General features: G+C 46.2%; 2 protein-coding genes across 6 annotated transcripts in view; one reads left to right on the top strand and one right to left on the bottom strand.

Annotated features, from left to right (window-relative positions):
• The window catches only part of tm9sf3 (transmembrane 9 superfamily member 3), a 200317-nt gene extending 189460 nt beyond the window's left edge, over positions 1-10857 (top strand). Inside the window, exons 14-16 of the mRNA XM_056436187.1 lie at positions 8375-8491; positions 10492-10604; positions 10709-10857. Of these exons, the coding sequence (XP_056292162.1) occupies positions 8375-8491; positions 10492-10604; positions 10709-10857 (379 nt within the window). The remainder of the gene's footprint in view (positions 1-8374; positions 8492-10491; positions 10605-10708) is intronic.
• A 22220-nt stretch (positions 10858-33077) lies between these two features.
• On the bottom strand, positions 33078-57670 carry fam204a (family with sequence similarity 204 member A). Of its 5 annotated transcripts, none has more exons than XM_056435487.1 (8): positions 57318-57670; positions 57009-57096; positions 51368-51398; positions 50093-50281; positions 49796-49901; positions 47240-47329; positions 34534-34680; positions 33078-33353 (listed from the first exon to the last, which is right to left on the bottom strand). In XM_056435487.1, the coding sequence occupies exons 1-7, from the start codon at positions 57534-57536 to the stop codon at positions 34567-34569; spliced, it is 837 nt and encodes a 278-aa protein (XP_056291462.1). In that variant the 5' UTR covers positions 57537-57670; the 3' UTR covers positions 33078-33353; positions 34534-34566. The 5 variants fall into 5 exon arrangements, with proteins under 5 accessions (XP_056291462.1, XP_056291460.1, XP_056291461.1 ...); XM_056435485.1 differs by having other exon boundaries at positions 34571-34680; XM_056435486.1 differs by having other exon boundaries at positions 34571-34680; positions 49796-49898.
• Between the last annotated feature and the right edge of the window lie 14419 nt (positions 57671-72089).

The raw sequence follows: 72089 nt of genomic DNA, 5'->3' as shown, positions 1-72089 counted from the left end.
ATTTATATTCTTATTTGTATTTCCCCCCAGGGCTACATATATATATATAAATTTATATATATATATATGTATATACACTACCGTTCAAAAGTTTGGGGTCACTTAGAAATGTCTTTATTCTTCAAAGTAAAGCACTGTTTTTTCAATGAAGATAACATTAATCATAAATACCCTCTATACATTGTTAGTGTGGTAAATGACTCTTCGAGGTGGAAACGTCTGGTTTCTAATGACATGTCTCCAGAGGTGTATAGAGGCCCATTTCATCATCACTCCAGTGTTCTGATGGTACATTGTGTTATCGCCTTAGAAGACTAATGTCTGATTAGAAAACCCTTGTGCAATTATGTTAGCACAGCTGAAAACAGTTATGCTGGTGATATAAGCTATACAACTGGCCTTCCTTTGAGCTTGAAGTTTGAAGAACAAAATTAATACTTCAAATATGAATCATTATTTCTAACCTTGTCAATGTCTTGACTATATGTTCTATGAAATGTTCAATTCATTTATAAATAAAAGTGAGTTTTCATGGAAGACACGAAATTGTCTGGATGACCCCAAACTTTTGAACGGTAGTGTATATATACATTTATATATATATACATATATATGTATATATATATGTATATATATATATGTATATATATATTAGGGCTGTCAGCGTTAACGCGTTAAACTATGCGATTAATGTGGCAGTGATAACGCACTAAAATATTGTGAACGCAATTAACGCAATTTTTTGTTTACATTTTTTTTTAATATACTTTATTAATCCAGTGTCAAACCGCGGCAGTACGGTTTGACACTGTTTCCGTTTTTAAAACAATTATTTCTCCGCGAAAATAAGGATCATAAATGAGTTTAACTTGTGGATGAATCAGTCGGGTTTCCTCCTGCTCCTCCTTCCTCCCGTCTCCCCCTCTGATACACAGAGGAACGGAGGGGCGACGGGTCGGGGGACGCGGCGCGGAAAGAACTCGTCACACGAAACCTTCAACGTGATTGGTCAATCCGTTTGTCTGTCAACATTTAGCGAAAAAACAACCAATGAACACTCAGTAAATCACAAGGACCTCCCACCAAACATGTAAGGCTCATTAGCAGCCTGTCAGTCAGAGAAGCAGAGAACTCGGCGCGAGGACAATGTGCCTCAATATATAGAGCTGAGATTGTTCTGGAATGTTTGATGTAGAACACGTGGGGATGTGTAATATGCAAAAGTCTTTAAAAGGTGAATTTACATGTTTTTGTAAAATGTATAAAATGCCCCCAGCCTCCAGAGGGTGAACAGGACATATGTGAATGTCAGTCAGTCACCAAGGCCACTGGTTCTGCTGTTCAGTGGTAAAGATGACAGGACCAATGGGGTCTCAATATACTTCTTTTTTTTTTACTAATCTGGATGTTTCACTGAAGAAACAATTTATCATCCACGATATTAAATACCTCGCTGGCACTTTATAGGTAGGAGCCTCTTTGAAAACACAGCTCTGTGTGAAGTTTGGTCTTTAAAAAAGAATACAAAGGGATTACTCGTTCATTTAGAAGATTTAGTCTTTAGAAGAAAAAAAACCTTTTAATCGCGATTAATGATTTTCAAAATGTGCGATTAATTAGGTAATTTTTTTTAATCGATTGACAGCCCTAGTATATATACATATATATACATTTATATATATATATATACACTACCGTTCAAAAGTTTGGGATCACTTAGAAATGTCCTTATTTTTCAAAGAAAAGCATTGTTTTTTTCAATGAAGATAACATTAAATCAATCAGAAATACACTCTATACATTGTTAATGTGGTAAATGACTATTCTAGGTGGAAACGTCTGGTTTCTAATGAAATATCTCCAGAGGTGTATAGAGGCCCATTTCCATCAACTATCACTCCAGTGTTCTAATGGTACATTGTGTTTGATCATCGCCTTAGAAGACTAATGGATGATTAGAAAACCCTTGAAAACCCTTGTGCAATTATGTTAGCACAGCTGAAAACTGTTATGCTGGAGATATAAGCTATACAACTGGCCTTCCTTTGAGCTAGTTGATTATCTGGAGCATCACATTTGTGGGTTCGATAAGACTCTCAAAATGGCCAGAAAAAAAGAAGTTTCCTGTGAAACTCGCCAGTCTATTCTTGTTCTTAGAAATGAAAGCTATTCCATGCGAGAAATTGCAAAGAAACTGAAAATGTCCTCCAGCGGTGTGTACTACTCCCTTCAGAGAACAGCACAAACGGGCTCTAACCAGAGCAGAAAGAGAAGTGGGAGGCCCGGTGCACAACTCAGCAAGAAGACAAGTACATTAGAGTCTCTAGTTTGAGAAATAGGCGCCTCACAGGTCCTCAACTGGCAGCTTCTTTAAATGGTACCCATAACGCCAGTGTCAACGTCGACAGTGAAGAGGCGACTCCGGGATGCTGGCCTTCTAGGCAGAGTGGCAAAGAAAAAGCCATATCTGAGACTGGTCAATCAAAGAAAAGATTGGTATGGGCAAAGAACACAGGCATTGGACAGAGGAAGATTGGAAAAAGGTGTTCTGGACAGATGAATCAAGTTTGAGGTGTTTGGATCACACAGAAGAACATTTGTGAGACGCAGAACAGGTGAAAAGATGCTGGAAGAGTGCCTGACACCATCTGTCAAGCATGGTGGAGGTAATGTGATGGTCTGGGGCTGCTTTGGTGCTGGTAAAGTGGGAGGTACCAGGTAAAAGGGATTTTAAATAAGGAAGGCTATCACTCCATTTGGCAACGCCATGCCATACCCTGTGGGCAGCGCTTGATTGGAGCCAATGTCCTCCTCCAACAGGACAATGACCCAAAGCACACCTCCACATTGTGCAAGAACTATTGAGGGAAGAAGCAGGCAGCTTGCTGTCTGTAATGGAGTGGCCAGTCACCAGATCTCAACCATTGAGCTGTTGTGGGAGCAGCTTGACCGTATGGTCCTCAAGAAGTGCCCATCAAGCCAATCCAACTTGTGGTGCTTCAGGAAGCGTGGGGTGACATGTCAACAGATTACCTCAACAAATTAACAGCTAGAATGACAAAGGTCTGCAATGCTGGAATTGCTGCAAAAGGAGCATTCTTTGACGAAAGCAAAGTTTGAAGAAAAAAATTAATACTTCAAATACAAATCATTATTTCTAACATTGTCAATGTCTTGACTATATTTTCTATACATTTTGCAACTCATTTGATAAATAAAAGTGTGAGTTTTCATGGAAAACACGAAATTGTCTGGGTGATCCCAAACTTTTGAACGGTAGTGTATATATATTTATATATATATATGTATATAATATATACATATATATACATTTATATATATATGTATATATATATATAAACAAACTATATATATATATAAATGTATATATATATAAATATACATATATATATATACGTATATATACATTTATATATATACATATATATTTTTTTATATATACATATAAATATATATATATATAAATGTATATCTATATATACATAAATATACATTTATATGTATATATATATATTTATATATATGTATATATATATACTGTACATATATATATATGTATATATACATTTCTATACATATATAAATATATATATGTATATATATATACTAGTGCTGTGAAAAATAACGCGTTAACTCAGTTAATTCAATTTCAGGTTTAACTAGTTTTTTTTTTTTTTACGCATTTAACGCATGCGCAGAATGAGCTTCCAATCCGTCTGTTGTTGGTCGTCGGGACGAAAAAAAAAGTCACTTGCAAAATGAGCTTCCAATCCACCACTTCAATCTGAACTCTGTCCGCTCTCATGCAGACGGTCTGTTCATCGGTAATGATCCTTCCGCAGGTTCACCTCCGGAAACCTTGTGACGACTTTTACTTCCTGTAGATCAGGGTCTCAACACGTCGATCGCGACCTGCCAGTCGATCGCGGCGTAGTGTCGGTAGATCGCATGACATTAAAGAGATTGGCCCGCCCCCTGACATGTTCTCTAGAGCACGTCTTTGTTTATTAAACTAAACGTCTGTTGTTGATCGTATCTCCACAGCAGCATGTCATCTCTGTCTCTTCGCGTTGCGTTAACACTTATCGAACTCCGTCTCGCGCACCACAGAGCTCCGTGCGCGCGCATCGGGACCGAGCAAAAAAAAAGTCACTTGTCAATCTGTCCACCTGTCCGGGCCGGTGAGGTTTCAGCTTTGCAGCGGTGTCCCCGCCGTCCCTTTCATCACGGCCCAGTTCATGAAGAAAACCCACACAGTCAGTTTGCCTCAGCAGCTGCTAGAGGAAGACTAGAGGCCTTTAGATTGTATCATGGTGGAGTTAATGGTTGACAAACAAGAGAAACATGTTCTGTTTAACCTCCTGTTACCTTTACATTTACTAACATATTTTACCCTCGGGGTCAATTTGACCCCAACAATTAAAACCTCCAGAAAATTATTAGAATTAATATTGCTTCCCAAGTTTAAGTGTGAGGTACTTTATGTTTGTTTGTTGACTACCTAAATAGCCCTTTAAATAAATAAAGAAGTTGATATTTCTGATATGTTTGACACAGTGAAAAACAGTCTGGGGTCAAATTGACCCCAAAGAACACCGACATTAAACATTGAATGGGGTCAAATGGACCCGAAAGGTAACAGGAGGGTTAAACATTCTGTTTAGGATGAAGATGTATTAATGTTCCATATGGAAGAAAACTGCTAAATAACTGCTGAGTTGCAGCACCATTGTATAGAAGAATGTATAAATGTATATATCCGTCTTTTGTCATAAATCTCTATGTTCTCACAAAATATACCGAGAATATCGGTAATATGTGATTAATCATGATTAATCCACAAAAACCTGTGATTAACCCGATTAAAAATTTTAATCGTTTCACAGCCCTAATATATACATATATATACATTTATAAATATATATATGTATATACAGGACTGTCTCAGAAAATTAGAATATTTTGATAAAGTTCTTTATTTTCTGTAATGCAATTAAAAAAACAAAAATGTCATGCATTCTGGATTCATTACAAATCAACTGAAATATTGCAAGCCTTTTATTTTTTTTTATATTGCTGATTATGGTTTACAGCTTAAGAAAACTCTAAAATCCTATCTCATAAAATTTTAATATTTCCTCAGACCAAGTAAAAAAAAGATTTATAACAGCTGAGTGTTTGTCAAGGCTCAGGAAACCCTTGCAGGTGTTTCGAGTTAATTAGACAATTCAAGTGATTTGTTTAATACCCTACTAGTATACTTTTTCATGATATTCTAATATTTAGAGATAGGATATTTGAGTTTTCTTAAGCTGTGTTATAATCAGCAATATTACAAGAATAAAAGGCTTGCAATATTTCAGTTGATTTGTAATGAATCCAGAATGCATGACATTTTTGTTTTTTTAATTGCATTACAGAAAATAAAGAACTTCATCACAATATTCTAATTTTCTGAGACAGTCCTGTATATAGTTAATTAAATTACAGGATTAATTAGTTTTGTTTTTTTAACGCATTTAACGCATGCGCAGAATGAGCTTCCAGTCCGTCTGTTGTTGGTCGTCTCTCCAGCAGCGTGTCATTCTGTCTCTATGTATCGCGTTAACACGACTCCGATCTCCGTCTCGCGCGCCGCAGAGCTCGGATGCCGGCGTGTGTGCGCACATCGGTAAGTGTATATATGTGATTAATCATGATTAATCCACAGAAACCTGTGATTAACCTGATTAAAAATGTTAATCGTTTCACAGCCCTAATATTTATATATATATATATACATTTATATATATACATATATAAATATATATATGTATATATATATATATATATTACATATACAGGACTGTCTCAGAAAATTAGAATATTGTGATGAAGTTCTTTATTTTCTGTAATGCAATTAAAAAAACAAAAATGTCATGCATTCTGGATTCATTACAAATCAACTGAAATATTGCAAGCCTTTTATTCTGATTTATTGCTGATTATGGCTTACAGCTTAAGAAAACTCAAATATCCTATCTCTAAATATTAGAATATCATGAAAAAGTATACTAGTAGGGTATTAAACAAATCACTTGAATTGTCTAATTAACTCGAAACACCTGCAAGGGTTTCCTGAGCCTTGACAAACACTCAGCTGTTATAAATCTTTTTTTTAACTTGGTCTGAGGAAATATTCAAATTTTATGAGATAGGATTTTAGAGTTTTCTTAAGCTGTAAGCCATAATCAGCAATATTAAAAGAATAAAAGGCTTGCAATATTTCAGTTGATTTGTAATGAATCCAGAATGCATGACATTTTTGTTTTTTTAATTGCATTACAGAAAATAAAGAACTTTATCACAATATTCTAATTTTCTGAGACAGTCCTGTATATACATATATGTATATATATATGTATATATATTTATACAGATGAGTCACTTCAACCACAACAAACATGATGAGTATAACGTTTTCCTCCTCAGAGACGTTACTGAAGCTCGTCTTCTCTGGATGATGTAATGTGGTTGACCTCCTCTCCTCCTCCTCCTCTCCTCTCCTCCTCTCTCCTCTCCTCTCCCCTCTCCACCTCCTCCTCTCCCCTCTCCTCCACCTCCTCCTCCCCTCTCCTCCTCCTCCTCTCCTCTTCCCCCCCCCCTCCTCCTCTCCTCCTCCTCCTCTCCTCCTCCCCTCTCCTCCTCTCCTCCTCTCCTCTCCTCCTCCTCCTCTCCTCCTCCTCCTCCTCCTCCTCTCCTCCTCCTCCTCTCTCCTCCTCCTCCTCTCCTCCTCCTCCTCCTCTCTCCTCCTCCTCCTCTCCTCCTCTCCTCCTCCTCTCCTCCTCCTCCTCTCCTCCTCTCCTCCTCTCCTCCTCCTCTCCTCCTCCTCTCCTCCTCCTCTCCTCTACTCTACTCCACTCCCCCTCCTCCTCTCCTCCTCTCCCCCTCCCCTCCTCTCCTCCCCTCCTCTCCCCCTCTCCTCCTCTCCCCCTCTCCTCTCCCCCTCTCCTCCTCTCTCTGTGCTGGGCTGCTCTCGGGCTCACGGCGTTCCCAGCAGCCTCTCTGATAGCGGCGCTCGGTGATTGCCTCGGAGGATCAGGGCGGCGGGCGAGCGGCGGCTCGACATACCTCACAGGCTGCGGGGTCAAAGGTCGTCCTCGGAGGCCCGGGACTACGGGCGGAGGTACAATTTATATTTTGTATCCTCCTGCTTTTGTTTTTCATCGCCTCACCTGACACTCCCACGCCACCGCGCCATCTCAGGTGGTAGTTTTCAAGGGGGGGGGGGGGGGGGGGGGGTTCACTAATGTATGAAAACAACAGAGAGACCGGATCAACCTTGAGCTGCAGGTTTGGAAACGAGATCCAAGGCCGCTGGATGTGGGAACCGGCGAATCGCAGAGAGCGTGATGCGTTCACTGACCCCACGGATATTTACGACCACGAGAGTCTCACCAGAGCTGCTGTGAAGGGCTCGCCACTATTACTACGAACATTCACATTTATATGAAGTGACTCAAGCTTGTAAAAACACTGTATATACCGTGTGCATTCTGCAGGGCTTCGTGTGTGTGTGTGTGTGTGCGTGTGTGTGTGTGTGTGTGTGTGTGTGTAACTTCTACACACAGCTGCAGCTCATTTGCATGCAGCGTGTAACAAACTCACAAAGCGTTGCATCGTATTAATATCACAATGTTTCATTTGAAACAAATAAAGGCGACACACGCTGTGTGTGTGAGTGTGTGAGTGTGTGCGTGTGTGTGTTTGTGCGTGTGTGCGTGTGTATTTGTTTCGTATGTTTTTAAATGCTCGTTTTTATTCATCTGTAGAATTAATGGCGATGTTTAGCAGCGCTTCGAGTTAACGTGACGTTCAGGGAACTTATTTATATTTATTTATATTTATTTATATTTATATTTTTATTTATTCTGTTTGAAAAACAAACGAGTTCAGAGGAAAATAATAATTATTAAATATCGTAGAACATTCAGAATTTAAATTATTATGCATAAATATGGAAAAGGGCACAGACGATAATAATAATAATTACATTTTAAATCTACATTTAATAAAACTTTAAGGAATATTCCAGAGAATCATTTAAAGATTATTATGTATCTATCTTAATAAGTATCTTTATATTTAATTTGTTGCACGTCAAATACTGAAAACAAGAATGCATCCCATAATAATGTCGTTATTACTGCTGTGGCTGAGGAGGTGGAACAGGAATATTAAAAAGCCTCCAGACCTTCTGGTGGTGGATCGGGTCTGCTGGGGTCCTGGGCCCTGGGGGGGGGTGATATTTACACATCATGAGCCAGTCTATTATATTGACACCCAGGCGACCCGCTCTGTGTGCTCTGCCCAGCCGCGTGCTGATTGGCCGGTTCCTGCGATGTGGCATTCCGACGCCGCGGCCCACGGCGTCCATTACCCAGCGAGCAATGAGCCGAGAGGTCAAGGGGGGCGGGGCCACGTGGAGGAGGTGGGGCTTGCAACCCAAGTGGGGATTAAGTTCTCTCTCTCTCTGGGACTCGCTCGGCGCCATCAGAACCGGCGTGTTGGAACTGCAGCGAGCAAATGTTTGACTTTATTTAAAATTCATTGTTCAGCATTACAGCGCCGGCTGGGCCGCGGCCAGATAGCAGAGGTGAGCAGACGGACTGTATATATATATATATTTATATATTTATATATATATATATATAAATATATATATATTTATATAGACCATGTTTTGTGGTCCAGGGCTTGCAGCCCTCCAGTTGCCGCCCCTGCTCCATTCTGCCATTTACCAATAGCATCACAATATTTGCCATCCCATAATAAGCGTCCACAGTGATCCGTGTAACTGCTGTTGATGTTGGAGCCCGAGGAAAATAAAATAAATGTGTTTGACGCATAAAGGATACATTATATTATATTATTATTATTATTATTATTAGAATGTCATCACCGCTTTGTTGCCGATACTTGAGGAACAATCATAAGTTCCTTTAAAAGGTGATTTAAATAATAAATTATCATGAAGCTTTTACAAGAGTTTAATATTCAAAACACTCGGAGAAGAAAAAACACCTTTGAGTTGAAATGATTTACAGAAGAACACGCTGCCTTCAAACGCCTCACACACACACACACACACACACACACACAATACAGTAGCCTTTGAAAATAGTCTTCACAAGCAGGGGAGAAATGCAATTATGAAAGGTCATCTTTTAGCCCAAAATATTATTCTAAGTGTTTCTGCACACGTGCAGAACGTCAAACAATCTGCGGAGCTCTAACTGAGAGCGACAGTTTTAATATAGTATATAATAAATGACAGTTTTATTATAATATATAATAAATGGGAACCGGCCTTCAATTCATGATCAAGAGGTTTTATGAATTAAATGTAAATGATCGTTTTGCATATCTGGATCTTTTTGTTCCTCTTTTCTTAAATGGAGTAAAATAATCCTAATTGTTTCCTGGAGTCGTGACGCTGTTGAACCTGTGAGGACCGACCCGGGTTTGAGGCCCCGTGCAGGTCTCAGGCCCCTCCCCTGAGACTGGGGGACCCTTTGGAGGCCCCGAGTCACGGTTTGGGCCCCACTTACACAGAACAGTAAATGTAATTAATAACGATTAAATCTCCTTTTATTTATGCTGTTACTGTCACGGAGGTTCTTTTTTAAATTGTTAATTTTTTTATATTTGAATAAAAAATCTAAATGTAAGTTTAGTCAAATAGTTTGAAACTGAAAAAAATATAAGAAATGAGACTTTATTCGTAATTATGTTTCAAAGAGTAATTGTGCATTTTAATTCTTATTAATATTATTGTAAGTGTATTTTAAGTGTATTTTAGTGTATTTTAATGTGTATTTAAGTGTATTTAAGTGCTGTGTGCTCATGTCGCTGCAACATGAAGAACACGTGTGTGTTTGTAATTTGGGAAACATTTAAATTCCTTATCCGTTTATTTAATTTCAATCTTCTGATTTTTTTCAGCATGAACGAAACGTTTCTGTTTCTCTCTTTGAAGTCAAGAAAAACCCATAAAGTATTATCACTTAAATTCATCTGGTACAAGAAACTCAACTTTAGGATTTAATATTATTAACACTTTAATATTAAGTGTTTCAAATTAAAGATGTTTCATTCATTTAAAATAAATAAATTACACTTTTAAAATCAATCTTAATGGCAAAACTATTAGTTTAGTTTAAATAAAGAGCATTTTAATCCTGATTAGTCTAACAATCATGTAGAACACGACCAGCAGCCGTGTGTTAACTGTGTGGCCCTCAGGCCCCATGGGGAGCCTCAGTGTGGCCCTCAGGCCCCATGAGGAGCCTCAGTGTGGCCCTCAGACTTCATGAAGAGCCTCAGTGTGGCCCTCAGGCCCCATGAGGAGCCTCAGTGTGGCCCTCAGACTTCATGAAGAGCCTCAGTGTGGCCCTCAGACCCCATGAGGAGCCTCAGTGTGGCCCTCAGGCCCCACGAGGAGCCTCAGTGTGGCCCTCAGGCCCCACGAGGAGCCTCAGTGTGGCCCTCAGACTTCATGAAGAGCCTCAGTGTGGCCCTCAGGCCCCATGAAGAGCCTCAGTGTGGCCCTCAGACTTCATGAAGAGCCTCAGTGTGGCCCTCAGGCCCCATGAGGAGCCTCAGTGTGGCCCTCAGACTTCATGAAGAGCCTCAGTGTGGCCCTCAGGCCCCATGAGGAGCCTCAGCGTGGCCCTCATGAAGCTGGAGCTCCTCAGGAGCCTCAGCGTGGCCCTCATGAAGCTGGAGCTCCTCAGGAGCCTCAGTGTGGCCCTCAGACTTCATGAAGAGCCTCAGCGTGGCCCTCAGGCCTCATGAGGAGCCTCAGCGTGGCCCTCATGAAGCTGGAGCTCCTCAGGAGCCTCAGCGTGGTTATCAGGCCCCATCTAGTGGCTGCACAGGGTTAAGAGACATAGACCAACATGAGAGAGAGAGAGAGATTAAAGATATCTGAAGAGGGAGAGATGGAATCATCATCATCATCATCATCATCATCATCATAAATACAAAACATAATAATAATAATAATAATAAATACAAACATCATAATAATAATACTAATGATAATAATAAATACAAAACATAATAATAATAATGATAATAATGATAATAATAAATACAAAACATAATAATAATAATAATAATAATGATAATAATGATAATAATAAATACAAAACATAATAATAATAATAAATACAAAACATAATAAGGAGGAGGAGGAGGAGGAGGCTGATGAAGGTGCGCGGCCTGTTTCTGATATGAAGACCTCTCCGTGGAGGCGATGCCCTCTGGATCCCCTCTTCTCTTCACAGGCCCATTATCCAATTGAAAACCGATCTTCGGCTCTATTGTGTGTGTGTGTGTGTGTGTGTGTGTAGGTGTGTAGGTGTGTGTGTGTGTGTGTGTGTGTAGCTCACACATGGGACCATTTTATTCCCTTCTGGTGGCAATTTACAAACATGTAGAAGTGAGAGCAGGAGCTCCACCTGTCTCCCCACCTTCATCATGGGGGGGGGGGGGGGGGCTGTCTCACCACCTTGTTCATCATGTTCCTACCCATGGGGGGGGGGGGGCTGTGACAATGTGTAACCCCCCAGTGGGACTGTCTCTGGAGGAGGATCTAATGTATTGTGACTCCTGCTGTCAGCAGCTCACAGACTCACAGACTCACAGACTCAGAGACTCACAGACTCACAGACTCTGAGACTCAGAGACTCTGAGACTCAGAGTCTAAGTGAAGAGAGTGAAAGTGAAGGAACACATTAATGTGAGGCTTTGAACAAATTAACATGATAACGTATAATTATCATTCAGTCCTAGAAAGAGGGGGAGAGACATAGGGAGAGAGAGAGGGGGGGGAGAGAAAAAGACATAGAAAGAGAGAGAGATGGAGAGAGAAGGAAAGGGAGAGGGGAAGAGGGAGGGAGAGAGAGAGAGGAGAGGAGGAGAGAGAGAGGAGGAGAGAGAGAGGGAGGAGAGAGAGAGAGAGAGGAGGAGAGAGAGAGGGAGGAGAGAGAGAGAGAGGAAAGGAAAGGGAGAGAGAAAGAGAGAGAGAGGGAGGGAGAGAGAGAGGAGAGGAGGAGAGAGAGAGAGAGGGAGGAGAGGGAGGAGAGAGAGAGAGGGAGGGAGAGAGAGAGAGGAGAGGAGGAGAGAGAGGGATGGAGAGAGAGGAGAGGAGGAGAGAAAGAGGGAGGAGAGGAGGAGAGAGAGGGAGGAGGAGAGAGGGAGGAGAGGAGGAGAGAGAGAGGAGAGGAGGAGAGAGGGAGGAGAGGAGGAGAGAGAGGGAGGAGAGGAGGAGAGAGAGAGGGAGGAGAGGAGCAGAGGAGGAGAGAGAGAGGGAGGAGGAGAGAGAGAGGGAGGAGAGGAGGAGAGAGGGAGAGAAGGAAAGGGAGAGAGAGAGCGAGGTGGAGGTTCCCTTCCGTAACACCCATCTCTCCTCAGGTGTTCTTAATGGCGTCTCTAATTGTTCATCAGGACACCTGGCCGCCGACATGTATCTGCTTGTTGCCGTGATTTCCCCCGAGCGCGGCGTCTATTTGAACGCCGACTCGACTCAAACGCCTCTAATGGAAATGCCCATGGCAGCCGGGGGGGGGGGGGGGGGTAACCCGACCCGACCCCTTGTTGTGTCACATGACTCACAAAGTGACAACACCTTTAAACCTGAAGGCTCCCCGTGAGGTCACCGGCGGTACTGCCCCCCAGGCGGTTGTGCTCATCAAGCCCGGGCCTGTGCGTCCCCGATGAGCTCGCCGCCATCTGGACGTGAACTGTGGCGTTTGGCAGCTGCTTGTCCAACGCGGGGGAGTCGCCCCGTTGCCTTCTGGGAGTTTCCACTCCGTGATTATCGGTCTCCATCAGGCGGCCGGCGGCGTCCCGGAGGTGAAGGCCCGCCGCGGATGTTATTTATACATGAAAGGAAGCTCATTGGTCCGCGGGCGCCGGCCGCCACTCAGGGGAGCCGCCGCCATTGTGCACCTTTAAAAAAAAAAAAAAGCTCAAATTGATTCCACCTCGTGGATTTTATTCATGATGAAAGTCTCGGCGTCGAATGCGTGAAATGAAGCGCTGATGCGACGCCGGGGGAGCGGCGCCGTCGCCGCGGTGCAGACGGGCGTGTCGCGACTCGAGTCTCCCTGACGACTCGCCGTCCTCCGAGGCCTCGCCTCACGCGCCCCGCTGGCGGCGTGCAGGTCGACGTCCGCCGGCCTCCACCTGGTTTGGTGACTTGGCAGCAGCACGAAACACGCTCTCCTCTCTGAAGTCGTGGAATGATCTTGATCATGTTGTTCTGGTCAGATGAGAGAATGCGAGTAGCCAATGAGACGAGACTAAAGCCAGACCTGTGATTGGTGGAGCAGACCTCCTTCCTCTGAGGAGACAATTCTGAAACACGCTTTCTGATTCTGTCTGCCGATGATGAATGTTCTCCATGAGCTCGTTACCGACGCTCCATGAGCTCGTTACCGACCGCCGCCGCCGCATGGCGAGTGTTTACAGGACGTCACGCGGCGCGGGCAGGAGACTAGTGGTGGTGGTGGGGGGGGGGGGGGACGAGAACACCTGGTCAGAGGAACCTCCATCACCTCATCCAGACCTCCATCACCTCATCTAGACCTCCATCACCTCATCTACCTCATCTAGACCTCCATCACCTCATCCAGACCTCCATCACCTCATCCAGACCTCCATCACCTCATCCAGACCTCCATCACCTCATCCAGACCTCCATCACCTCATCCAGACCTCCATCACCTCATCCAGACCTCCATCAACTCATCTAGACCTCCATCACCTCATCCAGACCTCCATCACCTCATCCAGACCTCCATCACCTCATCTAGACCTCCATCACCTCATCTAGACCTCCATCACCTCATCCAGACCTCCATCACCTCATCTAGACCTCCATCACCTCATCCAGACCTCTATCACCTCATCTACCTCATCTAGACCTCCATCACCTCATCCAGACCTCCATCACCTCATCTAGACCTCCATCACCTCATCCAGACCTCCATCACCTCATCTAGACCTCCATCACCTCATCCAGACCTCCATCACCTCATCTAGACCTCTATCACCTCAACTACCTCATCCAGACCTCCATCACCTCATCTAGACCTCCATCACCTCATCTACCTCATCTAGACCTCCATCATCTCATCCAGACCTCCATCACCTCATCTAGACCTCCATCACCTCATCTAGACCTCTATCACCTCATCTACCTCATCTAGACCTCCGTCATCTCATCTAGACCTCCATCACCTCATCTAGACCTCCATCACCTCATCTAGACCTCTATCACCTCAACTACCTCATCCAGACCTCCATCACCTCATCTAGACCTCCATCACCTCATCTACCTCATCTAGACCTCCATCATCTCATCCAGACCTCCATCACCTCATCTAGACCTCCATCACCTCATCTAGACCTCCATCACCTCATCCAGACCTCCATCACCTCATCCAGACCTCCATCACCTCATCTAGACCTCTATCACCTCATCTAGACCTCCATCACCTCATCCAGACCTCCATCACCTCATCTAGACCTCCATCACCTCATCCAGACCTCCATCACCTCATCTAGACCTCCATCACCTCATCCAGACCTCCATCACCTCATCCAGGCCTCCATCACCTCATCTAGACCTCCATCACCTCATCCAGACCTCCATCACCTCATCTAGACCTCTATCACCTCATCTAGACCTCCATCACCTCATCTAGACCTCTATCACCTCATCTAGACCTCCATCACCTCATCCAGACCTCCATCACCTCATCTAGACCTCCATCACCTCATCTAGACCTCCATCACCTCATCCAGACCTCCATCACCTCATCCAGACCTCCATCACCTCATCTAGACCTCCATCACCTCATCTAGACCTCCATCACCTCATCCAGACCTCCATCACCTCATCTAGACCTCCATCACCTCATCCAGACCTCCATCACCTCATCCAGACCTCCATCACCTCATCTATACCTCCATCACCTCATCCAGACCTCCATCACCTCATCTAGACCTCCATCACCTCATCTATACCTCCATCACCTCATCCAGACCTCCATCACCTCATCTATACCTCCATCACCTCATCCAGACCTCCATCACCTCATCCAGACCATCTCAAACGTTCACAGAGCGACACGGAGCCCGGAGGCCGGCGCTCCCCTCTCTGTCCACTAGAGGCGCTGTGGAGCCGTGGCTCTACCGACACTCATTCATTATATTGTATTATAATAATTTCTTCAAAAGTACGAAAGCTGACGTTAAACATTGACAACAGCCGTGACGACGTGCCGCTCAAAGAGCAACGAGCTAGCGGGATGCTAGCGCTGCCTCGGTCTCATGAGCAACGAGCGCGCGTCACTGACTCCTCTCCACGAAGCAGGAAATCACGTTTGTAATCATTTATAATCATTTATAACTCTGTCCATGCAGAGTTAATACATCGTGGACGCCTGCAGCTTCAGAGGCGACGACTCATACGGCTTCCAACTGAAGCAGGAACGTTGCAGAGCCCCCCCCCCCCGCGCCCAGGTGAAGTCATTTCAACCGCCCGGCTTCAAAGTGTCCGTTTGAGGTGTGAGACCGGACAGCTGGAAACACTGATGCAACAGCAGCAATGTGGACCCTTCCATAAGGTGTGTGGGGGGGGGGAGTCGCCTCGTGTGTCTACCTGATCAGACATGCAGCCTCAATTCAAATTTCCAACATTTGAAGACCTTTCAAAGCCAAACTGCATAAAACCAAGTGGGGAGATAAGCCGCCTCCCCCGGGTCCTCGGGTGAAAGTCATAAAAATCACTCTGCTGCCGCTCCAGAGACACGAGGGCCACAGTAAGTTAGACCGGCATCACCAGCCATGTGCTCTCTGAATGACAGCAAACTCCCCTGTGATGTCGCTCTGCGGTGAAGAAGTGAAATACACGGATCCAGCCGTGAGATAGAGCTGCTTACCGGGGTCAAGGCGTAATGATGTGCCGGCATCACAAAGGGCATTGTTATTGGACACGGCTAATGCTGCAGAGCCACGCAGCTGCTCTATCAGCAGCCATTTAGAGACTTATCTAAAGTCTCTAATTACTTGGTTTATTTGATAAACAGAACAAGGAGAATCCTTAAATGATTCTGAGAGATCCAAAGGGGATTAATTTCTTACTCCTCGGAAGAAGAGAAAACAAATCACTGGTAGAATCCCTGATTTCACTCTTTAATCACACGTTAATTAGGAGCACCAGTTACACTGGGGGAGGAAAGAAAGAGGGAGCATTAGCCTCTCGGAGGAGGAGGAGGAGGAGGAGGAGGAGGGGGAGGAGCTCCTCACAGCTCGGCCTGAACAGGCGGAGTCTCCCCTCTCATGGTGGCGAGGCTCACATGTGCATGAAGTCACCTTTCAGTGAGTCGACAAACATGTCCACACAGACGAGAGGGCAAAGGTCAAGAAGAGGAGGAGCAGCCCATGGGCCACATGCACCAGTGATGTCACGATGACCACGTCATCATAAAGCAATCAGAAGACGTGAGCGAGGGGCAGACAGCTGCAGGCCGAGCTGCACATGCTCAGTGGGGGGTTCAGGACAAGCAGGAACAGCCTCCGTGTGGCCGTAGTGATGTACTACAGGTACTTCCAATCCTGAAGACACCGCAATGCTAACCGCTCCGCTAGCACAATGCTAACTAAGATGAATAGAGGCCGTAGCGTCAGGCGTGTTTGACCTGCAGTTTTCCACCGAGGAGCCGACAGCCGGCGGTCGAGGGTCCGTCTGGGTGAACGGTCCCAGAACCTTCAGCGGTTCAGCACCGGAGCAGAACCACAGCCGGTTGTCCAGGATGAGAAGCGTTTTGAGCCATGAGCGGCCGGCGCCCGCCGTGTTTGCTTCACGTCATTCCTCCCGTCCTGCCGTCCTCCCGTCCTCCCGTCCTCCCGTCCTCCCGTCCTCCCGTCCTCCGTCCTCCCGCCTGCCGTCCTCCGTCCTCCCGTCTCCTCCGTCCTCTCCGTGCCCTCCGTCCTCCCGCCCTCCTGTCCTCCCGCCTCTCCTCCTGCCTCCTGCCTGCCTCGTCCTGCCGTCCTCCCGTCCTGCCGTCCTGCCGTCCTCCCGTCCTCCCGTCCTGCCGTCCTCCCGTCCTGCCGTCCTCCTGCCTCCGTCCTGCCCTGCCTCCCTCCGTCCTGCCGTCCTCCTGTCCTCCTGCCCTCGTCCTGCTGCCGTCCTCCCGTCCTCCTGTCCTCCCGTCCTCCGTCCTGCCCTCCTGCCCCCTCCTCCCGTCCTCTCCGCCTGTCTGCCGTCCTGCCGTCCTCCGTCCTCCTGTCCTGCCGTCCTGCCTCCGTCCTGCCTGCCCTCCTGCTCCTGCCGTCCTCCTGCCTGCCTCCTGCGTCCTGCCGCCCTCCGTCCCTCCTGCCGTCCTCCCGTCCTGCCGTCCTCCCGTCCTGCCGTCCTGCCGTCCTCCCGTCCTCCCGTCCTGCCGTCCTGCCGTCCTCCCGTCCTGCCGTCCTCCCGTCCTCCCGTCCTGCCGTCCTGCTCCTCCTGCCGTCCTCCCTCCTGCCTCCTCCTGCCCTCCTGCCCGTCCTGCCTCCTGCCCTCCTCTCCTGCCCGCCTCCTGCCCTCCCGTCTCCGTCCTGCCTCCTCCGTCCTCCGTCCTCCCGTCCTCCTCCTGCCCTCCTGCCCGTCCTGCCGTCCTCCCGTCCTGCCGACCTCCAGTCCTCCCGTCCTGCCGTCCTCCCGTCCTCCCGTCCTGCCGTCCTCCTGCCCTCCCGCCTCCTCCTGCCCGTCCTCCGTCCTCCTGCCTCCTGCCCCTGCCTCCCGTCCTCCGTCCTCCTGTCCTCCTCCCGTCCTGCCCCTCCCTCCTGCCCGTCCTGCCCTCCTGCCTCCTCCCTCCTGCCTCCTCCCGTCCTCCTGCCGCCTCCTGCCTCCTGTCCTCCGTCCTGCCGTCCTGCCCTCCTCCCTCCCGTCCTCCCGTCCTGCCGCCTCCTCCTGCCCTCCGTCCTCCCTCCTGCCTCCTCCTGCCCCTCCGTCCTGCCCTCCGCCTCCTGCCTCCTCCTGCCCTCCGTCCTGCCGCCCTCCTGCCTCCTCCTGCTCCTCCGTCCTCCTGTCCTCCCTGCCCTCCTGCCCTCCTGCCTCCTCCTGCCCCTCCTCCTCCCCTCCCGCCTCCGTCCTGCCCTCCTGCTCCGTCCTGCCCTCCTGCCGTCCTGCCCGTCCTCCGCTCCTCCGTCCTGCCCTCCTGCCCCTGCCCTCCTGCCCGTCCTCCTGCCTGCCGTCCTCCCTCCTGCCGCCCTCCTGCCCTCCTCCTCCCTCCTCCTCCTCCTGCCCTCCTGCCCTGCCCTCCTGCCCTCCTCCTCCCCTCCTGCCTCCGTCCTCCCTGCCCTCCTGCTCCTGCCCTCCTGCCCTGCCCTCCTGCCCTCCTGCCCCTCCTGCCCTCCCTCCTCCTGCCCTCCGCCCTCCCGTCCTCCTCCTGCCCTCCTGCCTCCTGCCTCCTCCTCCTCCTGCCCTCCTGCCCTCCTGCCGTCCTGCCTCCTCCTCCTGCCTCCTGCCCTCCTCCTGCCTCCTCCTGCCTCCTGCCTGCCTCCTCGCCCTCCTGCCCTCCTCCCTCCTCCCTCCTCCCGTCCTCCGCCTCCTCCTGCCCGTCCTGCCCTCCTGCCCTCCTGCCTCCTCCTCCTGCCGTCCTCCTCTGCCCTCCTCCTGCCCTCCTGCCCCTGCCTCCTCCCTCCTGCCGTCCTCCGCCTGCCCTCCTGCCTCCTCCCTCCTGCCCCCTCCTGCCGTCCTGCCTCCTCCGTCCTGCCCGTCCCTGCCTCCCTCCTCCTGCCCTCCTGCCGTCCTGCCCTCCTGCCGTCCTCCGTCCTCCCGTCCTGCCTCCGTCCTGCCTCCTCCTGCCCTCCCGCCCTCCTCCCCGCCTCCTGCCCTCCTCCTCTGCCCGTCCTGCCCCTCCTCCCTCCTGCCCTCCTCCTGCCCTCCTCCGCCTCCTGCCCTCCTGCCCTGCCGCTGCCCTCCTGCCCGTCCTGCCCTCCTGCCCTCCTGCCCTCCTGCTCCTGCCCTGCCTCCTCCGCCCTCCGCCCTCCTGCCCTCCTGCCCTGCCTCCTCCTGCCCTCCTGCCCTCCGCCCTCCGCCTCCCTGCCTCCTCCCGTCCTCCGCCCTCCCGTCCTGCCCCTCGCCCTCCCGTCCTCCTCCTGCCTCCTGCCCTGCCCTCCTGCCCTCCTCCCGCCCTGCCGCCCTCGCCCTCCTCCCGTCCGCCCTCCCGCCCTCCGCCCTGCCGCCTCCCCTGCCTCCTCCTGCCCTCCGTCCTGCCGTCCTCCCGTCCTCCCGTCCTGCGGCCCAGATGATGCATGGATTACCATTCCTCCTTCAATCAGAGCTGGAAAAAGAAAAGGGAGAATGGGGGAGGGTGGGGCGATGGGAGGGGGGCGGAGCTCCCGCAGCACAACAAAGGGCCCTGTCTGGTTGGTGAGCCGAGGCCTTCAGGCATCCTCATAAACACTTGTTTCCCCTTCAATCCGCCTCAGAGACCGGGCTGAACAATGGCCGCCCGGGATTTGCCGACAAATTCATGAATTTTCCAACATATGAGAACTAATTAAATTGAGGCCTTTTTGAACTGAATATACGGCTCACAAAGAGCGGCTCCCATTCTTCTCTTTCTTTACGGCACATCTCATTTCGCCGGATGAGGACAAGACGAGCGCTGAGCCACGCGGCGCAGGAATGTACCTGATGGAGGTCAGGTGTGTGGGGGAGGAGCTTCTGTTACGGCTCACAGCGTACTGCAGTTACAGCCACAGAGGAGGCGGAGCTAATAGACTTCAAGGAATAGATTGACTTTAATATAAGATAACGTCTTATCTGCCTGTCTGTCCGTTAGCGGTGGCGCTGCAGAGACTCTTGACTTACGACGGGAACATGTCGCCTCCCTCCAGGTCAAAGGTTAAAGGAATCCACCTTCAGGAGCATAACAATAACAGACCTCTTTAAAGCCACAACTCATCAGGTCACTCCACCGGTCAGAGGGCGGGACGTCATTCTATCGGCTTCTGACTGCAAATACGTCTCAGAACACCTGAACCCACGATGTGTTAGTTTGTGTCTCAGGACTTTCTGATTCTCGTTGGCTCTCAGATACATTTAAAAGAATCTTTATGTCTTCATAGCCAAGAGATCAATGTCGGTTCCCCAAGTGTTCCTAAAACTAACAAAGTAATTCACAATCTTTTCCTTAAGTTTTGGTGCCACAACCTAAAAGTAATTTCCTGTGAAAACTGGAGTTAATTTTAAAAACACTCCATATAACACGTTTGCATTTATATGACAGCGTACGACAACAGAGCGTAACTCTTCGTAGGACATCGTCGTCGTACGAGGTTCTGCCACACAGCGGTGCGCTAGCTGTCGGTTTACGTGTTTCTACGCTTACGGGCACAATCACTGTGGCAGCGGGGTGTGTTTAAGCTCGGCTGCAGAGTGGGTGGAGCGGGGGTGTGGTTCAGGGAACGGTGTCTGATTGTCATCAGCTGGTCTGATGACAATCAGACCAGCTGATGACAATCTGGGTTTGTGTATCTGCGAGGCTTTGTCCCCATAAAGGAGCTGGACAGAAGGAAGAGGGAGCCATGAGCAGAGACGCAGTCGGCGGTCAGAACGCTCCAATAAAGAAGTTACCAACATTTCCTCTGGTTGCTCATTCCTTGGTGCTTAGGGGGCGGAAACCTACTGGTGACAGCCACAATCCTGTCACAATCACCAACTCACGACATCGGTCTCTGGATTAATTCCTTGTTGGTTTTGGTCTTTTATTGTATTTAATAACAGCAGGAAAAGCATTGAATATCAGCAGAGTTATCATTTAATGAACATGTGGGGGTGGCGATGAATCACAAGTAGACTGTGAATCCGTGTTTGACTATAACTGGATGAAAGGGAGAAATGTTCCCTCTGTTGATCCAGGGGGAGAATCCTCCTCTGCAGGGACCCGGTGGGCTGTGGGGGTTCAGTGCCTTGCTCAAGGACACTTCATCATGAACTAGAGCAGAGCGGGGTGGTTCGAGGTGTCGCTCATGGTCCTCCCCTTGAGCCACAGCCGAGTGTCTTCTCTCCTGTTGGACGCTTCTTCTTTCATCTCCTTCAACTCAATAAGGCGGTTGGCAGCTTGAGCTCTTCTCTTCTCTTGGACTCGTTTCTCTTTTGTAATTAAGACATTTCTTTAACGAGTCGTAGGACCCTTCCACATCTCAACCCTCTACACAACAACTATCTAACTTCCTACATGGTTCACTGGGCTACACTGAAAGAAGTCACGACTTGGAATGGAAAACAAAACAAGCTGTTTCCGTCATGGCCGAGCAGCTTCTATCTAAAGCGTACTCTGAGGCCCGAGCCAGAGATAAGGGCCGTGGCCCCGTGGCCCCGTGGTCCGGTGGCGTTGATGATCGTCCGCTGTTACAACACAAAGACAGCCGAGCAGCAGAAGGAGCTCAGACGTGATCTCGAAGCTCTAAGTGGTTCATTGTCATTCAAGTGATAAATTGTGCTTGGCAGAGTTCTCGAGTCACTTGGACAAAGCGCTGCTTGTTGGTGAGACGAACGTTCAGGGAAATTACTGCCAGTTTGAAGTTTGGATGATAATTGGTTCCCAGCTCCTCGTTGGGCCTCCGACAACCAAACGAAGAGCTAACGAAGGGCTAACGAAGAGCTAACAATGAGCTAACGAAGAGCTAACAATGAGCTAACGATGAGCTAACGAAGAGCTAACAATGAGCTAACGAAGAGCTAATGAAGAGCTAACGATGAGCTAACGAAGAGCTAACGAAGAGCTAACATGGAGGATCAGAGGTGGAACTATACAAAGAATAAAAGTAAAGCGACGATATGTCATGTTGCAAAGGTTCTTAACCCTGAGATGCACACGTGTCTTTTAAGCGTCCTTGAGTATTCTGAAAAGCGCTATAGAAATGTAATGTATTATTATTATTATTAAGTGCACCAAAAATGACATTTCCTAAGACAACTTATAGACAAATTGCTATCTCTAAATAGATCACTCTTAATAAATCTTACACAGTTATTATAGTGATGTTACCTCCTATTATAAACGTATTAGCTACTTTAGTTCATAACGGTACTGAGGGCTTTTCCCATGTAGCTTTCTAGCTAACGCAGCATTTACTGTGCACATACATGTTGATACATTTAATACGTAAAAGTTATATCTATATTAAATTTTTAAATACATTTATATCTCTAAATAGATCACTCTTAATAAATCTTACACAGTTATTATAATAATGTTATCTACTATTATAAACGTATTAGCTACTTTAGCTCATAGCGGAACACAGGGTGTTTCCAATGTAGCTCACTAGCTAACGCAGCATTCCAGACAACAGGAACTTCTAATCATAGACGGTCAGAGCTTCCTGGTTTAGGACCATCTCTCCACAAAGGTCAGAACAGCCGCAGAGCGTCGGTTCCAATGAGTCCAATCCTCTGGTTGCAGGTCGACTTCAGTCTGAATGGATCAACAAGGTTTCTTTACCAGAAGAACGACCTTCACGTCCGCCGAGTTCTTCAGGAGCAACCCGACACCACGAGGTCGGTGCCGGTCCACTCAGGGGTCACGACCCCACCCAGCCCCCTGTGACCCCCCCCCTGTGACCCCCACCCAGCCCCCTGTGACCCCCCCTGTGAGCCCCACCCAGCCTCCTGTGACCCCCCCCCCTGTGAGCCCCACCCAGCCCCTGTGACCCCCATGTGACCCCACCCAGCCCCTGTGACCCCACCCAGCCTCCTGTGACCCAGCCCCTGTGACCCCCAGACCCCACCCAGCCCCTGTGACCCCCTGTGAGCCCCACCCAGCCTCCTGACCCCCCTGAGCCCCCAGCCCCTGTGACCCCCTGACCCCCTGTGAGCCCCACCCAGCCTCCTGTGACCCCCATGTGACCCCCACCCAGCCCCCTGTGACCCCCACCCAGCCTCCTGTGACCCAGCCCCCTGTGACCCCCCCCCTGTGACCCCTGCTGGCCCGTCTCACCGGTACTGCCGGGCCTCAGGGCCCGAGGAGCTTCATGCACTAACTCCTCGTGGAGCTCCTCCTCCAGGTGTCGGCTCTGTTGGGACGTCTTTACCTCTTGTTGGGACCGTTAAATGGTTCCATAAAGAAACATGAAATATTCATGAAGGCGGTTAATAATTCATATGAAATGCAGTTGGCAGCAGAGAGGAATCCTCACGGCTGCACGCTCAGCATTTGGTGCTGGGCAATGTTTTGATATATTTCCCGTTAAAAGAAAAAGAAGAAAATTAATTGACAGTTAATTTTCATTCCAGGAGAGGTCACATGACAGGAAGTCAGGAGAGGTCACATGACAGGTCAGGGAGACAGGAAGCCAGGAGAGGTCACATGACAGGAAGTCAGGAGAGGTCACATGACAGGAAGTCAGGAGAGGTCACATGACAGGTCAGGGAGACAGGAAGTCAGGAGAGGTCACATGACAGGAAGTCAGGAGAGGTCACATGACAGGCCAGAGAGACAGGAAGTCAGGAGAGGTCACATGACAGGCCAGAGAGACAGGAAGTCAGCGAGCAGCCTCAGATGAATCTCTTCCTGTCGTCGTCACGGAGACGCCGTGACCACCAGGACCCCGCGTCTCTCCTCCAGAGCGCCGCTGACACGCATGAAGATGGAGAAACATCTGGGGGGGAATTAAACAGGTCATTAAATCAGCCGGGAAATATGTCAACATCCACCGCCGGCTGTCAGAGAGGAACACCTGGAGCCTGGAGGCGTGGTCTGTGGTCTATTGTCTGTGGTCTGTTGTCTATTGTCTGTGGTCTATTGTCTGTGGTCTATTGTCTGTGGTCTGTTGTCTATTGTCTGTGGTCTGTTGTCTGTGGTCTGTTGTCTATTGTCTGTGGTCTGTTGTCTATTGTCTGTGGTCTATTGTCTGTGGTCTATTGTCTGTGGTCTGTGGTCTGTTGTCTGTTGTCTGTGGTCTATTGTCTGTGGTATGTGGTCTATTGTCTATTGTCTGTGGTCTATTGTCTGTTATCTGTGGTCTGTTGTCTGTGGTCTATTGTCTGTTGTCTATTGTCTGTGGTCTGTTGTCTATTGTCTGTGGTCTGTTGTCTGTGGTCTGTTGTATGTGGTCTATTGTCTGTGGTCTGTTGTCTGTGGTCTGTTGTCTGTTGTCTATTGTCTGTGGTCTGTTGTCTATTGTCTGTTGTCTGTTGTCTGTGGTCTGTTGTCTATTGTCTGTGGTCTGTTGTCTGTGGTCTGTTGTCTGTTGTCTATTGTCTGTGGTCTGTTGTCTGTGGTCTGTTGTCTGTGGTCTATTGTCTGTGTTCTGTGGTGTGTGGTCTATTGTCTGTGGTCTATTGTCTGTGGTCTGTTGTCTATTGTCTATTGTCTGTGGTCTGTTGTCTGTGGTCTATTGTCTATTGTCTGTGGTCTATTGTCTATTGTCTGTGGTCTGTTGTCTATTGTCTGTTGTCTGTGGTCTATTGTCTATTGTCTGTGGTCTGTGGTCTGTTGTCTGTGGTCTGTGGTCTATTATCTGTGGTCTGTCTATTGTCTGTGGTCTGTTGTATGTGGTCTGTTGTCTATTGTCTATTGTCTGTGGTCTATTGTCTGTTGTCTGTGGTCTGTTGTCTGTTGTCTGTTGTCTATTGTCTGTGGTCTGTGGTCTATTGTCTGTTGTCTGTGGTCTGTTGTCTGTGGTCTATTGTCTGTTGTCTATTGTCTGTTGTCTATTGTCTATTGTCTGTTGTCTGTGGTCTATTGTCTGTTGTCTGTGGTCTGTTGTCTGTTGTCTATTGTCTGTTGTCTGTTGTCTATTGTCTGTGGTCTGTTGTCTGTGGTCTATTGTCTGTTGTCTATTGTCTGTGGTCTATTGTCTGTTGTCTATTGTCTATTGTCTGTGGTCTATTGTCTGTTGTCTGTGGTCTGTTGTCTGTTGTCTGTTGTCTGTTGTCTATTGTCTGTTGTCTGTGGTCTATTGTCTGTTGTCTGTTGTCTGTTGTCTTATTGTTTGACTGTAACATGAATGTAATTCAGGGCGTGTTCCGCTCAGATCCTCGTGCCGCTCCATGGAGATCCAGAGCATGCTAACGCGATAACGACGGAGACCCGGCTTCAGATAACACAACAACAACAACAACAACAACAACAACAACGCCCCCGCGCTCGTCTTTATCGGCGGCATGGAGGAGTTAATCCTCCCGGAGCCCCGACACGTGTTCCTTCACAGCCCCCCCCCCCTAATGGGATTGTTGTTGCTCTTCACCCCAACACAACTCTCTGCTCATGGACACGCCTCCTCCAGGTCGGCGGGCTAAGACCGCCTCCAGGAGGAACCCGGTGGGCACGGCGAGTGTGTGAGTGTGTGTGTGAGTGAGTGAGTGAGTGTGTGAGTGTGTGAGTGAGTGTGTGAGTGTGTGAGTGTGTGAGTGAGTGTGTGAGTGTGAGTGAGTGAGTGTGTGAGTGTGTGAGTGTGTGAGTGAGTGAGTGAGTGTGTGAGTGTGTGAGTGAGTGAGTGAGTGTGTGAGTGTGTGAGTGTGTGAGTGAGTGTGTGTGAGTGAGTGTGTGAGTGAGTGTGTGAGTGAGTGTGTGAGTGTGGGGGGGGGTTGCAGCTTGAAAGCAGAATCTTCTGCTCAGGGCATCGTCCTCGTTCCTAGAGATTAATACAGAGAGATGCTATCAATAGGTAGCGGCTACATGAGGCCACACACCCACACACACCCACACACTTAGATATATGTATATATATGTATATATTAGTGCTGTGAAAAATAACGCGTTAACTCAGTTAATTAAATTACAGGATTAATTAGTTTTGTTTTTTTAAGAATGAGCTTCCAGTCCGTCTGTTGTTGGTCGTCTCTCCAGCAGCGTGTCATTCTGTCTCTAGTGTCGCGTTAACACGACTCAGAGCTCCGTCTCGCGCGCCGCAGAGCTCGGATGCCGGCGTGTGCGCGCATTGGGACGGAAAAAAGTCACTTGCACCCCCCGTTAACAACTCTTCTCTCGGCTCGGGCAGCAGAGCTCCGATGCTGGCGCGCGCACTGGTGAGCAAGTTATGTGCCCCCCTGTGTATAAATGCAGGGCTCTCACGTGTCACGCATTGAGCGTGAGACTCACGCATTTCGGTCTTAACTCACGCACTCCCGCCACACATCGTATTTCTCACGCTGAAAAAAACTCTCGGCTCTTTAATGTTTTAATGCAGGGGTGCTCAATATGTCGATCGCGGTTGCCGCAGAGCTTCGATGCCGGTGTTACACCCCTACTGGTTTTCAAACCTACTGGTTTCCCTGCGCGTGCGTTGTGTTCTCTTAACATCTGCAGCGGGGCTCTGTCTCGCTCACCAGATTCGTCACACATTCACAAACATATTGCTGGAGATCTTCAAGCCTCCGTTCATATCCATTTCGGCGATTACGATTGTATAAGTGAGCAGTGCATCACAGCCACGTAGGAAGAAATACATTTAATAAAAAATACAAATAAAAAGATCGCCCGACCTGGTTTCGATCTCTGTCACGCAAAATGAAACTGCACTCTAAGCCGCGCAGTCTGTGCGCTGCGCCTCCAGATATTAGTTTCAACTCAAGTAATTGATATATTCAACCATTACGTCACATCTTTTGTTTCATGGGACAGTTTGGCGGAGGGGATCTGAAACAACTGGTTTCCTTGTTCGGATATTTACACTTTGAAACATGTTTAGCGATGCTTGTTCGCAACGCAACAGCCACACAATACCGACAACAACTAATTGACTTTCGTGACGAGTATATAATGACGATGGTTCTGTGAACAGAGATTAGAAACATTGCGAACACTGAACAACAGGAAGAATGGAATACTAGTAATGTTCCATCGACAAAACAATGTAGAACATATTGCTGGAGCTCTTGAAGCTACATGTCACATCTATTTACGATTGTACAAGTGAGCACTACACATCACACATGAAGAAACACATATTTTATACAAAGACCGCATCATGATACAAAATAATATTGATAAACTGTATTGACATAATTCAAGAGTTTAGAAAATGCTGCACAGCTGTCACATCTTGCAATCACAATTCCAATCAAGCAAGGACATAATTAGCAACATCTGTATAAAAGGAAACTGTGTCAGACAAACAAACGGAAGGAAAAAGACAAGAAGCTTCGATGGATCCACTTATGGTGCAAGAATTGCTTCAGTTCAAGCTAACAAATGCATTCCCTTCACATTTCCAACAAAATGATGTCTGAATATTATTTATAAAAGCATCACAAAACATGTTTGGAAGTATTTGAATATCCGCCCAAGGTAACCAATTGTTTCAGGTTGCCTCGACCAAACTGTTCCCATGACGCATACGAGTTGTGACGTAATGGATGAATATCAAAATTACTTGACTTGCAGTTAATATCTAGTGGCGTAGTGCATAGACTGCTGCGCTATAGAGTCGCCAGATTTTGCTTGAAGGAGATCGAAACCAGGTCGTTGCGATCTTTTTATAAAAATATGTGTTTCTTCATGTGTGACGTGTAGTGCTCACTTGTACAATCGTAAATAGATGTGACATGTGGCTTCAAGAGCTCCAGCAATATGTTCTACATTGTTTTGTCGATGGAACATTACTAGTATTCCATTCTTCCTGTTGTTCAGTGTTCGCAATGTTTCTAATCTCTGTTCACAGAACCATCGTCATTATATACTCGTCACGAAAGTCAATTAGTTGTTGTCGGTATTGTGTGGCTGTTGCGTTGCGAACAAGCATCGCTAAACATGTTTCAAAGTGTAAATATCCTAACAAGGTAACCAGTTGTTTCAGATCCCCTCCGCCAAACTGTTCCATGAAACAAAAGATGTGACGTAATGGTTGAATATATCAATTACTTGAGTTGAAACTAATATCTGGTGGCGCAGCGCACAGACTGCATGTCTTTGAGTGCAAACTCATTTTGCGTGACAGAGATCGAAACCAGGTCGGGCGATCTTTTTTTTATTTATTTTTTATTAAATGTATTTCTTCCTACGTGGCTGTGATGCACTGCTCACTTATACAATCGTAATCGCCGAAATGGATATGAACGGAGGCTTGAAGATCTCCAGCAATATGTTTGTGAATGTGTGACGAATCTGGTGAGCGAGACAGAGCCCCGCTGCAGATGTGAAGAGAACACAACACACGCGTAGGGAAACCAGTAGGTCTGAAAACCAGTAGGGGTGTAACACCGGCGCGCGCGAGCCGAGAATTGTTGACGGGGGGGGGGGGGGGGTAGACGAAAATTACAGGGTGACGGGTGGAGATTTCCCCCTGTTATAATAGGAGGGGAAACACTGGAGTTGATAAGCGTGTCTTCTTGTCTGATCAATACGCAACTGTGAGGTGCGCGAATGGACCGAGCGGCCAGCTGCTGATCACTCACTCAACGAACAGACGGTGCGCGCGCAGCGCGCAAACACAATTTTTTGGGAGCACCGAAGACCCATTTTGACCCAGGAAAAACCCTGAATGTATATATGGGATTAATCATGATTAATCCACAGAATTCTGTGATTAACCTGATTAAAAATTGTAATCGTTTCACAGCCCTAGTATATATACATATATATTAGTGCTGTGAAAAATAACGCGTTAATTCAGTTAATACAATTACAGGTTTAACTAGTTGTTTTTTTTAAACGCATTTAACGCTTGCGCAGAATGAGCTTCCAATCCGTCTGTTGTTGGACGTCGGGACGAAAAAAAAGTCACTTGCAAAATGAGCTTCCAATCCACCACTTCAATCTGAACTCTGTCCGCTCTCATGCAGACGGTCTGTTCATCGGTAATGATCCTTCCGCAGGTTCACCTCCGGAAACCTTGTTACGACTTCTACTTCCTGTAGATCAGGGTCTCAACACGTCGATCGCGACCTGCCAGTCGATCGCGGCGTAGTGTCGGTAGATCGCATGACATTAAAGAGATTGGCCCGCCCCCTGACATGTTCTCTAGAGCACGTCTTTGTTCTTTTATTAAACTAAACGTCTGTTGTTGATCGTATCTCCACAGCAGCATGTCATTTCTGTCTCTTCGCGTTGCGTTAACACTTATCGATCTCCGTCTGGAGCGCGCATCGGGACCGAGCAAAAAAAAGTCACTTGTCAATCTGTCCACCTGTCCGGGCCGGTGAGGTTTCAGCTTTGCAGCGGTGTCCCCGCCGTCCCTTTCATCACGGCCCAGTTCATGAAGAAAACCCACACAGTCAGTTTGCCTCAGCAGCTGCTAGAGGAAGACTAGAGGCCTTTAGATTGTATCATGGTGGAGTTAATGGTTGACAAACAAGAGAAACATGTTCTGTTTAAACCCTCCTGTTACCTTTACATTTACTAACATATTTTACCCTCGGGGTCAATTTGACCCCAGCAATTAAAACCTCCAGAAAATTATTAGAATTAATATTGCTTCCCAAGTTTAAGTGTGAGGTACTTTATGTTTGTTTGTTGACTACCTAAATAGCCCTTTAAATAAATAAAGAAGTTGATATTTCTGATATGTTTGACACAGTGAAAAACAGCCTGGGGTCAAATTGACCCCAAAGAACACCGACATTAAACATTGAATGGGGTCAAATGGACCCGAAAGGTAACAGGAGGGTTAAACATTCTGTTTAGGATGAAGATGTATTAATGTTCCATATGGAAGAAAACTGCTAAATAACTGCTGAGTTGCAGCACCATTGTATAGAAGAATGTATAAATGTATATATCCGTCTTTTGTCATAAATCTATGTTCTCACAAAATATACCGAGAATATCGGTAATATGTGATTAATCATGATTAATCCACAAAAACCTGTGATTAATCCGATTAAAATTTTTAATCGTTTCACAGCCCTAATATATATACATTTATATATATATATGTATATATACATATACATTTATATATACACTACCGTTCAAAAGTTTGGGATCACCCAGACAATTTCGTGTCTTCCATGAAAAATCACACTTTTATTTATCAAATGAATATAAAATATAGTCAAGACATTGACAAGGTTAGAAATAATGATTAATATTTGAAGTATTAATTTTGTTCTACAAACTTCAAGCTCAAAGGAAGGCCAGTTGTATAGCTTATATCACCATCATAACTGTTTTCAGCTGTGCTAACATAATTGCACGGGTTTTCTAATCAGATATTAGTCTTCTAAGGCGATTAGCAAACACAATGTACCATTAGAACACTGGAGTGATCGTTGATGGAAATGGGCCTCTATACACCTGGAGATATTTCATTAGAAACCAGACACTTCCACCTCGAATAGTCATTTACCACATTAACAATGTATAGAGGGTATTTCTGATTAATTTAATGTTATCTTTATTGAAAAAAAGTGCTTTTCTTTGAAAAATAAAGTCATTTCTAAGTGATCCCAAACTTTTGAACGGTAGTGTATATATATGCATTTATATATATGTATATATATAAATGTATATATACACTACCGTTCAAAAGTTTGGGGTCATCCAGACAATTTCGTGTCTTCCATGAAAACTCACTTTTATTTATAAATGAATTGAACATTTCATAGAACATATAGTCAAGACATTGACAAGGTTAGAAATAATGATTCATATTTGAAGTATTAATTTTGTTCTTCAAGCTCAAAGGAAGGCCAGTTATAGCTTATATCACCAGCATAACTGTTTTCAGCTGTGCTAACATAATTGCACAAGTGTTTTCTAATCATCCATTAGTCTTCTAAGGCGATAACACAATGTACCATCAGAACACTGGAGTGATGATGAAATGGGCCTCTATACACCTGGAGACATGTCATTAGAAACCAGACGTTTCCACCTCGAATAGTCATTTACCACATTAACAATGTAGAGAGGGTATTTATGATTAATGTTATCTTCATTGAAAAAACAGTGCTTTACTTTGAAGAATAAAGACATTTCTAAGTGACCCCAAACTTTTGAACGGTAGTGTATATACATATATATAAATGTATATATATATACATTTATATATATACATATATATTCATATATGTATATATATATATATGTATATATATCTACAGATGAGTCACTTCAACCACAACAAACATGATGAGTTCATAAAGTTTCCTCTCTCTCGATGTTTCCTCTCTCTCTCGATGTTTCCTCTCTCTCGATGTTTCCTCTCTCTCTCGATGTTTCCTCTCTCGATGTTTCCTCTCTCGATGTTTCCTCTCGATGTTTCCTCTCGATGTTTCTCTCTCGATGTTTCCTCTCTCGATGTTTCCTCTCGATGTTTCTCTCGATGTTTCCTCTCTCGATGTTTCCTCTCTCGATGTTTCCTCTCTCGATGTTTCCTCTCTCTCGATGTTTCCTCTCTCTCGATGTTTCCTCTCTCGATGTTTCCTCTCTCGATGTTTCCTCTCTCTCGATGTTTCCTCTCTCGATGTTTCCTCTCTCTCGATGTTTCCTCTCTCGATGTTTCCTCTCTCTCGATGTTTCCTCTCTCGATGTTTCCTCTCTCACTGTTTCCTCTCTCTCTCGGTTTCCTCTCGATATTTCCTTTCTCGATGTTTCCTCTCTCTCGATGTTTCCTCTCTCGATGTTTCCTCTCTCTCTCGGTTTCCTCTCGATATTTCCTTTCTCGATGTTTCCTCTCTCTCGATGTTTCCTCTCTCTCGATGTTTCCTCTCTCGATGTTTCCTCTCTCTCTCGATGTTTCCTCTCTCGATGTTTCCTCTCTCGATGTTTCCTCTCTCTCGATGTTTCCTCTCTCTCTCGATGTTTCCTCTCTCGATGTTTCCTCTCTCGATGTTTCCTCTCTCGATGTTTCCTCTCTCTCGATGTTTCCTCTCTCGATGTTTCCTCTCTCTCGATGTTTCCTCTCTCGATGTTTCCTCTCTCGATGTTTCCTCTCTCTCTCGATGTTTCCTCTCTCTCGATGTTTCCTCTCTCGATGTTTCCTCTCTCTCTCGATGTTTCCTCTCTTGATGTTTCCTCTCTCGATGTTTCCTCTCTCTCGATGTTTCCTCTCTCGATGTTTCCTCTCTCGATGTTTCCTCTCTCTCTCGATGTTTCCTCTCTCGATGTTTCCTCTCTCGATGTTTCCTCTCTCGATGTTTCCTCTCTCTCGATGTTTCCTCTCTCTCGATGTTTCCTCTCTCTCGATGTTTCCTCTCTCTCTCGATGTTTCCTCTCTCTCTCGATGTTTCCTCTCTCTCTCGATGTTTCCTCTCTCGATGTTTCCTCTCGATGTTTCCTCTCTCTCTCTCGATGTTTCCTCTCTCTCGATGTTTCCTCTCTCTCTCGATGTTTCCTCTCTCTCTCTCTCTCGATGTTTCCTCTCTCTCGATGTTTCCTCTTTCTCTCGATGTTTCCTCTCTCTCTCGATGTTTCCTCTCTCTCTCTCGATGTTTCCTCTCTCTCGATGTTTCCTCTCTCTCTCGATGTTTCCTCTCTCTCTCTCTCGATGTTTCCTCTCTCTCTCTCGATGTTTCCTCTTTCTCTCGATGTTTCCTCTCTCTCTCGATGTTTCCTCTCTTTCTCTCGATGTTTCATCAAAGTGAAGTCCCACGTCGTCCTTTGATGTGCTTAGTGCAGTTTTAACTCACGTCTCATTACAGAGATAATTAAGACTTTAATTAGCACCAATCCTCAGCAGCTGTTGGAGCTCAGCCGGCTGCTGATTGGCTGGAGAAGATCTTCATCTTTGCTCCGCTCACGTTTCAGACTCCAACTTTCATTTCTAACACGTTTTTCGTCTGCAGAGCGAAGTGGGATAGTGTTAATAAAGTCTGAATAAAGTATGTTATAAAGTCTTTAATAAGTCTTCATGGTTCTCGTGCCTCCTGAACTCTTCCTTGTGACGGAGCTGCAGACGTAGAAACAATGGATCCAACATGGAGGCCAGCGCCGCTCCTCCTCCTCCTCCTCCTCATGGTGCTACACTGCATTACAGCTAAGCTCTCCTTTCTCTCCCTGGGAGGAGAAAGCAGCTCCTGGTGATTAACCCACTTTACAGCAATAAGTAAACGCATCAGCCAGTAATGTACAGCAGATTTAATTTGAGGGGGGGGGGGGGCTCAGATCTGTGGATGTAATGAAACAACACAATGCACTCCAGTGGGCGCCTGACGAATTCATCTGAATGCTCCAGCATCTTCTCTCTTGTCCTCTGTGGAGCCCCCCCAGATCACTCGTCTTCCACATGGACAGAGACAAAGGAGACAGAGTCCAGACCACAGAAGTTCATCCTGAGGGAGCCGCCGTCACATGAAGCCCATGTTGCTCTTCGTCTCCCAGCGGCGCTTCGCCTCGAAGCTGCAGAACACACAGGGACTCATTACAGAACCTTTAGGATATAGAACCTTTAGGACATAGAACCTTTCGGACACAGAACCTTTAGGACATAGAACCTTTAGGACACAGAACCTTTATTATAGAACCTTTAGGACATAGAACCTTTAGGACACAGAACCTTTATTATAGAACCTTTAGGACACAGAACCTTTAGGACATAGAACCTTTAGGACACAGAACCTTTAGGACATATAACCTTTAGGACACAGAACCTTTAGGACATAGAACCTTTAGGACACAGAACCTTTAGGACACAGAACCTTTATTATAGAACCTTTAGGACATAGAACCTTTAGGACACAGAACCTTTAGGACACAGAACCTTTATTATAGAACCTTTCGGACATAGAACCTTTATACTAGGGATGCACCGATCTGATCGGCGCCGATCCATATCGGCCGATATTCCCATTATCGGTTTTGATCGGCGTTCTCAAAACGGCCGATCAGATGACGTGACATCTGTGAGAAAACACGCTAAACACATTCCATCAGGAGCTAAGAGGGTTCTGATAAAGTTAGTGGAAGGATTTAAGTGACAACATCCGGTTTTGCAAAGTTAGCGGAAAGAACCACGTGAAACAACATCCGTTTATCAAAATAAGATGTCGACAAATCATACACGAACATATCAAAGTAAACAATGAACTGATTTAGTATCTTTATAGATCTTTTCTGAGATTTAGCTTAAATTATGCTAACATTAAAACATTTTTACTGGACCAAGGAAGAGTTTATAAAAATAAGTCAGACTTTTGTTTGTTAAAAAAAGTCCTGAAATAGATTTCCCCAAGAGTTCCAGGAAATGAATGATGCAGATGTGTTCCATACATATCTGAAATCCCCTACAATAGCAATCAAACAATTTTAATGTATCAATTAGGACATTTTTCAAAGTAAAAGTCCTAAATGTTTAAAGAAATCGGTAATTTCTTTAATGTTTGAGATGCTTTATATATGTATTTCCTCATAGTCCTCATAGCAATAATGCTCCACAATAAATAGAATGCTTCAATCGACACTGATTGGTGATTGGTATTATCGGATCGGCAGATACTGATTTCAGTGATCGGTGATCGGCACCAAAAACCTGATCAGTGCATCTCTACTTTATACTATAGTATATAATCTTTATAATTACATTTGAGAACCTTTAGGAATAGAGAGAGAGGTCCTACCCCCAGGGTATCTGGTTCTTCCTCTTCTGCGCCGCCCTCTCCTCTTCCTCTTCCTGTTTGCGCTGCACGAAGTCACGACAGTCAGCGGCTTGAGAGATCTTCACAGCGAGCTGTCGAGAAAGAGAGGTCGTTAGAAGAGGAAGAGGAGGAGGAAGAGGAATCTTGAATCTTTATTTTCTTCTTTAATATGTAAATGAAATAACGGAGTGAATAAATGAAACAAAGAGAAACGACGTCTCATCTCATTTATTCCTCCAGAAGAAGAAGCGAGTCAGCGTGACGTTGGTATTGTGGAGCAGAATAATCCAAAGTCCTCGTGACTCCTGAGGTTATAATGCCTTATAAACAACCTGGAAGGATTCACCAGAGTAATTCTCTCTGTACTGTTGGCGGTACAATGAGGGGGGGGGGGGCTTAATGAAGAAACGTGCCTCCACTGCACCACTCGAAGAAAAGAAGAAAGGAAGAAAAAAATCTGCTAGAAAAAAAAATGTTTCAATTATAATTAAGTGGGATAAACTTTATTAGAAAGACTGAAACTAAAATATCTCCTAATGCATGCTGGGATTAAGCAGGTCAGAGCGAGCAGGCAGGAGAAATTAAACTCTAAAGGCTTTTTATCTCCACATTTCAGGAACCAAGGGTGTAAAACGTTCTAATTTAGGATACATTAAAAGCCATAAAGGTCTCTCAGAAAGATTAATGCTACTTTGCTTGGATTTAAGATAAGAGCGGCGCCGGCCGGCCTCCAGGCATTCATCACACTGGAGATGTGTGGAAGCGTCTGCACGCCGCCGCCGCCGCTCGCCACGGACATGGCGTAGGTTTTTAACCGCCTCGCCTCAAAGAGAGAGAGAGCCTTTAGAGCTCCGGCTCTCTCGGAGAAACCAGACGAGTGTCCCCGCTGTGCTCGCCAGGCGCTGACGGACCAACGGAGGAGAAACACTCGAGCTCGTTGTGGGCGCCGCTCACAGGAAGCTGTGATGAACGGCTTCCTGTGAGGCTCCGGCCACACGACCCCCTCACTACAGTTAGAGCGCCGCGTCTTTATCGGCGCCGTGTCCCCGATTGTCTTTACCGCTCTCCATTCAAGTCTCCAGGTTACCTAGGAGACGGAGCAGATCAAAGAGACACACAACACCCTCACATGTCTGATTAATCAAGCTGCAAACAGCTTATTGCTTTTAGCCCGCATGCAAGTATGAAAATGAGATTCCGGGCGCCCGACATTGTGCCGATTTGTTCATTCTTATCTGAACAAAGCCAGCGGCAGCTTATTTCATGGATCACTGGCAGCGGCGGCGCCGAGCAGGTGACGGCGCAGCGCTCTGTGGCGAGGACGGAATTAGCAAAAAGTCGCCGCAAATTAGCCTCTCATATTTTCATTAATGTGACATTATTTTTCATTTACTTTTTTTGATCCACTTTTCAGGATCTCTTTGGATCCCCCCCCTCCCCCCCTCCTTCTCCCCTTGTGTGCATCTTAGAGCCAAATCCTTTCACACGGAGGCTGAAGGAATCAGAGTGAAAGCACAAAGCACAGAAGCCTCCTGCGCTCTTTGTTTACGTGGAGCCTGGAAAAGGAAATTCTTCCCACTCCACCGCGTGTAAATATGCAATTACGTGTCCGTCGGCGCCGCCGCGCTCCTCTCTTGTGTGGCCGGCTGCTAAAACAAGCTTTATTCAGAGGATTAATACTCTGACCTCTGCAAGACTCGACGGCAAAAGAGAAATCACGGAGCACAAAGCTGCAGAGCAGCAGCAGCTCGGGCCGCGAGGAGGTCGAGTCAACAGCCCCGCTCTGCATGTGGAGACAAGAGGAGCCACAAGGAGCCACTAGGAGCCACACGGAGCTACACGGAGCCACAAGTAGCTACACGGAGCCACACGGAGCCACACAGAGCTACACGGAGCCACTAAGAGCCACACGGAGCCACACGGAGCCACACGGAGCCACACGTAGCCACTAAGAGCCACACGGAGCCACACAGAGCTACACGTAGCCACTAAGAGCCACACGGAGCCACACGGAGCCACACAGAGCTACACGTAGCCACTAAGAGCCACACGGAGCCACACAGAGCCACACGGAGCTACACGTAGCCACTAAGAGCCACACGGAGCCACACGGAGCCACACAGAGCTACACGTAGCCACTAAGAACCACACGGAGCCACACGGAGCCACACGGAGCCCTGAGCAGGGGGACTCTCGTGACGCTCTGCTGCCACTCGGAGCGGTGTGAGGAAGTCTTCTCCAGCTCCTCAGGAACACTGTGGCAGTGAAACAGCAAAGAGGAGAACACAGTGAACGCTCCGATCACAACACACAATAAACGAGGGCTTGAAGGAAGCGATGGCCTTAAAGCCGTTCACACGCGTCCTATCCAGGAAGCCTCTTCCAATTAAAACCAGTGAGAGGTGGATTAACACGAGCTCTATGGCGCTGCCTCCGACGTGTCAACCTTTAATGAGCGGCCCGACTCCCTCATCACGCCACCGGCGCCTAAATATGTGGCCCCCGTCAACTCTGGGAGCGCAGCGCTCCGGAGGAAAGGAGGGAATATCAGATGAGGCCGCTCGTGGGTTATTTCAGCGCAATGTGTCCAAACCGAGGTGGGGGAGGGGAACGCAGCGGCATCGCGGAGGTCAACAGGTCAGAGGTCAATCCATACCACCCGGGTCGCATTAAAGAGGAGGAGAGGCCGCGACTCAAAGAACCTCGGACAGGTCTGAAAGAGACAAGAACAACATCTATTATAGAGTCTATTCATATTATTGTCATTATTATTATTATTATTGTCATTATTATTATTGATATTGTCATTATTATGAATATTATTGTTGTCATTATTATTATCATTATTATTAGTATTATTTACGAGGTAAAAGTACTGACATGTAAATGTAGATGTTTCTACTAATTAGTCTTATTAGTCTCCTAAATGTTTAATGGGTTCATTGTTTGGTCTGAAACAATATCTACCAAGAATGGTGAATATCTACTGAGTGTGATGAAAGTACAACTGTGTAGTACAGTAATGTTCTCATAATATAATAAAATATAATATAATACAATAAAATATAATATAGTATAATATAATCCTTCGCCCTGCGTTCATCTGACGCGTCTCCAGAAGTTGTCCTTCTTTGTGAGCGTTCATTATCTGCCTCTTCTGAGTGGTGGAGGCTTATTAGCAGCTTTGAACTCACACTTACAATAATATGCCATCAACAGTTTTATAAGCTAATTAGAAAAACAGTTTAATTAATGAGTGACTGGCAATAAAATGGCAATCATGAAAAAAAGAAACAGAGGGTGGTAAGCTTCCACTACCACCAATTAAGACCTAATTACAAACAAATTATATATGTGTTTTGCTGTGGGCTTTAATTTAGAAAAAAAATGGCTTTAATTAAAAGAGAAAACATGCTAATTAATTAAACAGCACACAAATCTACATTGAAAAGTATGCTTTGTCTATCAAGTAATTAATGAAATACAATAATCCAAATGAGATTCCCAGGCATTTGATAAAAGCTCCCGTTTCAACATCCCAAATTAATGGGCCGACATCTAGTGCGAGTCATCCGCAGATACAATAAAAGTTCATTCGGTGATAAATTGCTTATGCTGAAGGAAAAATGAACAAAGAGGAGTTTCCCTAAACTCTGCGATGTGGCCTGGGGGGGTGGGGGGGGGGGGAGGGGGGGAATCAGGATCTGATAACGCCCACTTCCCACAAAGCGCTGCTCATTAATTTTTTTGATTACAAACACGGGGGCATGGCAGGGAGAAGGTGGCGAGGAGAAGAGAAGAGAAAGGTGCTAAATAATATAAGTATCATGAAACGCTCTTAGTTCGGCTCTTTGTCTCCACTAAGCCGCCGTGACTCCTCCCACAAAATGCAGCGACACCTTTGTCTCGCCGCATTTAAGCGAAGCTTTTCCAAAGGGTCGATTTCAAGGACGGCGTTTTCCTTTCAGCCGCCGCTCCCATTGAAACCCGAGCCGGGGCATAATGGAGGGATATCATAACAGACACATAAACGACTCCTTAATGCATCGGGCCAGGTATTGTTTATTAAGTGATCGACCAATTAGGAGGGGGCACTTTTTAAACAGATTAGGCTGAACGGGTTAATCTGGGTTTAAACGGGGAACTGAAGCCAGACCAGAGGACAGGAAGGTCCAGGAGGCTAGAGTAGGGTTGTATATACAAGATGAGGCTAGAGTAGGGTTGTTTATACAAAATGAGACTAGAGTAGGGTTGTTTATATAAGATGAGAGTAGGGTAGTTTATACAAAATGAGACTAGAGTAGGGTTGTTTATATAAGATGAGGCTAGAGTAGGGTTGTTTATATAAAATGAGACTAGAGTAGGGTAGTTTATATAAAATGAGACTAGAGTAGGGTTGTTTATATAAGATGAGACTAGAGTAGGGTTATTTATACAAGATGAAACTAGAGTAGGGTTGTTTATATAATATGAGACTAGAGTAGGGTTGTTTATATAATATGAGACTAGAGTAGGGTTGTTTATACAAGATGAGACTAGAGTAGGGTTGTTTATATAATATGAGACTAGAGTAGGGTTGTTTATATAATATGAGACTAGAGTAGGGTTGTTTATACAAGATGAGAGTAGGGTTGTTTATATAAGATGAGACTAGAGTAGGGTTGTTTATACAATATGAGACTAGAGTAGGGTTGTTTATATAAGATGAGACTAGAGTAGGGTTGTTTATATAATATGAGACTAGAGTAGGGTAGTTTATATAAGATGAGGCTAGAGTAGAGTTGTTTATACAAGATGAGACTAGAGTAGGGTTGTTTATATAAGATGAGACTAGAGTAGGGTTGTTTATACAAGATGAGACTAGAGTAGGGTAGTTTATATAAAATGAGGCTAGAGTAGGGTTGTTTATATAATATGAGACTAGAGTAGGGTTGTTTATATAAGATGAGACTAGAGTAGGGTTGTTTATACAAGATGAGACTAGAGTAGGGTTGTTTATACAAGATGAGACTAGAGTAGGGTTGTTTATATAATATGAAACTAGAGTAGGGTTGTTTATATAATATGAGACTAGAGTAGGGTTGTTTATATAAGATGAGACTAGAGTAGGGTTGTTTATATAATATGAAACTAGAGTAGGGTTGTTTATATAATATGAGACTAGAGTAGGGTTGTTTATATAAGATGAGGCTAGAGAAGGGTTGTTTATATAAGATGAGACTAGAGTAGGGTTGTTTATACAAGATGAGACTAGAGTAGGGTTGTTTATACAAGATGAGACTAGAGTAGGGTTGTTTATACAATATGAGACTAGAGTAGGGTAGTTTATATAAGATGAGACTAGAGTAGGGTTGTTTATATAAGATGAGACTAGAGTAGGGTAGTTTATATAAGATGAGAGTAGGGTTGTTTATATAAGATGAGACTAGAGTAGGGTTGTTTATATAAGATGAGACTAGAGTAGGGTTGTTTATACAAGATGAGGCTAGAGTAGGGTTGTTTATATAAGATGAGACTAGAGTAGGGTAGTTTATATAAAATGAGGCTAGAGTAGGGTAGTTTATATAAGATGAGACTTGAGTAGGGTAGTTTATATAAGATGAGAGTAGGGTTGTTTATATAAGATGAGACTAGAGTAGGGTAGTTTATATAAAATGAGACTAGAGTTGGGTTGTTTATATAAGATGAGACTAGAGTATGGTAGTTTATATAAGATGAGGCTAGAGTAGGGTAGTTTATATAAGATGAGACTAGAGTAGGGTTGTTTTTATAAGATGAGACTAGAGTAGGGTAGTTTATATAAGATGAGACTAGAGTTGGGTTGTTTATATAAGATGAGACTAGAGTAGGGTTGTTTATATAAGATGAGACTAGAGTAGGGTTGTTTATATAAGATGAGACTAGAGTAGGGTAGTTTATATAAGATGAGACTAGAGTAGGGTTGTTTATATAAGATGAGACTAGAGTAGGGTAGTTTATATAAGATGAGACTAGAGTTGGGTTGTTTATATAAGATGAGACTAGAGTAGGGTAGTTTATATAAAATGAGACTAGAGTTGGGTTGTTTATATAAAATGAGACTAGAGTAGGGTTGTTTATACAAGATGAGACTAGAGTAGGGTAGTTTCTATGAAATGAGACTAGAGTAGGGTAGTTTATATGAGATTAGGCTAGAGTAGGGTAGTTTCTATAAGATGAGGCTAGAGTAGGGTAGTTTATATAAGATGAGGCTAGAGTAGGGTTGTTTATACAAGACGAGACTAGAGTAGGGTTGTTTATATAATATGAGACTAGAGTAGGGTAGTTTATATAAGATGAGGCTAGAGTAGGGTTGTTTATATAATATGAGACTAGAGTAGGGTTGTTTATACAAGATGAGACTAGAGTAGGGTTGTTTATATAATATGAGACTAGAGTAGGGTTGTTTATACAAGATGAGACTAGAGTAGGGTTGTTTATATAAGATGAGACTAGAGTAGGGTTGTTTATATAATATGAGACTAGAGTAGGGTTGTTTATACAAGATGAGACTAGAGTAGGGTTGTTTATACAAGATGAGACTAGAGTAGGGTTGTTTATATAAGATTAGGCTAGAGTAGGGTAGTTTCTATAAGATGAGGCTAGAGTAGGGTAGTTTATATAAGATGAGGCTAGAGTAGGGTTGTTTATACAAGATGAGACTAGAGTAGGGTTGTTTATATAATATGAGACTAGAGTAGGGTAGTTTATATAAGATGAGGCTAGAGTAGGGTTGTTTATATAATATGAGACTAGAGTAGGGTTGTTTATACAAGATGAGACTAGAGTAGGGTTGTTTATATAATATGAGACTAGAGTAGGGTTGTTTATACAAGATGAGACTAGAGTAGGGTTGTTTATATAAGATGAGACTAGAGTAGGGTTGTTTATATAATATGAGACTAGAGTAGGGTTGTTTATACAAGATGAGACTAGAGTAGGGTTGTTTATACAAGATGAGACTAGAGTAGGGTTGTTTATATAATATGAGACTAGAGTAGGGTTGTTTATACAAGATGAGACTAGAGTAGGGTAGTTTATATAAGATGAGGCTAGAGTAGGGTTGTTTATATAAGATGAGACTAGAGTAGGGTTGTTTATATAATATGAGACTAGAGTAGGGTTGTTTATACAAGATGAGACTAGAGTAGGGTTGTTTATACAAGATGAGACTAGAGTAGGGTAGTTTATATAAGATTAGGCTAGAGTAGGGTAGTTTATATAAGATGAGGCTAGAGTAGGGTTGTAGAGGATCTCCAGGCGTCTTCAAGAGGAGAGACATCTCTAGAGGAACACATGAAGGAGTCTCAGCTAGCAGACATAAATAATGTGTTGTGACTGAAAAGAGGCCTTCCGTGTCTTCGGGCCGTTAACACTTCCACTTGAAAGCGGAGCGTGGCTCCATGAATTCATTCAAAACAAAAGACGTGCAGCCTTGGGAAATATTAAAGAAACTGTAATGACAATTTTTTTTTTTATAAACCCCAACCTGCAACAACCGAGCGGCGCCGCTCAGAAGTTTGACAGATGAAAGAACACGAATCTCCGAATTTGTAAGGAGCCTTGAAAAAGCCAAATTGTTTGAATGTTGAGATTAAAAAGAAGAAAGTGGAGCAAATGGAAATCATTAATTGATTTGAGGGAGCCAAAAGCAGCAGAAACAAACAGTTTCCGTGGCACAAAGGATCCTGACAGCAGCTCCGTCTCCGCCGGTGGAGACGAGATGAAGACACTCGGCCTCCTGAGCGCCTCACAGATGTCCAGATGCTTTGCCTCTCTTGGGCAGAAAGCTGCTCCTGTTCTCGCGGTGATGGCCGTAAACACATGAAACACGTCTGAGCGCCGCGCGCCAAATGAGGCTTTCAATTACGGCCCTGAAATCGATTGCGGCCGCGGCGTATTGATCCTCTAAGTGTTCGTCAAGAGTGAACACACATCGCTCCTAAACGCCGTCTGCATCCTGTCAGATATTTAATAATCCTTTCCAACTTATCCAGGAGCCTTCGCCCTGCTCCTTCATCGTCTTTGTCTCCGACCGTCGGCCTGTCACAACTTCACGTCTTTCAAACAGTCGCCTGACTGCACGCCGCGGAGGGGAAGGTAAACGCTGCGTGGCGGCTGCCAGGCGGCTGCCAGGCGGCTGCCACCTGCCATCACGGCTCTGGCAGGTGGAGGAGGGAGAAGCTCGGCGACCTCGGGATGAACACCAACACTCAGCGCTCTAAGAGGCTTTCAGCGCGGTGCCACTCAGAGCTCCACCGGCCGCGTTTGACCACGCAGCGGTGAGGATGGGAAGGTCCTGATGGAGGGATCACTTCACAATATAAAGCTCTAATGGAATGTCCTTTACACAATATAAGGCTGATTCAAGATGCTTCATTCTGATTGGGCGACACGTCTCGAGCCTGGCGCTCTGAGGACGTGATTCTCGCCTCAGAGCTGCCGTGGAGTTGAAGTCCTTTTGGGCGTCATTGCGTCAGAAACTCAGGTTCGTTGATGAAAAAAGTCAAAAAGGTAGAAACAAGCCAAATGAAACGCGTGGAAAGAAGTTAAATGTAACTCTTAAAAAGGTGAATATCGGTGACACATGGGAGCAGTTGCCTGGCAACCAACAGGAAGTTACAGGTAAGAAATTGTGTTCTGAGGACTCCTGTTAGGCTGTTCGCTCCCTTCCTCCAGCCCGTTTGCAGTCTTTATGCTAAGCTAAGCTAACTGGCTGCCGGTGTTTACATATTCATATTCAGTGTGCAGCGTGAGTCGTGGTGGCTTCTGGCAGGGTGTCTACAGGAATAAACCAGTGAAATGTAAGACTTTTTAAGACCACGTCGAAATAAAATTTAAGACCTAACTTACGATGGAAATATACATTAATCTAAATAAACTAATTCAAAGTAAACAGACTGATGTCTGTTTAAAATTAACAGTATGGTGTAATGCAAAAGGATAACACAAATGTCATTGCTGTTGTAAATTATATTTATTAATATATTTTCAGAACATTTAAGTCCCATGAACAAATGCTTATATCAAGTAAATATATTTTACAAATACAGGCAACATAGTTCCTTTTGAACAAAAAAATCTATAAAATAAATAACAATTCCAGCTGCTTTTAAAATGCAAATTCATTTACATAATAGAATGTATGTGTGTGTGTGTGTGTTCTTATGTCTCTATGTGATGGATGTTTGTGCACAGGTTCATGTCTTCTATTTATCAGATCGATCTCAGTTTGTATTTGTAAACGATGACGCCTCGATAACCACCAACGTTAATCACGGAGTTCCACAAGGTTCTGTGCTTGGACCAATTTTATTTACCTTATACATGCTTCCTTTGGGCAATATTATCAGGAAACACTCCATAAACTTTCATTGTTATGCAGATGACACTCAACTATATTTATCGATAAAACCAGAGGAGAGCAACCAACTCTGTAAAATTCAAGCATGTCTTAAAGACATAAAAACATGGATGACCTGCAACTTCTTGATGTTAAACTCAGACAAAACCGAAGTAATTTTAATCGGCCCTGAGCACCTCAGAGATCAATTATCTGGTGATGTGGATTCTGTAGACGGCATTGCCCTGGCATCCAACACCACTGTAAAGAATCTTGGCGTTATCTTTGATCGGGACTTGTCCTTTAACTCCCACGTAAAGCAAATCTCAAGGACTGCATTCTTTCATCTACGTAATATTTCAAAAATCAGGCACATCTTGTCTCAAAAGATGCAGAAAAATTGGTTCACGTTCGTTACTTGAGACTGGATTACTGCAACTCCTTATTAGCAGGCTGCTCTAATAAGTCTCTTAGGTCCCTCCAGTTGATCCAGAATGCTGCAGCTCGTGTTCTCACTAAAACTAAGAAAAGAGATCACATCACTCCTGCACTAGCTGCTCTGCACTGGCTCCCAGTAAAATCAAGAATCACTTTTAAAATTCTTCTCTTAACCTACAAAGCCTTGATTGGTGATGCTCCATCATATCTTAAGGAGCTTGTCGTACCATATTGCCCCACTAGAGAGCTACGCTCACTAAATGCGGGACTACTTGTAGTTCCTAGAGTCTTAAAAAGTAGAATGGGAGCCAGAGCCTTTAGTTATCAAGCTCCTCTTTTATGGAACCAGCTTCCAATTTCAGTCCGGGAGGCAGACACAGTCACCTCGTTTAAGAGTAGACTTAAGACCTTCCTCTTTGACAGAGCTTATAGTTAGGGCTGAATCAGGTTCACCTGGTCCAGCCTTGATATGCTGCTATAGGCTTATAGCTGCCGGGGACGTTTTAGGATGCACTGAGTACCTATCTCCTCTTTTTCTCTCCTTAAGGATGAATTTTCATCTCTCAATCACACGTTACTAACTCTGCTTTCTCCCGGAAGTCCTTTTGACTTTACGTCTCATGGGGTCATCGGACCCTATGAGACGGCATAGATCCTATCTGCCTGATGGATCGTCTGGGTCGTGGAATTCCTGCTCATGACTACGCCACTGTCCTGTTGAGACTCCGCCCTCCTCCTCCCCACCTCCATCTGCCTGATGGATCGTGGAGGTCTCCATCGTGGAATATGCCTACTATGAACTATTCATACACTCTGTCATATTCATTGAATGTATTTTAACTCTAAATCTGTCCTTCTGTACACATTACATCTATTGCATCTGTCCATCCTAGGAGAGGGATCCTCCTCTGTTGCTCTCCTCCAGGTTTCTTCCCTTTTTTTCCCCCTGAAGGGTTATTTGGGAGTTTTTCCTGGTCCGATGTGAGGTTTTGGGGCAGGGATGTCTATGTGTACAGATTGTAAAGCACTCCGAGACAAATTTGTAATTTGTGAAATTGGGCTATACAAATAAACTGAATTGAAACTGAATTGAGCTTTTGTGAATATACTAGGAAAACAATCCTTTTCAAACTGTATTAATATAAAAACTTCCAGTTGACATTTGGTCCATTCTCCTGGAAAAAAGAAAGAAAAAAGGCAGACATTAGCCAACAGTCACCACATCTCTTATGACACCACCACTTCAGATTAATGTCAGACTGGATCAATATGAATGAATACTATTTTTACAAATTAAGCAACGCGAGCCATCTCTTGAGCCTAGTGAACACTATGGAGACATATTGACAGGTAAACACCACTCTACTACCATTATAAAACTATTGTTAATTAGTCTAATTAATGTGTAGTGCGCCTATGCATAGCTGTTATTAACTTGACACATGAGTAAAGCTTAACTATATGAAACACATACTCATATACATGAGGTTAGTTAATACATATATTTATGTTAGACTTACTTTGAGGTGCTGAAGTAGGTCCTGGGCGATGTCACGGCCCATGAGCTCCACAGGATCCTGACTGGACCGGGTCATTTCACCAAGAGCACATGAAGTCCAGCTGTCTGCTCGCGGTGGTCTGGTCCAGAGTCTCGTGGAACAGAATGAAGAACGCACTGCAGCGTTGGTCTTCGGTGATGAGCTCTTTGTTGCAAGGCGCTGGGTTTCCTCCGGTGACCTCCAGCGTTGTAGCGTTGACGTCGTTGCTGGCGGCAGAGCAGCAGCTAGCGGCGGAGCAGCAGCTAGCCCCGCGGGCTGCTGGCGGCCTTCGCTAGTCTCTGTGCTTCTTGCTCTGCTCGTGAGATTCCACCGCTGGAAAGTCTCCCGACACATAACGCAGCTTCAGAAGCATTTCACCGACCGGAACCAGAAACACTCGTTCTTTTCTAGCCGTTGTTGAACTTGCATCCTGCATGTTTTCTAAAGTAGCCGATGCTTCACGTTGTAGGGGATGGGACCGAATACGTGGGGCCCCTTTAAGAGAAGGGGCGTGGCCCCGGTGACACCAGACACCGCAGAGCGACCGGAGCAAAATACGGACCTGGCGGAACAGATTGCCTCATATTCGTAATGACATGACACCCAAAAAATTTAAGACCAATCCAATCTGAATTTAAGACTTTTTAAGACTTTTTAAGGCCTTATTTATAGGAAAAGCAATTTAAGACTTTTTAAGGACCCGCGGACACCCTGTCTGGGTAATGTACCGTCCCCAGCTGGCCGTAACACAAACCTAGAGCTCAGCATCGGGACCGCCACGCGGTCCAGCCCTGAGGTAGAAGAAGCTCCGCCTTCTTTCCGTCGCCATCCGACAAAGAACCCAGAGCAGGTACACGCGTGTTGCCATGACGACGCTGCGAGCGCCTCGTGAAACAAAGAGCGCTCGACCCGCCCGGCCCAGATACACCGCTGCTCAGTGACACGTGTGCGGCGACATTTTTTACGCTAAATTAGTTTGAAGCCACTTGATCCTCGGCGGTTAGTCACAAAACTTCAGGCGCTGCATTCAGGGCCGCGTGCACACTTCAAAGGTACGAAACTGCACCTGCAGAATGAGTTCACAGTGGGCTTGAAAGCGATGTCGTCTTCATTAAAAAGCAGAGCCGAGTCGCGGCGCCGCAGCACTTCAAACTGAGGGGAGGGCTTTCCATTAACTCGATGCTAACGGCTGCAGGACTGAGCGCCGCCCGCCGAGTGCTTTTGTTCCTGTCTTTGCGGCGCCGGCCACGGATCCATTAGCCCGATTCGTCGCGGCGGGATCCCCCCCCCACAGATCTGTTATCGGCAGCGTACCTCTCGAGTGGCGAGCCGGTCGCTCATCTCCTCCGCCTTCGCGATGTCCCCTTCAGCGACGGCCGCCTCCATGCGCGCTTCCAGGCCGGACTGCAGAGAGGAGAATACAAAATCAGCCTTTTTTTTTTTTTGAAATGAGGGAAAAGAGAGAGAGAGAAAATCAAAGAGTAACTTCAGAAGTCCCCAGGGCCTTATTTTTAATATGATTGCCATTACTACAAATATGTAGATTTTTTCCCTTCACAAACGAAACCCTTTCTGATTGGATATTAGCGGGGAATCTTAGAAATGCTACAGGAGATTACCAGACTCTTTAATTACACATTTCCATCCCAGGCCCAAGCGGGCGGGGAGAGGCCCCCGGATACCGACGAGCCTATCGGAGGGAGCGGCACATTCCCTCTGCCTCCACAATGTCATCATGAGGAGGAACATACTAAATAAAAGGGAAATGCAGTGAAGAGGCCGTGACTCCGACTGCGAGGACGAGGCTGAGAGGCTTCAGCGCAGCATCGTGTCTCACATGTCCCCGGACCGCCACGTCTATCCTCCGCACATGAAGCCGACCCCCGGCCGCCGGTCTCCACGCTCGTCTGACAGCTCGGCTTCCTTTGAGCCATGAAACATGTTTTAAGGTCACTGAAGATGAATTAATGGCGTCTGGCTGGAAGACTGCAGAATACAAAAATATGATGTATTAATTACGAGGAAGTGCATTTGAGGGATGAAGGCGCCTCATTATGTTGACGTGACAAGTTCCGTTTCATTCGGCCCGCTAATCGGTTCTTTTTATCCTTTCAGAGCCGGCCTTTTCAAAAGGAGGCGGAAATCAGCAAAAACTCAATTTTATGCTGCTCTTTGATAAATTAAGCACAAAATACTCCCAAATAATCATTAAAAGGATTTCAAATTGAATCCAGCACAGTTCCCATTCACTGGGTCAGCGATAATGTTCATCAAGCTTGCACATTTTTTTATTTTTGCTTCATTGGCAATTTGCACAAAGCGTTCATTCAGCTTTAAGTGCAGTGGGAAAGAAAGAGTCATTCCTTCTTTCAATTATGAATCCACAGCCCATTTATTATCTGACAATTAATAGAAGTGTTGCCGTATCAGGTGCTGCGTCCCGCTCGTCTTTGTCGAGCCACATTTAGATTTCCATTAGCTTTCAAGCTAAACTCCATTCCATCTCACACGAGCTGCAGCGTGATGTCATCGCCTCGTGAAGCCACGCGGGGCCCTCGTGAAGCCAGGCGGAGCCCGCGTGAAGCCAGGCGGGGCCCTCGTGAAGCCAGGCGGGGCCCTCGTGAAGCCAGGCGGGGCCCTCGTGAAGCCAGGCGGGGCCCTCGTGAAGCCACGCGGGGCCCTCGTGAAGCCACGCGGGGCCCACGTGAAGCCAGGCGGGGCCCTCGTGAAGCCAGGCGGGGCCCTCGTGAAGCCACGCGGGCCCTCGTGAAGCCACGCGGGGCCCTCGTGAAGCCACGCGGGGCCCTCGTGAAGCCAGGCGGGGCCCTCGTGAAGCCAGGCGGGGCCCTCGTGAAGCCACGCGGGGCCCTCGTGAAGCCAGGCGGGGCCCTCGTGAAGCCACGCGGGGCCCACGTGAAGCCAGGCGGGGCCCTCGTGAAGCCACGCGGGGCCCACGTGAAGCCACGCGGGGCCCACGTGAAGCCAGGCGGGGCCCTCGTGAAGCCAGGCGGGGCCCTCGTGAAGCCAGGCGGGGCCCTCGTGAAGCCAGGCGGGGCCCTCGTGAAGCCAGGCGGGGCCCTCGTGAAGCCAGGCGGGGCCCTCGTGAAGCCAGGCGGGGCCCTCGTGAAGCCAGGCGGGGCCCTCGTGAAGCCACGCGGGGCCCTCGTGAAGCCAGGCGGGGCCCTCGTGAAGCCACGCGGAGCCCGCGTGAAGCCAGGCGGGGCCCTCGTGAAGCCACGCGGAGCCCTCGTGTTCCTCTCAGTGGGCCCTCGTGTTCCTCTCAGCGGGCCCTCGTGTTCCTCTCAGCGAGCCCTCGTGTTCCTCTCAGTGGGCCCTCGTGTTCCTCTCAGTGGGCCCTCGTGTTCCTCTCAGCGGGCCCTCGTGTTCCTCTCAGCGAGCCCTCGTGTTCTCTCAGCGGGCCCTCGTGGTTCTCTCAGCGGGCCCTCGTGTTCCTCTCAGCGGGAGGCTTCTTCTAATCCACAACCAGGACGCACAAAGGAAGGGCAGGTGCGACGGCTCGGCAGGCGAGTGGGAGGAGCCTGTGTTACCTTGGGAGGCGGCTTGGAGCAGGCGGGGGGGAGGAGCCTGTGTTACCTTGGGAGGCGGCTTGGAGCAGGCGGGGGGGAGGAGCCTGTGTTACCTTGGGAGGCGGCTTGGAGCAGGCGGGGGGGAGGAGCCTGTGTTACCTTGGGAGGCGGCTTGGAGCAGGCGGGGGGGAGGAGCCTGTGTTAGCTTGGGAGGCGGCTTGGAGTAGGCGAGTGGGAGGAGCCTGTGTTACCTTGGGAGGCGGCTTGGAGCAGGCGGGGGGGAGGAGCCTGTGTTACCTTGGGAGGCGGCTTGGAGCAGGCGGGGGGGAGGAGCCTGTGTTACCTTGGGAGGCGGCTTGGAGCAGGCGGGGGGGAGGAACCGGTCGTTGGCCCCAAAGTGCTGCTTCAGGTCGGCCCAGTGCTTCTCCCGCTCCTCCAGGCGCTCTCTGCTGACAGAGGGCGGGGTGGAGGGGTGTCAACGCCTGGAGGAGGTGAATGACCGCAGGACCCATATACACACACATATATATATATATATATATATTAGGGCTGTCAGCGTTAACGCGTTAATCTATGCGATTAATTTGGCCGCGATTAACGCACAAAAATATTTTAACGCAATTAACGCAACTTTGTTTACTTCCGGTGTCGTTGGAGTTGTTTCACTCCTGTGAGTGTCGAGCCGCGGCAGTCCGCCTCCTTCCTCCCGTCTGCTCCTCCATATTCACAGAGAAGCAGAGGGCGACGTGTCGGTGCCGCGGGGCGGAAGGTGAAGAGGACTTTGTTGTTGCTCCGCTCGATGCGCGCGCAGACACGCCGGCATGGAGCTCTGCGGCGAGACGGAGAGAGAAGAGTGACCGACACTAGAGACAGAATGACATGCTGCTGGAGAGACGACCAACAACAGACGTTTAGTTTAATAAAGAACAAAGACGTCTTGAAGGAAAGAACCGTACATTACTTCTGCTGTAATCTGGCGCTATAGAGAACATTCCAGGGGGGCGGGGCCTCACCCTGATAGAATGGTAGGGGAAACACTGGGATGTGTCATATGCAAAAGACTTTAAAGGGTGAATTTAATTTTTTTTGTAATATCGAGGAAATGAGCCCAGCCTCCAGAGGGTTAACATGACATATTTGTCAGTTAACCAAGGCCACTGGTTCTGCTGTAGTTCAGTGTTAAAGATGACAGGAACAATGTGTCTCAAATACACCTTTGTTTACTAATCTGATGTTTCACTGAAGAAACAATTTATCATCCACGATATTAAATACCTCGCTGGCACTTTATAGGTAGGAGCCTCTTTGAAAACACAGCTCTGTGTGAAGTTTTGTCTTTAAAAAAGAATACAATTAAACAAGTGTCTAAAATACACGCTGTCTGAAGGGCTTACTCATTCATTTAGAAGATTTAGTCTTTAGAAGAAAAAAAAACTTTTAATCGCGATTAATGAATTTCAAAATGTGCGATTAATTAGTTAATTTTTTTTAATCGATTGACAGCCCTAATATATATACATACACACACACACACATATACATATATATACATATACACACACATATATGTATATATACACACACATATATACACACACATATATATATATATATATATATACACACACACACACACATATATATATATATACGTGTATATATATAAACACACATATATACACACACACATACACCTGTATGTGCGTCACGCAGCAGCAGAGCGGTGCGGGATCGTTAAACGTCCTCAAAGCAAACCGACGTGAAGCCGGTGGACGAGTAAGAAAGGGATTGAACCATAAATGATCCGTTTCTTGCAGACCGATAAAAAAAATCACATCTACTGCCACATCTAACGCATACAATATATAATCACAATAACAATAATATCTTGAGTATGCTTTGAGACGTGTGGTACCTGGTTCCGGTGGGTTCCTCCCTCCCTGTTCCTGTAGACAAGAGACACAGTTACAGGCTGCAGCTCCACATGCTGGCCACCAGGGGGGGGGGGGTTCTATTCTCTGGTCATAGAGACGGATTCTACTTCCACTGAACTTCTCAACATGCCAACTGACTGATTGTGTTACCGTGTTGCATTGTGTTACCATTGTGTTACCGTGTTGCATTGTGTTACCATGTTGCATTGTGTTACCGTGTTGCATTGTGTTACCATTGTGTTACCATGTTGCATTGTGTTACCATTGTGTTACCATTGTGTTACCGTGTTGCATTGTGTTACCATTGTGTTACCGTGTTGCATTGTGTTACCATTGTGTTACCGTGTTGCATTGTGTTACCATGTTGCATTGTGTTACCATTGTGTTACCATTGTGTTACCGTGTTGCATTGTGTTACCATTGTGTTACCATGTTGCATTGTGTTACCATGTTGCATTGTGTTACCATTGTGTTACCATGTTGCATTGTGTTACCATGTTGCATTGTGTTACCATTGTGTTACCATTGTGTTACCATTGTGTTACCGTGTTGCATTGTGTTACCATTGTGTTACCATGTTGCATTGTGTTACCATGTTGCATTGTGTTACCATTGTGTTACCATGTTGCATTGTGTTACCATTGTGTTACCGTGTTGCATTGTGTTACCATTGTGTTACCGTGTTGCATTGTGTTACCATGTTGCATTGTGTTACCATTGTGTTACCATTGTGTTACCGTGTTGCATTGTGTTACCATTGTGTTACCGTGTTGCATTGTGTTACCATTGTGTTACCATTGTGTTACCATGTTGCATTGTGTTACCATTGTGTTACCATGTTGCATTGTGTTACCATTGTGTTACCGTGTTGCATTGTGTTACCATTGTGTTACCGTGTTGCATTGTGTTACCATTGTGTTACCGTGTTGCATTGTGTTACCATTGTGTTACCATGTTGCATTGTGTTACCATTGTGTTACCGTGTTGCATTGTGTTACCATTGTGTTACCATGTTGCATTGTGTTACCATTGTGTTATCATGTTGCATTGTGTTACCATTGTGTTACCGTGTTGCATTGTGTTACCATTGTGTTACCGTGTTGCATTGTGTTACCATTGTGTTACCGTGTTGCATTGTGTTACCATTGTGTTACCGTGTTGCATTGTGTTACCATTGTGTTACCGTGTTGCATTGTGTTACCATTGTGTTACCGTGTTGCATTGTGTTACCATTGTGTTACCGTGTTGCATTGTGTTACCATTGTGTTACCGTGTTGCATTGTGTTACCATTGTGTTACCGTGTTGCATTGTGTTACCATTGTGTTACCGTGTTGCATTGTGTTACCATGTTGCATTGTGTTACCATTGTGTTATCATGTTGCATTGTGTTACCATTGTGTTATCATGTTGCATTGTGTTACCATTGTGTTACCATGTTGCATTGTGTTACCATTGTGTTACCGTGTTGCATTGTGTTACCATTGTGTTACCGTGTTGCATTGTGTTACCATTGTGTTACCGTGTTGCATTGTGTTACCATTGTGTTACCATGTTGCATTGTGTTACCATTGTGTTATGTTGCATTGTGTTACCATTGTGTTACCGTGTTGCATTGTGTTACCATTGTGTTACCGTGTTGCATTGTGTTACCATGTTGCATTGTGTTACCATTGTGTTACCATTGTGTTACCGTGTTGCATTGTGTTACCATTGTGTTACCGTGTTGCATTGTGTTACCATTGTGTTACCGTGTTGCATTGTGTTACCATTGTGTTACCGTGTTGCATTGTGTTACCATTGTGTTATCATGTTGCATTGTGTTATCATTGTGTTACCGTGTTGCATTGTGTTACCATTGTGTTACCGTGTTGCATTGTGTTACCATTGTGTTACCATGTTGCATTGTGTTACCATTGTGTTACCGTGTTGCATTGTGTTACCATTGTGTTACCGTGTTGCATTGTGTTACCATGTTGCATTGTGTTACCATTGTGTTACCATGTTGCATTGTGTTACCGTGTTGCATTGTGTTACCATTGTGTTACCGTGTTGCATTGTGTTACCATTGTGTTACCGTGTTGCATTGTGTTACCATGTTGCATTGTGTTATCATTGTGGTACCGTGTTGCATTGTGTTACCATTGTGTTACCGTGTTGCATTGTGTTACCATGTTGCATTGTGTTATCATGTTGCATTGTGTTACCATTGTGTTATCATGTTGCATTGTGTTACCATTGTGTTACCGTGTTGCATTGTGTTACCATTGTGTTACCGTGTTGCATTGTGTTACCATTGTGTTACCGTGTTGCATTGTGTTACCATTGTGTTACCGTGTTGCATTGTGTTATCATTGTGTTACCGTGTTGCATTGTGTTACCGTGTTGCATTGTGTTACCATTGTGTTATCATTGTGTTACCGTGTTGCATTGTGTTATCATTGTGTTATCATTGTGTTACCGTGTTGCATTGTGTTACCATGTTGCATTGTGTTATCATGTTGCATTGTGTTATCATGTTATCATTGTGTTATCATTGTGTTATCATGTTGCATTGTGTTATCATTGTGTTACCGTGTTGCATTGTGTTATCATTGTGTTACCGTGTTGCATTGTGTTACCATTGTGTTACCGTGTTGCATTGTGTTACCATGTTGCATTGTGTTATCATTGTGTTACCGTGTTACCATTGTGTTATCATGTTGCATTGTGTTATCATTGTGTTACCGTGTTGCATTGTGTTATCATTGTGTTACCGTGTTGCATTGTGTTACCATTGTGTTACCGTGTTGCATTGTGTTACCATGTTGCATTGTGTTATCATTGTGTTACCGTGTTGCATTGTGTTACCATGTTGCATTGTGTTATCATTGTGTTATCATTGTGTTACCATGTTGCATTGTGTTATCATTGTGTTATCATTGTGTTACCATGTTGCATTGTGTTATCATTGTGTTATCATTGTGTTACCATATTGCATTGTGTTATCATTGTGTTACCGTGTTGCATTGTGTTATCATTGTGTTACCGTGTTGCATTGTGTTATCATTGTGGTATCATGTTATCATTGTGTTATCATTGTGTTACCATGTTGCATTGTGTTATCATTGTGTTATCATTGTGTTACCATGTTGCATTGTGTTATCATTGTGTTATCATTGTGTTACCATGTTGCATTGTGTTATCATTGTGTTATCATTGTGTTACCGTGTTGCATTGTGTTATCATTGTGTTACCATGTTGCATTGTGTTATCATTGTGCTACCATGTTGCATTGTGTTATCATTGTGTTATCATTGTGTTACCGTGTTGCATTGTGTTATCATTGTGTTACCATGTTGCATTGTGTTATCATTGTGTTATCATTGTGTTACCGTGTTGCATTGTGTTATCATTGTGTTACCATGTTGCATTGTGTTATCATTGTGTTACCGTGTTGCATTGTGTTATCATTGTGTTATCATTGTGTTACCATGTTGCATTGTGTTATCATTGTGTTACCGTGTTGCATTGTGTTATCATTGTGTTATCATTGTGTTACCATGTTGCATTGTGTTACCATTGTGTTACCGTGTTGCATTGTGTTACCATTGTGTTACCATGTTGCATTGTGTTATCATTGTGTTACCATGTTGCATTGTGTTATCATTGTGTTACCGTGTTGCATTGTGTTATCATTGTGTTATCATTGTGTTACCATGTTGCATTGTGTTATCATTGTGTTACCGTGTTGCATTGTGTTATCATTGTGTTATCATTGTGCTACTATGTTGCATTGTGTTATCATTGTGCTACTATGTTGCATTGTTACCATGTTGCATTGTGTTATCATTGTGCTACTATGTTGCATTGTGTTACCATGTTGCATTGTGTTACCGTGTTGCATTGTGTTATCATTGTGTTACCGTGTTGCATTGTGTTATCATTGTGTTACCATGTTGCATTGTGTTATCATTGTGTTACTATGTTGCATTGTGTTACCATGTTGCATTGTGTTACCGTGTTGCATTGTGTTACCATGTTGCATTGTGTTATCATTGTGCTACTATGTTGCATTGTGTTACCATGTTGCATTGTGTTACCGTGTTGCATTGTGTTATCATTGTGTTACCGTGTTGCATTGTGTTACCATGTTGCATTGTGTTATCATTGTGTTACTATGTTGCATTGTGTTACCGTGTTGCATTGTGTTATCATTGTGTTACCATGTTGCATTGTGTTATCATTGTGTTACTATGTTGCATTGTGTTACCGTGTTGCATTGTGTTATCATTGTGTTACCATGTTGCATTGTGTTATCAGTGTGTTACTATGTTGCATTGTGTTATCATTGTGTTATCATTGTGTTACTATGTTGAATTGTGTCATCATTGTGTTACTATGTTGCATTGTGTCATCATTGTGTTACTATGTTGCATTGTGTTATCATTGTGTTACCGTGTTGCATTGTGTTATCATTGTGTTATCATTGTGTTACCGTGTTGCATTGTGTTATCATTGTGTTACCGTGTTGCATTGTGTTACCATGTTGCATTGTGTTATCATTGTGTTACCGTGTTGCATTGTGTTACCATGTTGCATTGTGTTACCGTGTTGCATTGTGTTACCATGTTGCATTGTGTTATCATTGTGCTACTATGTTGCATTGTGTTACCATGTTGCATTGTGTTACCGTGTTGCATTGTGTTATCATTGTGTTACCGTGTTGCATTGTGTTACCATGTTGCATTGTGTTATCATTGTGTTACTATGTTGCATTGTGTTACCGTGTTGCATTGTGTTACCGTGTTGCATTGTGTTATCATTGTGTTACCGTGTTGCATTGTGTTACCATGTTGCATTGTGTTATCATTGTGTTACTATGTTGCATTGTGTTACCGTGTTGCATTGTGTTATCATTGTGTTACCATGTTGCATTGTGTTATCAGTATTGTGTTATCATTGCATTGTGTTAATCATTGTGTTACTATGTTGCATTGTGTCATCATTGTGTTACTATGTTGCATTGTGTTATCATTGTGTTACCGTGTTGCATTGTGTTATCATTGTGTTACCGTGTTGCATTGTGTTATCATTGTGTTACCGTGTTGCATTGTGTTACCGTGTTGCATTGTGTTATCATTGTGTTACCGTGTTGCATTGTGTTACCATGTTGCATTGTGTTATCATTGTGTTACTATGTTGCATTGTGTTATCATTGTGTTACTATGTTGCATTGTGTTATCATTGTGTTACTATGTTGCATTGTGTCATCATTGTGTTACTATGTTGCATTGTGTCATCATTGTGTTACTATGTTGCATTGTGTTATCATGTTATCATTGTGTTATCATTGTGTTACCATGTTGCATTGTGTTATCATTGTGTTACCATGTTGCATTGTGTTATCATTGTGTTACCATGTTGCATTGTGTTATCATTGTGTTATCAGTGTGTTACTATATTGCATTGTGTCATCATTGTGTTACTATATTGCATTGTGTCATCATTGTGTTACTATGTTGCATTGTGTTATCATGTTATCATTGTGTTATCATTGTGTTGCATTGTGTTATCATTGTGTTACCGTGTTGCATTGTGTTATCATTGTGTTATCATTGTGTTACCGTGTTGCATTGTGTTACCTTTCTTATGTGGTCTTCTTTTTGTTCTGCGTCCGGGGCCCTTCGTTGTCTTCATCTCGTCATTCTTCTTACGTAGATCCTGGAATTTCTTACACACACACACGCACACGCACACACTGAATTAATTGATGCTCATACAGCCTTTGATCTACTTCTGCTCTCCACGCGTTGTGCTCCGCGCGTTGTGTCGTGAACGGGTTGTTATTGTCCCGTCCTCGTGTTTTCTTCACGTTCCTCCCTCGGACCCCCGCTGCGCTCCGGCTAGCTTGTGCTCCACAGATGCTCCTGCTAGCCACCAGGCCCACGTACCTGCCACATGTCCCGGGACACACCGGGCAGCGCCGGGGCGTCGCGGTCCGCCTCGCCGGCCGCGGGAGCCGCCTCCTCCGCCGGGGCCGGAGCGGCTCCCGCGGCGGAGCCCGCACGCTTCTCTCCCTCCTCCTCCTCCTCCTCCTCCGCGGCATCCTTCTCTTCGTCCGGGCTGAGGTCGTCCTCGGTGGAACCTGTGGGCAGGAGTCCGCTGTACATTCCGAGTCAGGAGATTACAACCGGAGTATCTGTTAATGTATAATTCGGCTGGACTATAAACGGTCAGAAATGGTTAAATTGGTGATTTTGACAGCAGCGTTTCGGAGCGGGGCTCTCACTTCCGGGTAAACAGGGTGACGTCTACCAGAGGCGAGCAGCGATTGGCTGAAAACTCAGACCGTTGGCGCGCGATCCAATCAGAGCCGCGCTTACAAACGCAGAGCAGCGAAGCGCGAGGGCGACCAACTAAAGCTGTGATTGGCTGTTTGTTTCAGCACCGGGTTTAACGGAGACGGTTTGAAGCGGCGCGGCTGCGGCCAGCGGAGCCGGTCGCGGAGCAGCTTTTCATTACCGTGACACTTACGGCTCGGAGTGGAGGAGCCGGAGCCGGGGAGGCTCCTCACCGACAGGTCCGTGAATCACCGGGAACCACGTGAACGTTCACCTGTCTGTGTGTCGTGTTCTGCGCGAGATAAGCGGCCTTCTGTGACCACCGGTTAGCAATTTGCTCCACGCGCCGCGGGCGTGACATTATTATTAGAATGATCAGCATGCAAAGCCGCTGCCGCCGCCGGCCCTGGCGCAGACAGCTACCCTTAAATTGCTCTTTCACACTCGTTCACATTAGGCTTTCTTTCTGTTGCATCTTATTGCAAAGCCAATAATCTACATACATTATAGCCTGTATTCTGTGCGCCATATGAACGCAGAATAAGGAGGGAGACCTATAGCAGCCATATGTGTGTGTGTGTAAAGGTCAAGAGGCCAAGGCTGGACGCTGTGAGGAAGAAGAAGAGGAAGAAGAAGGTATCTCAGGTGAGGTTGAGCAGGACCAGTGAATACTGGTTAAAAACGGTTCAGTGGGATTTGGTGCCAATGCAAAAACAAACGTTTTTTTATAAATGTTTAATAAATGACTTCTTTGAGCTCAACGTCAGCTGACAGTCACACAATACACCTGAACACAACATGGAGCGCAACACAATGAACTGATGACTGATCATTCAGATCCACGAGTCAGACGCTCCTGCAGCTGTGTGAGTTGCTGCTTTCTCCTGAAGCAATAAACTAACTTCAGTGAAACGTGTCGGAGACTTCAGGACCCATCGTGGGCCGTGCCGTCTTCTGATTGGCAGATGCCACTATGTCTGATGTTTTAAAGATGAGGTTCCATTTAATAGATAATCAACGTTTTTGATCGAGAATGAAAATAATATTCAGTTGCAGTCGCCCTGAAAACAGAAAACCGAAAGCTAGACAACAAAGAAAAAAGAATTGATGCCAGATTTTTTAATTTGTCTTTTAAACAAAACAAAAGGTCCTGAGGTTTAGACAACCAGCTCCATCTTGCTACCCAAATCACCCTGACCTCTCCTGACCTCTCCTACACCTCTCCTGACCTCTCCTCGACCTCTCCCTGACCTCTCCTCGACCTCTCCCTGACCTCTCCTCGACCTCTCCATGACCTCTCCTACACCTCTCCCTGACCTCTCCTACACCTCTCCTCGACCTCTCCCTGACCTCTCCTCGACCTCTCCATGACCTCTCCATGACCTCTCCTGACCTCTCCCTGACCTCTCCCTGACCTCTCCTCGACCTCCCTGACCTCTCCTACACCTCTCCCTGACCTATCCTACACCTCTCCTCGATCTCTCCTGACCTCTCCCTGACCTATCCTACACCTCTCCCTGACCTCTCCTCAATCTCTCCTGACCTCTCCTCGATCTCTCCTCGACCTCCCTGACCTCTCCTTGACCTCTCCTCGACCTCTCCATAACCTCCTCGATCTCTCCTGACCTCTCCTGATCTCTCCCTGACCTCTCCTCGATCTCTCCTCGACCTCCCTGATCTCTCCCTGACCTCTCCTCGACCTCCCTGACCTCTCCTCTATCTCTCCTCGACCTCTCCTGATCTCTCCCTTACCTCTCCCTGACCTCTCCTCGACCTCCCTGACCTCTCCTCGACCTCTCCATGACCTCTCCTCGATCTCTCCTGACCTCTCCTGATCTCTCCCTGACCTCTCCTCGACCTCTCCTGATCTCTCCCTTACCTCTCCCTGACCTCTCCTCGACCTCCCTGACCTCTCCTCGATCTCCCTGACCTCTCCCTGACCTCTCCTACACCTCTCCTCGATCTCTCCTCGACCTCTCCCTGACCTCTCCTCGACCTCTCCATGACCTCTCCTCGATCTCTCCTGATCTCTCCGACCTCTCCTCGATCTCTCCTCGACCTCCCTGACCTCTCCCTGACCTCTCCTGACCTTACTGCCCCTTGAAGACGAGGTAGTCGTGCAGCTCATAAACCGATGATGAGGCTCACGCTGTATTGAACGTCCTCTCAACATGCACACATCTAAAATATGGAACCGCCAACCGGGACCACTCACTCAGCATTATTGTGACTTCCATCACTGGCGTGACACGTTGATGAGCAAGGCACGTCAACAAAGTCCTGCTCATGCATCACAGGTCTGAATCATTTCCTGATTGATTATTTTACTTTGTGTTCTATTTCACACTCAAATTAACGTCTCAGCTCTCCTGCCATCCGCCCCTCTGTCTCTCTGTCTCTCTCTCTCTCCCTCTCTCTCTCTCTCTCTGTCTCTCTCTCTCTCTCTCTCTCTCTCTCGTGTGCGCCAGTTCATTATTTCCGTCATTTCTTGGTAAATTGGAGTTGGCTGTTTAAAAACTTAGCGCCTCTTATTAAGTTTTGGCGGCGGCAGCGTAAGAGCGCGGAGATAAACTAATCATCTTAAAACCCTAATTATTAGTATCTTACTGTGACAGGCTGTTTTTTCCGAGCCAGCCAAATTGAGCTTTAAATGAGGAAAGGCATATCTTCGCAAGTGGTAATAATTCCAAGTCTTGTGGATCTGGCTTGGTGTGGCAGAATTCATTAGTGCAGATTAGCGCTGTGTGTACAAAGTAAATGAGATATCCGACGTGGAGGTCCGGGGCTCTTCGTTTCCTCCCCAGTACGAGGGAGGATGTGAAGAGGCGATTACTCCTCCTTTCACATGGTGACTCCTGCTCCGTGGACTAAACCGTCTCTAAACTGTCCACCTCTCACCTCCCTGCACCAGGACGCGGCTCTGATGCAGCAAAGCTGGATTCTTATGGAGGAAGTTAATTATGTGTGTAAGGAAAAGGTTGGGAGGGGGAAATAATAAGATTACAAAGAATAATTTGCTGATATAATTACACCAGAATTGGGTACACACAATTGTAAAATACATGTATTGCTTGACCTGGGTTAGCCAGTGAAATAAATCCTCCTTCTATAGCCTTTGTTAATTTGTTTTTATCATCTCCAAGTGGTGTTTGTGCAGGCAGTCCAATTTGCATGTGTAATTCCGCTGTGCAAATTGACAACAAGTAGATAATTCGAGGAACTCGGCTGGTTGCAAGCCCCCGCTATCTTCCCCAGCCTTTTCATTTTGAGGAACCGCTGAGGCATGAAACTCATACATCAACTATTTCCTGACAACGCTGAGGCTTATTGTCCCCTAAAATGTCATTACAGCCATTATTTATGAAGCTAATTCATTTATTAAACCATATTTACTCTGACAGAATGTGTCACATGCTATCCGTATCCGGAGCGCTGAGCGGTCGGCCTCGCGGAGTCTGCCATCAAACCCCATTTGTCACTCACAATAGTTTAAATATTGAGAAAGAAGAAAACCATTCATGGAAACTTTTTATGGAAAAAAAAAGCTGAAACCCCGTGACACGGAAGTCGAAACAGAGGCCCGGCCTCCTCTTGAGGGTCGGGTACCGAAAACCGGGGCCAACGCGGCCGTGCCGAGCACACCGGCGCCAGGCTGGGCGAGGGGGGGGGGCCGGAGATGAGCAGCTGAACTCAGATTAGTACGTGACGTTGATTACAAGTCGTACGTAGCTAGCTACGAGCTAGCTACAGTCTGATATCCGTTGTCGTCGGTGCTCCATGTGAACGGCGTCGACAGGGAATCTGGCCAAAGACGTTTTTAATGTCGTCTTTGTCAATCGTCGTTTTGTGCTTCTTATTTTTTTTAAAGTATAGGTTCAGGCACCGCTTAGCACCGGTATTGTTTTAAAAGTACCGGTTTAGCACCGGTATCAGAAAAAACAACAACAATACCCATCACTTCTCCTCTTTCCTTGTTGTGCCTCTTGGTGCTCGCAGAGCGGCGCTAGCGGCGTTAACAACGTTAGCGGCGGCAATAGTGGCGTTAGCGGCGTCAACAGAGTTAGCGGCGTTAGCGGCGTGAGCGGCGTTAGCGGTGGTAGCAGCTAATCGGATGGAGCTGCTTCATGATCAGCTCCCAGATGAGGCGTGCAGCTCGCTCCTCCCGGCCGGCGGCGGCTGACTCGGGGCTCAGTCAGTCCGGCCCGCTGCAGGACGCTGAGGGTGATGTGAGTGATGAACCAACACGTGTGTGTGGGGGGGGGGGGGGTCATACATGTTGCATGTTCGCTCCGGTTACCTCGTGGCTCCGGCCTCCCGCCTCTCTTCCTCTCACCTGTCTCAGCAGCTCTTATCACAGCAGTCGAGTTTCATCGGTTTCACCATATTGATTTGGAGGCGTGACGTTTTAATGAATGCCGGCTGTTAGCTGTCGCCGCGGCGCCGGGGGCGTGATGCGGCTAAAGGACTTAGTGTGAGACGGCCGTAAAAAGGGATCTCTGTGGAGAGAGAGAGAGAGAGAGAGAGAGACAGGGAGAGAGAGAGAGGGAGACAGGGAGAGAGAGAGAGGGAGACAGAGAGACAGAGAGACAGAGAGAGAGAGAGAGACAGAGAGACAGAGAGAGAGACAGAGAGAGAGAGAGACAGAGAGAGAGAGAGAGAGACAGAGAGAGAGAGAGAGACAGAGAGACAGAGAGAGAGAGAGAGAGAGAGAGAGAGAGAGACAGAGAGACAGAGAGAGACAGAGAGACAGGGGGAGAGAGAGAGACAGAGGGAGAGACAGAGGGAGAGAGGAGAGAGACAGAGAGAGAGAGAGAGAGACAGAGAGACAGAGAGAGAGAGACAGAGAGAGAGAGAGAGAGAGAGAGAGAGACAGAGAGAGAGAGAGAGAGAGACAGAGAGAGAGAGAGAGAGAGAGAGAGAGAGAGAGACAGAGAGAGAGAGACAGAGAGAGAGAGAGAGAGAGACAGAGAGAGAGAGAGAGACAGAGAGAGAGAGAGAGAGAGACAGAGAGAGAGGGAGAGACAGGGAGAGAGACAGGCGGGAGGACGCTCAGGTGGGAACTAGAAAAGGTGGTAAGATGGCCTCTGCTGTCAAGGTCTCCGCCCGGCAACACAAATCATGGAGACGCGGCGTGGCCTCTTGTCTCCACCGGGGCTCACGGGGCGGGAGGGGGGGGGGAGAGAGAGAGGAGGGGGAGAGAGAGGGAGAGAGAGAGAGAGGAGGAGGAGAGAGAGAGGAGGGGGAGAGAGAGAGAGGAGGAGGGGGAGAGAGAGAGGAGGGGGAGAGAGAGGAGGGGGAGGAGAGAGAGAGGAGGGGGGGAGAGAGGAGGGGGGGGGTAACTTTGTATCACTCCATTGAACATAAATGAGCTTTTAGGGCTTAGAGAGCATCAACACATTAAACTGATGAGATTCATCAGCACTCTGGTGTAGCTGTGTGTGTGTGTGTAGCTGTGTGTGTTGTGTAGCTGTGTGTGTAGCTGTGTGTGTGTTGTGTAGCTGTGTGTGTTGTGTAGCTGTGTGTGTGTTGTGTAGCTGTGTGTGTGTTGTGTAGCTGTGTGTGTAGCTGTGTGTGTGTTGTGTAGCTGTGTGTGTTGTGTAGCTGTGTGTTGTGTAGCTGTGTGTGTGTGTGTTGTGTAGCTGTGTGTGTGTGTAGCTGTGTGTGTTGTGTAGCTGTGTGTGTTGTGTAGCTGTGTGTGTGTGTTGTGTAGCTGTGTGTGTTGTGTAGCTGTGTGTGTGTTGTGTGGCTGAATAATGGTGTGTTTTACCTGATGAATAGTACCTGGTGGAGGGGGAGGAGCTTAAGGCATCTTTATTGACATGCAGCTCATTTGCATAACAGAAGCATCATCAGCCTCTCGATGCTGTGACAGGTTTCCTTCTGTCGCCTTGTGATGGGACATTATTACATTATATATATTATATATATATAAAACATGTTCTAGAGTTTAACCTTTTGATATATATATAAATAAATATAAATATATATATTAATCAAAAGGTATATCAATTTAATTTCAAACTCATCCATTTGAATCCTGTGTCCTGGATGAAGTCGTGTCTTTTCCATGATTCTCTTCTCTCTGATTGTTGCTGCTGAACTTCGGCTTTTAATTGACTTCATGGACAAAATGACAATTTAAAAACAGGAAATGAAAGCGGTCAGTGATGATAACTCAACTCATTGTTTTCTTCCATTATGTGCACACCGCGGACTCATGTTATATATATATGTCTATATAAATACATATATATATGTATATTATATATATACATATATATATGTATATATATATAAAGACATACATATATGTATATTATATACATATATATAATATATATATGTATATAATATACATATATGTATGTCTATATATACATATATATATGTATATATATATAATATACATATATATTTATTATATATACATGATATATATATATATCATGTATATATATTTTATTTATATATATACATGATATATATATTATGTATATGTATATATTATGTATATATATGATGTATATATTATGTATGTATATATGATGTATATATATAATATGTATATACAGTATATATGATGTATATATATATTATGTATGTATATATGATGTATATATATTATGTATATATATATATGATGTATATATATATTATGTATGTATATATATATTATGTATATATATATATTATGTGTATATATATTATGTATATATATGATGTATATATATATATTATGTATATAATATATACATACATAATATATATATACATCATATATATATATGATGTATATATATATTATGTATGTATATATGATGTATATATCTGAGTTTGGGGCTCTTGTGTTGACGTGACAGCGTGATAATCAGAGCAGCATTATTATATTATTATTATAACTCAACAGTAACGTGTCATTCTAATGTCTCACGGATGTTTTTGATTTTTAGTTTTTTCGCCTGTATTTGTTGTGCAGAGCATTTTAGAAAATACAAATATGTTTTCCTCCTCCACTTCTAATTAAGCTGATGTGCACCTCCATAGGCTCCCAGGTAAGCCCTCCATCACGGCTCAGGAGGAGGAGGAGGAGGAGGAGGAGGAGGAGGAGGAGGAAGAAAAGCCCCATATTGTGGAAATCTCTCTCCCCTTTGAGCGAGCGCGGGCGAGAGAGAAGGAATGCCTTGCTCATTACACCGCTGTCATCTCCTCTTCATCCCCCGGACTCTTTAGTGGCATTAAGACGGGATGTAAATGTGACAGTTAACGCTGTTAGAAAATGGCTAGTTCAAGAAGGGCAGGAATTAGAGATGGGCATTAGACGCTGATAAGCTCCTCGCCGCCGCCGCCGCGGCTGCTTAACATTCATGGGAAAGTCATCATCAAACAACGTTATCGCGCCGCTGTTGACGGCTGAGGAACATCATCACTATGATAATTTTTTTCTAGCTGTGAGCCAAAAAAAAAAAAGCACTCTTTTATTTCAGCGGTTTGTTAATGAGATAGGAGCTTGTTGGTATGGGGAATGCAAACTCTCCACTCTGGTTTGTTTGAGCCCCCCCCCCCTCCACACTGTTTAATGTTGCAGCGAGGAGGAGGAGGAGGAGGAGGAGGAGGCTGTCTTATGTACTCCTTTGGAAGTGCTGTGTGTACACGGCTGAAGGAGGCCTTCATGTGTACCTTTGCAGATCAGTCGCTCAAAGAGGAAAACACGCTTCTATCAACAAGCGCCCTCCTAACAGCCTGTAGCTGGCACCTGCCACTCACCTGCCACTCACCTGCCACTCACCTGGGACTCGCCTGCCGGAGGAGAGTGTTGATGTCGCCGCCGCCGCCAGCCTCTCGCCATGAGGAGGCTCGTACGGCGCCGTCATCACGGCCGTCCGTGCTGCGCTTTGTTTCCTGCAGCGGGCCAGAGGTCTGCAGCCCAGCTAGCTGCCAGCTAGGCGGAGTGGCGTTGCTCTGCTTGGGGATGCACAATGAGCTTGGGGATGCACAAGGAGCTTAGGGATGCACAATGAGCTTGGGGATGCACAATGAGCTTGGGGATGCACAATGAGCTTAGGGATGCACAATGAGCTAAGGGATGCACAATGAGCTTGGGGACGCACAATGAGCTTGGGGACGCACAATGAGCTTAGGGATGCACAATGAGCCTGGAGATACCACAATGTGCTTCTGGGTCTTTATGGCTGTCTGAGGGTGGAGAGAGATTTCATCTGTTGGACATCCCGACACGTCGTCTCTAACTCCCTCTAATTATTTCTAGAGAACTTTTTGCATCGCAGTCAGCAAAGGTCGACGAGGATGTGATGATGTCATCATTCAGAGGCGGGGCTTATCTTCAGAGGTGATCCGGGTTATGAGGCTCAGGTGTGTTGCTCCTCTCTGCGCCCTCAGCTCGTCACCGTGGAGGTGTGACACCTGCAGAGCACTCACACAGCAGAACCCGTCAGCGTGTCGACGTCGCGGTTCACGTTGACTCGCCGTTCAGCGAGGACGATGATGGGCTGACGGGGAAACGGGAAGTCAGCGCCGCGTAGAGCGACGCCTCCCGCCCCTTCAAACGCAACGCACACAGCCGCGTTGTGTTAGCCGCGTTGTGTGTAGCTCTGTGTGTAGCTCTATGTGTAGCTCTGTGTGTAGCTCTATGTGTGGCTCTGTGTGTAGCTCTGTGTGTAGCTCTGTGTGTAGCTCTGTGTGTAGCTCTATGTGTAGCTCTATGTGTGTAGCTCTATGTGTAGCTCTATGTGTGTAGCTCTGTGTGTAGCTCTGTGTGTAGCTCTATGTGTGGCTCTGTGTGTAGCTCTGTGTGGCTCTGTGTGTAGCTCTGTGTGTGGCTCTGTGTGTAGCTCTGTGTGTAGCTCTATGTGTGGCTCTGTGTGTAGCTCTATGTGTAGCTCTGTGTGTAGCTCTGTGTGTGGCTCTATGTGTAGCTCTGTGTGTGGCTCTGTGTGTAGCTCTATGTGTAGCTCTGTGTGTAGCTCTGTGTGTAGCTCTGTGTGTGGCTCTGTGTGTAGCTCTGTGTGTAGCTCTGTGTGTAGCTCTATGTGTGGCTCTGTGTGTAGCTCTATGTGTAGCTCTGTGTGTGGCTCTATGTGTGGCTCTGTGTGTAGCTCTATGTGTAGCTCTGTGTGTGGCTCTGTGTGTAGCTCTGTGTGTAGCTCTATGTGTAGCTCTGTGTGTGGCTCTATGTGTGGCTCTGTGTGTAGCTCTATGTGTAGCTCTGTGTGTGGCTCTGTGTGTGGCTCTGTGTGCAGCTCTATGTGCGGCTCTATGTGCAGCTCTATGTGCAGCTCTATGTACGGCTCTATGTGCAGCTCTATGTGCAGCTCTATGTACGGCTCTATGTGTAGCTCTGTGTGTAGCTCTGTGTGTGGCTCTATGTGTGGCTCTGTGTGTAGCTCTATGTGTGGCTCTGTGTGTAGCTCTATGTGTAGCTCTGTGTGTAGCTCTGTGTGTGGCTCTGTGTGTGGCTCTGTGTGTGGCTCTGTGTGTAGCTCTGTGTGTGGCTCTGTGTGTGGCTCTGTGTGTAGCTCTGTGTGTGGCTCTGTGTGTGGCTCTGTGTGTAGCTCTGTAGCTCTGTGTGTAGCTCTGTGTGTGGCTCTATGTGTAGCTGTGTGTAGCTCTGTGAGTAGCTCTGTGTGTAGCTCTATGTGTAGCTTTGTGTGTAGCTCTCTCTTGATGTCGTGATTTATGGACAGGAGGGAGGATAGATTCTGAATAGATTCTGAATAGATCTGATCACATAATAACCGTATTTGCTGCTTTTGGTTTCTCTTTCTACCCGATGGAGCGACGCGGTGGTGAAGTCGCTGTTCGCCGTGGAGACGTCTGGCGGCGTGTAAACTCCTCTCCGCCGCTGCGTTTCTTTATATATGATAATCAACGTAATTCTTTGACATTTCCGTTTCCTCCGCATTTTGAAAGCATTACTAAATCACATTGTCAAAATCCCTGTTTCCTCTCATCAATCCTACGTCGAGCTTTATTTGTGATCCTCTTTCTTTTGCCCTCCCTCCATTTCTCTCCTTCAATTTCACTCACGTCGCCGCTTACTTTATTTATTTTGCAGAATGACTGGATTAAACCGACTGAAATAGCCGTTACCCAGAATTTATGTCATCTACCGAATCCATTAAGGGGAAATGTACCAATAAGCCCACTTCTCTCTCCAGGCTCACGGAGATATGAATCGTGTTATGTCCTCATGTATTTAAGGTTATTGTGTAATAAACACTTCACGTGGATGACCGTGGTCACCGCTCCACCACTTCTCCTCTTCTAAACATCGTCTCTTTATTATCAATAAGCCACTTCTCATGATTCATAATTCATTCATTTATAATTAGCGCTTTTAATGAAACAGATCCTGACTTTAGTTGTGAGGTGCTCAGCTCCTCCAGAAATAAATCGTCTCATTCGTAGAATAAAAGTGAAGAAATAAAGTGAAGTAGCAGAGAGCTAACGAAGTGTATTACACACTTATTACAGTCATCCACTCCTCTTTGTGCTTCCACCACGGCGACATGCACTTTTTCTTCGTTTTTTTTTTTCCTCGTTAAATTTGAAGTAAGCTATAAAAAAAGCCCACATATAGGTAGACAGGGTGGCATCCAATAATCAGCAACTTCAAAAAGCACGCGGCCCTCAGCCCTCCTGGAGCCGATGTCCCCGAGACATCCAGCAGCAAATTATTCAAACTCATTTAGAGGCAGCAAATTGGTCTAAGTTCAATCAGGAAGCAGGCCGCCGCGCAACAAGCAGGCGGCCTAATTATACTTGTTTGTCAAATGAAAATTTCATTTGGGCAGAAATGAAACCTTCCAGCCACTTCTTCTAAGGTGAGCTGCTCGTTGTATTATCAGCTAAATGCAGTAAAATCCATAATCATAGCGCGATAATGAAAATGGAGCCAACGTTAACATTCAGGCTTCCGACGCCTCGGGGGCCGCGATAAAAATTAAGTACCATAGTCCTCTGCCAGGCGCGCTGACACCGGCTGGTCTTTAGCCTCTGAGATGCGTTTTTGCATTTTTAAAACTTTATCAAAGCTCTGTTGCAATGTGGAAAATGTCAACGTGAAATGCACTGAAGGCAAATTGGAATTTCATTAATAGTGAAATTATTGCTTTTGACTGCTGTATTACTACGCCTGTTAGGAGAGTGGAACGCTCCCCGGCTGCTCGCCGCCGCCTCTTGTCCCGCGCCGCCATTTGCTGAAAGTTCACAGATCTGCTCTCCGGCTGGAGGAAGACTCGGTTCACAAAAGTTGCAGGAAGCGAAGAACGCCGAGACGTTCGATCGATTGTCTGCCGGTGATCTCCGAGCAGACGCCAGATCCTCGGTGAAGAGGAAGTCAGATCACACGGTGGATACGGCGTCTAATCTCCCCGACGAGGGCCTCCCGCGTGAGGGTATCGCCGGTAAAGACCCGGTGGAGCCGTCAGCTCCTTCAAGGAGCTGTTTATTGATTCACCTCCTAATCCTCTCCAGTGAGGAGCAAACGGGAGATGGAGGACGCTCCCGACAACAGATTAGCTGTTAATGGAGACGCCGGCCTCCTCCTGCGGGCCGCGTGGCGCTCGGCGGCTTCACCAGAACATTGCATCTGGTAATTTAGCGTTGATTCCGGACCGCTTATCTTCCATTCCTCCAGATCAGGAAGTTCAGTGAGGACAAAATAAAATAAAAGTGAATTAGCGTGACGGTTTTTAAATGAGTGTTCTGAGGTGGTCGAGAAGAGAAGCTCGAAGCCGAGAGGACGAGCTTCTTCTGGGCCGACCAAGAGAATTATGAATTATGAAAGCTGTTTTTATAATATTTATTCTTTTTGATTTAAGGTGTGTTATCGCTGCGTGTCGCAGCCCTGTGTGTCCGCCCCGTATTTGTTTCTCCTTTATTTAACTTCCACACCTTTCCTCAGTTTATTTGTCATAAATCAAATGAAAGACCTCTGAGCCGCCCTCGCTGCAGCTCGGCGGCTCAGAGGGAAACACGTCGGCACAGAAACATACAACCGGAAGGTAATCCAGGGAATAACAACCAGCGGATGATTTCACCACAAACAAATGATGAATATGTCATGCACATATTCTCAAGGCGTGACCGATGCCGCGTCGTCTCTGGTCACGCCGTGCACGTGTGACTTCAATGAAACAACCTCAACGTGCACGCCGTTTAACCTGTGCATTTTTTTATATGATTTTCACGCTACATTGAATATGATTGATGTAATATTACTAGTAACAAATATAGTGAGGCCATACTCTCCAGCTAAACATATATATATATATATATATGTTAATATATTAATATATATATGTTTTTATATATATATAGATGTATAAATATATACAGCTAAACATCTATATAATGTTTATATTTATATCGATTTATATATGTATATATCTATATATATCCATATATATACTGTATGTATATTATAATAACAATCCCTCTGATGCCAGTGTAACCCCCGTGGCGTCCTGTCGGCGGCGTCCTGCTATCCGAAGCCCCCCCCTCCGCTCTACGTTGTCGCTCTTTAATCGACTTTAATGACGCTGTTAATTGTATTTGTGATGTTTTAAACAAACTTCCTGCAGCAGCGTCTCTGCGGCGGCGGGATGAGGTCTGGTCCTCTGCTGTGGACGTGGATCAGACTCTGCAGGATCTGTAGTGGAGCTCTGACCTCTGGTGGCTCGTTGTGGAAGTGCATCCAGCGGCTCTGGAATGCAATATCCTCTAAGAATGCACTTTGTAACGTGTAAACGGAAAGCTTCTCGGAGGCCTCCGTACGCAGTTCACCCCGTGACCTCCCCGGTGACCTCCAGGAAACCCACCGCAGTGGTCTCGGGGTCACATGTCCACACGGACACGTTCACACCGGGCATTAAGGAGGTGGATGTCTCTTGTTTCACGACCTCTGACCTCTCAGGACTCGTCACGCCGTCACCCTCCAGGTCAAAGAGAGGTCAGGTGACTCTCCTCCCGGCTGAGAGGCAGGACACATATTCAGACCCGTGAATCCTGAACGTGGCTGAAGAACCGTCCCGTCATCATGAATACTCAGTACTTTGGATGTGTGAAGAGAGCGTCTGTGCTCCGCTGGAGCCGTCCTCACCTGCAGAACAGGAGCAGGAGGAGCAGGGCGGCAGGAGGAGGAGGGCGTCAGGAGGAGCAGGAGGAGCAGGGGGAGCAGGGCGTCGGGAGGAGGGCGGCAGGAGGAGCAGGGCGTCAGGAGGAGCAGGGGGAGCAGGGCGGCAGGAGGAGGAGGGAGTCAGGAGGAGCAAGGGGAGCAGGGCGTCGGGAGGAGGGCGTCAGGAGGAGCAGGGCGTCAGGAGGAGCAGGGGGAGCAGGGCGTCAGGAGGAGCAGGGCGTCAGGAGGAGCAGGGGGAGCAGGGCGGCAGGAGGAGGAGGGCGTCAGGAGGAGCAGGGCGTCAGGAGGAGGGCGTCAGGAGCAGGAGGAGCAGGGCGGCAGGAGGAGGAGGGCGTCAGGAGGAGCAGGAGGAGCAGGGGGAGCAGGGCGTCGGGAGGAGGGCGTCAGGAGGAGCAGGGCGGCAGGAGGAGGAGGGCGTCAGGGGGAGCAGGGCGTCAGGAGGAGGAGGGCGTCAGGGGGAGGAGGGCGTCAGGAGGAGCAGGGGGAACAGGGCGTCAGGAGGAGCAGGAGGAGGAGGGGGAGCGTCTCCTGGAGGATCTGCTCCTGAATCCCAATGAAGCTGAAATCAGACACAGAGGCTCCTCCTCACCGTGTTATCTCCATGGCGACGGGCCATGTGAATAAATAACGCTGTTATCTGGCGGCCGCTGTGATTATTGCTGTTATCACGCTGGGGGGGGGGGGGGGGGGGGCGTCCGGAGTTACGGTGCTCCCCAACTTGATCAGTGGAGCGTTCACTGAGTTCCTCTTTCGAGAGATCAACTGTAAGGGTCAAAGGGGGGGGGGGGGCACGGCCTCGCCGGTTCACACGCATGTTTACACGCGTTGGCATGTTTTACACATGTTGGCGTGTGCTCATGCTTCACGTGTTCTTCACACAGCGTGTGGAAGTAGGCTCCTCCTCCTCCTCCTCCCCCTCCTGCTCCTGCTTGTTTAGCAGTAATTGGACTCTTATCCTCTGTTTGCTCGTTCCAACAGATAAACTCCATTTAAGTTTTAATAACGTTTTAGAAGAGTTCAAATGTGATTACCTCCACGGGGAGAGGACTCGACTTATTATTCAAGGGCCAACAACGGCCCCCGAGAGAGAGACACTCAGAGAGAGAGAGACCCAGAGAGAGAGAGAGAGACACCCAGAGAGAGAGAGAGACACCCAGAGAGAGAGAGAGAGACAGAGAGAGTTTCAAGTTTCAAGTTTCAAGTTTTTATTGTCACATCCCCTTTTA

The sequence above is a fragment of the Pseudoliparis swirei genome, chromosome 17 (assembly GCF_029220125.1).
Source record: "Pseudoliparis swirei isolate HS2019 ecotype Mariana Trench chromosome 17, NWPU_hadal_v1, whole genome shotgun sequence".
Taxonomy (NCBI): Eukaryota; Metazoa; Chordata; class Actinopteri; order Perciformes; family Liparidae; genus Pseudoliparis; species Pseudoliparis swirei.
This window is presented reverse-complemented; position numbering and strand designations above follow the sequence as displayed.

Excerpts from the sequence above, each read along its gene's own strand:
- fam204a (XM_056435485.1), bottom strand. The coding sequence starts at position 57,536 with ATGTACAGCGGACTCCTGCCCACAGGTTCCACCGAGGACGACCTCAGC. Across the intron at positions 50,282-51,367 it reads GAGGAACCCACCGGAACCAG|AGCTCCATGCCGGCGTGTCT; the intron begins GTACCACACGTC and ends GTCTCGCCGCAG. Across the intron at positions 34,681-47,239 it reads ACCGGCTCGCCACTCGAGAG|CTCGCTGTGAAGATCTCTCA; the intron begins GTACGCTGCCGA and ends CTTTCTCGACAG.